This window comes from Leuresthes tenuis, unplaced genomic scaffold (assembly GCF_036924035.1).
Source record: "Leuresthes tenuis unplaced genomic scaffold, fLeuTen1.0.hap1 SCAF_195, whole genome shotgun sequence".
Classification (NCBI taxonomy): domain Eukaryota; kingdom Metazoa; phylum Chordata; class Actinopteri; order Atheriniformes; family Atherinopsidae; genus Leuresthes; species Leuresthes tenuis.
In genome coordinates, this window is record NW_027325549.1 from 1 (window position 1) to 61,032 (window position 61,032).

At 40.0% G+C, this 61,032-nt stretch overlaps 3 protein-coding genes across 3 annotated transcripts; all 3 read left to right on the plus strand.

The window, feature by feature from the left end:
• Window positions 1-860: 860 nt before the first annotated feature.
• Window positions 861-6,135, plus strand: LOC140287986 (uncharacterized). The gene is made up of 3 exons (XM_072379162.1): window positions 861-5,680; window positions 5,792-5,982; window positions 6,125-6,135. The coding sequence occupies exons 1-3, from the start codon at window positions 861-863 to the stop codon at window positions 6,133-6,135; spliced, it is 5,022 nt and encodes a 1,673-aa protein (XP_072235263.1).
• Window positions 6,136-21,504: 15,369 nt separating this feature from the next.
• Window positions 21,505-52,521, plus strand: LOC140287983 (uncharacterized). Its single transcript, XM_072379160.1, has 3 exons — window positions 21,505-26,039; window positions 26,436-26,626; window positions 52,406-52,521. The coding sequence occupies exons 1-3, from the start codon at window positions 21,505-21,507 to the stop codon at window positions 52,519-52,521; spliced, it is 4,842 nt and encodes a 1,613-aa protein (XP_072235261.1).
• Window positions 52,522-55,105: 2,584 nt separating this feature from the next.
• LOC140287985 (uncharacterized) lies at window positions 55,106-60,227 on the plus strand (the record flags this gene model as incomplete). Its single annotated transcript, XM_072379161.1, has 2 exons — window positions 55,106-59,925; window positions 60,037-60,227. Coding segments are annotated over exons 1-2 (5,011 nt in total), but the record flags the coding sequence as incomplete, so codon positions are not given.
• Window positions 60,228-61,032: the final 805 nt, after the last annotated feature.

The following is a 61,032-nucleotide window of genomic DNA, read 5'->3' on the forward strand; positions in this document are numbered from 1 at the left end:
AGGTTGTAACATGTGTCAAAAACAGGAATACACAGAGTCCTTGTGCCGGAACATGCCAGTGTATCGGTGATGAACAGTTAAGACCCCAGCGGAAGAGAAAGTTCACTGAGTCAGACAAGAAAGCAGAAAAAGAACGTCTACGATGCAGTGACATCAATGTGAAGAAACGAAAAATTGAGACTGAAAAGACAAAATATAATGAATATGAGTGCATTAGGAATTCCAAACGTGAGACATCTCGTAAAAATTTTCAGAAGAACAGCAAAAATTCAGAGTTTCGGAAAAAGAAATGTGATTATTTCAACAAAAACTATGGAACCCAAATGCAGTTCAAGGCACATATACTTGCACAGCGTAAAAATAAATATGGTACTGATCCAAATTATAAAAAATCAAAGTGTGAATCATCAAAAAACACTTATAAGACAAACATCTTGTTTCAAAATAAAGTTCGTGATTATAGTCTTAGGAAATACAAAAGCAGCATCGTGTTTCAAAATAAAGTTCGTGATTATAGTCATACGAAATACAGGAGCAACATCATGTTTCAAAATAAAGTTCGTGATTATAGTCATACGAAATACAGGAGCAACATCATGTTTCAAAATAAAGTTCGTGATTATAGTCATACGAAATACAGGAGCAACATCATGTTTCAAAATAAAATTCGTGATTATAGTCATACGAAATACAAAAGCAACATTGTGTTTCAATATAAAGTTCGTGATTATAGTCATACGAAATACAGGAGCAATATTGTGTTTCAAAATAAAGTCAAGGAGAATATCAAGATGAAATATCATGAAAATGATGAAATGCGCGAAAACAAAATTAAGACTAGCAATGACACTTATGCAAATATGAGAAAGAAGCAACAAGACATTGACTTTGTCATTGGTCAGTTTCGTCAAGACGTCAGCCGTGGTCCTGAATACATATGCTCTGTTTGTCATCGCTTACTTTTCAGGAAACAAGTGATTGAGTGTAAAAGATGTTATTATGAAAGCAAAAGACCAGAGGTTGCTGCACTGGCTAAGCGGTGTATAACATTACAATATTTACATGTTTGTGATACTGAATGTGGGCAGGAATGTCATTTGTCTGATAGTCCTTTTAGCAAATTATGGGTTTGCCATTGCTGCCATCAAAAAATGCTTAGAGGAAAACTACCAGAAGAGAGTGTCACTAACAACATGCATTTGGATGAAATTCCACCTGAGCTGAAATGTCTGAACTCTTTGGAGGAACATCTCATTGCTCGTCACATTCCCTTTATGAAGCTGCTGTGTTTGCCCCGAGGCCGTCAAAGAGCTTGCCATGGTCCATGTGTCTCTGTACCTGTTGATAACAGTAGCGTGACAAATGTTCTTCCAAGGAACGAGTGTGATGACAAAATGATAAGAGTCAAACTCAAACGGAAGTTGACATACAAAGGTCATTATGAATACATGTATGTGCACACTGATCGTGTAAGAAATGCACTGAGGTATTTGATCGCAAACAACAAGTGGTATGATGATGTGATTTTTAATGATGAATGGGTAAACACTCTGAATGGAAGTGATCAATGCGAGGCAAATGAGGACACCGAAGAGCTACCCGCTAACAGTGATGATGAAAATAACCTTGAAGAGCAAGCAGAGGAGGAACTGACCTACATTAAAGACCAGGGTGGCCTCTTGTCAGACACATCATTGCAACCTGTCAATCTGGGTTCAGAGATCATTGATCAGAATTTCCAGGATATACTGAGCATAGCACCAGCTGAAGGCAACAGTCCGGTTCGGTTGCTATCTGATAAAACCAACGAGGCCAAATGCTTTCCTGTTCTGTTTCCATTGGGTGGACCTACATTCCACGATGAAAGGGAATCAAAAATAACTCTGTCACGTTACCTGAACTGTCGCATTCTCAATGCTGATGGACGTTTTGGTCGCAACACAGACTACATTTTTTATGCACAATACATGTCAGAAGTGCATCAAGTCATATCTGGTGTATCAGTGGCAATGCGCAAAGGTGGTGGCAAGTCATCTCTGAAAGAAGCATCAGACCTGTTGTTGAACTCAGATTCACTAAGTAAAATATTACGAAATGATGAAGGGTACAAGTTCTTGCGAGGAATTCGTGGAACCCCACCTTACTGGATGTCAGTACAGAAAGATTTGTTCAGTATGATTCGACAACTGTCAATTCCAACATTTTTCATAAGCATGTCAAGTGCTGATCTGAGATGGCCCGAAATGCTTGGTTCTCTTTTGAGGTTGGAAGGAAAAGAAACACCTGTGGAGGATCTTGACTGGTCTGAAAAATGTGCGCTGATTGGAAGAAATCCAGTTACTGCAGCAAGAATGTTTGATCATCGATGGCATTGTTTTCTTCGTGATGTAATCCTGTCACCAGCTGAACCCATAGGGAAAATAAAGGACTACTTCTATCGAGTTGAATTCCAACAGCGTGGTTCTCCTCATGTTCACTGTTTGTTTTGGGTGGAAAATGCACCAAAGATTGATAAAGACAGTGATGCCGATGTGGTAACTTTCATAGACCGATACATTTCATGTGAGATTCCACCAGAGTCTGATGCAGAGCTTCATGAGGTTGTGAACAGTGTTCAAAAACATAGCACCAAACACTCAAAAACATGCCGTAAGAAAAATACAGTGTGTCGATTCAATTTCCCACGACCTCCATCAAGCCGTACTTTCTTTACAAGAAGTGGGAACTCAGAGGACTTGAGTGGAAAAGATGACAATACCAATGCCAATGCAATCATAAAGAAAGTGAAAACAGCACTGGACAATCCTGACTTGAATTATGATACAGTTGATGCTTTTTTTGAGTCTCTTGGGATACATCAAGGCCTGTTTGAGAGAGCATACAACATATGTTCCAAAAAGAAAAGCATTGTCCTTAAGCGAAATCCTTCTGAAATTTGGGTGAACCAGTACAATAAAGACTTACTGCGTGCTTGGCAAGGAAACATGGACATTCAGTTTGTCACCGATGCCTTTTCTGTTGTGGTCTACATACTGTCATACATCACAAAAGCAGAGCAAGAAATGGGTTTGCTGTTACAGCGTGCACAGAACGAGGCGAGGAATGGCAATCTTGATGCAAAAGCTGCGTTCAAACAGCTCGGCAGTGTCTACCTGCACAACAGAGAAGTTTCAGCTCAAGAGGCAGTGTATAGATTGACACGTATGCACTTAAAGGAATGTTCTCGGGAAGTACAGTTTATTCCTGTCGGTGAAAATCCTGTTAGGATGAGTTTGCCTTTGCATGTGCTCCAAGCTAAAGCTCAGCACCAACAGTCTGATGATGAGAGTAGCATTTGGATGACTAATGTGGTGGAACGGTACAAGAGCAGACCTCGATCAGCAGAAATGGAAGAGTTATGCCTTGCCAGCTTTTGCTCTCAATACAGAGTTATTTCAAAGTCTGAGGGTTCACAACAAAGAGAAGCACATGACATAATCCAACTCAACAACAACCGTGGCTTCATCAGAAAAAGAACCAGAACACAGCCTGCTGTCGTGAGATATCCCAGGTTTTCACCAACAAAAAATCCGGAAAAGTACTTTCATTCATTGCTGCAGCTGTTTTTGCCCTTTTATGAAGACTCGCACCTCAGACCACCTCAGTTTGATACATACGAACAGTTTTACAGAAGTGGTGCGGTGAAATGTGGCACTGACATTGAAAAAGTGCAATCAATTGTGGACTCCAATAAAGCTTTATTTGAAAAAGAAAGCGATGAGATTGACAAAGCCAAAGAACTGTTGGATAACGACATTGATTTAGAAGACGCTTGGGCTCAGATATGTCCGGAAACAGAAAGGGTACGTCTCAGTTGTTTGGATATCATGAAAAACAAAGCTGTAGATGATGAAGAAGGCAGTGATGATGTTGGTGATCTTATTCCCGACCTGACAGCAAACCCAAAGACAATATGCACTTTGGAAACTAATCACATGACAATGCCCCGAGAGGCTGCACTTGGTTTATTGCGAACATTGAATGAAGAACAGGCAGCAATATTTTATGCTGTTCGTCAGTGGTGTCTGCAGATACTCTTTGGACAGAATCCTGAACCGTTGCGATTGTTCATTACTGGTGGAGCAGGAACAGGTAAATCCCATTTGATCAAAGCCATCCACTACGAATCTACACGACTGCTGTCACAAATTGCTGACAATCCAGAGGATCTGACTGTGCTTCTTACAGCACCCACTGGTGTGGCTGCATATAACATTGGTGCTGCAACTATTCACAATACATTCTCCATTGGTGCAAATGTTAAACTGCCTTATCAACCTCTTGGTGATGAGAAGGTCAATACTTTAAGGATGAAAATGCGAAACTTACACATTTTGATCATCGATGAAGTGTCCATGGTTGACCACCGTCTTTTGGCCTACGTTCATGGCAGACTACGTCAAATCAAACAGACTGGTGATTATTCTTTGTTTGGAAATGTTTCCCTGATTTGTGTGGGTGACTTCTTTCAGTTGAGACCTGTCAAAGGCACACCTCTTTTTTCTGACAACACAGAAGTCAACATGTGGGACAACAACTTTGAAGTTGCGGAGCTTACTGAAGTTTTGAGGCAAGAAAATGCAGATTTTGCGGATATGCTGAATCGCCTCAGAGTTCGTAAAAAGAATGAATGTCTCAGTGCCCGTGATGTCCTTGCATTAAAGCAACGTGAAACTGGTGAAGGCTCCACAGACATTCACATATATGCTACAAATGCAGAGGTTGATAAATACAATATCACCAGATTGCAAGAACATTGCCCAGATGCAATCAGCATAGATGCCCAAGATTTTACACGGAGTCCCAAAACTGGAAGAATGGAACCAAAATTAGGCTTCCATACAAAGGTTTTCAACTCATGCTTGCCAAGGTGTGTGTCATTGGGCATTGGAGCAAAGGTGATGTTGAAGAAAAATATAGACGTGTCTGACGGCCTTGTCAATGGTGTGTGTGGTACGGTTGTGGAAATTATTAATGGTGAAGATGAGGATGACATTCCTATTGCTATCCATGTTGAGTTTGAAGACCCTAATGTTGGAAAGATGCAGAGGTCGAAATCCAAAAGAAGTTCTGAACGCTCTACAATTGTGGAGGTACAAGAGGATCAAGTATCAAACGCTGGTGGAATACGAAGGCAATTTCCTCTCACCCTGGCTTGGGCAATGACAGTACATAAGTGCCAAGGCCTTACTGTGGACAGAGCTGTTGTATCACTCAACAAAATCTTTGCTGCAGGGCAAGCATATGTTGCATTGAGTCGGGTGAGAACTCTTGATGGACTGATTATTGAGGACTTTAAAGAGGCAGCTATATTTTGTGATGACAAAGTAGACACAGCCATGAAAAGCTTGCCAAAGTTCAACTTTAAAAGTATTGGTTCAGCTGACATTGATCCGGTCTGCACAATTGCACTCCACAATGTACAGAGTTTGAATGCTCACTTTGACGACATGCGATCCCACAAAACCATCATGAAAGCTGACTGTATTTGCTTAACAGAAACATGGCTCAATGCAGACAGCAAAGACCAACCACAACTACCGGGATATGTCTTTAATCACAATCCAAGAGAGAACTGTTACGATGACTCTGACACAGTTTTTACAGCATTGAAACATCAGCAAAGAGGAGGAGTTGGTTTGTATTATTCAGACAACATTGATGTGCAGGTGTCAATTCCAACGAGATGCAACTTGGAATGTTTGTATTTCCATATATCTCATGTAAATTTGACTGCTGTTGTTTTGTACAGGCCAAGTTCCTACAAGATTGACATGTTTCGACAGCAGTTATCACAGGTCGTCTTTGAACTCGAGAAGCATGCAGGGAGGAAGGTGATCATGGGAGACTTCAATGAGGATGTCTTTGTTTCGTCTACTGTGGCAAAATTCCTGGAACAACATGGATACACTCAACACGTCCAAGCAGCTACAACAGAAAGAGGTACGTTAATAGATCATGTGTACTGTAAAGATGTAGGAGATGTTGTTATCGATGTTGTACAGACATACTACAGTTTCCATGAAGCAATTCTTATCTCACTGTTGTAATATTTGTGTTTACAATGTGAATTATTCACCATTAGATGTTCTGTAGATGTTCCGTCCGCTATTTGGGGTTTGGGGGGGTCGCAAGGAGGGAGCGATTTACAGGACGGCTCCTTGCAGGGAGTGGGAGGGTATTTAATCTATTTTCCAAAAGAAGTTTTGTGTTTTGGAGACCAGGGCTGGTTAGCATGCTTCCAAACAAAAGAAAAAAAATAATATGAGTGTCTGTCTGATATTTTGTGATTGTCGCAAGTGCAACCCTAGCTATCACAGCTACTTAGTAACTTTCTCCCTCTCTTTCAGTTCATCATTGACAGATTAGTTGGCACACAATTATGTTCATGCTTTTGGAATGGGTTACTGTTAAGATCTTAACAGATGTGATCTTAACAGTAAGATCTGTTAAGATCATATCTGTTAAGATCACTTGTTAAGATCTTAACAGATCTTAACAGATCTTAACATGTGGGTCCATTTAAGACTACAGTCATTTTATTTTTAGTTTATTTTTAGTCACTGCCCCATAGTCACTGCACTTGCACTTTGTCTCCTGTACTGACTACCCTTACATAAACTAGCCCTGGTCTCCAAATAAAAGCACATTGAACAATATCTAAACATAAGCTTGGTGAAAATGTATTTTCATACATTTCAGACAATTTATTGTCTCGATAAATAAATGATATGCTCAGTCAGCTCATTTGAAGCCATTTAATCATTAGGCCTATCTAATTATAACGTGAATGTAAGGAGTTTTAAAAATGTGTTTTATCCATTACAGTTCCAGGCTTATTTAGTTCAATATGCTGTGTGCTTTTTTAAAAGTTTTTTCTTCTTTTAAAGGAAAAAGCCATACATATTAAAAATTTGTGACACAACCTTAAACCAAACTTCTTTTGGAAAACTTGTTACTTCATTTCATTCTTGTTTCTTTGTTTTTACAATTGATCACAAGTGGGCAGGGATGGCTATGCTGTAATTTCTATCTTTGTTTGTCATTCAACTGTCTAATCAGCATTATGTTCACCTTGCTTCTAAAAAAATTCAACTGTGCTACACTTTCTATGCAGCATCTTTTCTTGGTTATCTTTGTAATAACAAAGATAAAGACATTTTAAACATAAAGTTGTTTAAGAACCTGTTCAGCTCGATCATGCATGGTACAGACAGTTTCTGTAATGTATAGAATCGGTTGCAGTGTCTAAACAAAAGAGACAATTTTGTTGTTTGCATGTACAGATACTGGTACCACCAACTACGTCAAAAACATAATTATGCTACTTTCAAATGTAACCAATATCAGACTGTTGCTCATGTGTTGGCCTGTACGAGTAGTGGCACAATAACCCGAAGAGAATTTATGTGGATATGCCACTGTGATCTTACATTGATTCCTTGTTCATTTCTAGGGATACAGCAGGGCATACTTACAATAAGAACATAACCTTTTGTCAAATGTCTACATCTCCTGAAGTCCTGCTCACTTGTGATCCAGTTTTGTAAACAGGGTCTTTTAACACTGTGTACTATTTTCTAATAATGTTTCTGTTGTACACTATTTTATAATGTTAATTTAATGTAAAAATTCTGTTTTGACAGTTATGGGACCATTCACTGCATTAATTGTGTGCGTGAGTGAGTAACACAAGGCTATTGCATTTGCCTTCATTTTCAGTATTTTTTGTTTTCAATTTCTGTGTTGTGTGTCCCATTGAAGATGAATTGTTGTTAGGCTTTTCTGGTTTACTTGTTGTTTTTATTTCATCACTGTGCATTTGTAATAGAGTTAAGTATTACTTAAGGATTACTTAAAAATGGGCAGTTATTTTGCAAAAGCCAACTAAGGAATATTGCCCACTTTAAGGTGCACAAAAAAATGTTTGTAAGTTTACTGATGTCAAAGAACTGTACAAATCATGTTTTCCCAAAACTTAAAAAGCTGTGTGGACCTTGCCTATCTACCTGGTTCAATTCCCACAGCATACACAGACGATGAAACCTGCAAAGACTTTTGAACATCAGCTATACAACCTGCAAAAACAGCTGTCACTCATTTGACTTTTGCATCCTTGGTGCTTCGCAAAGCTGAAATGTCTTCATCTGTGCCCTGGAACTTCAAAAGAAACTACACCTCTTGAAAATATGATTATTGGAAACAGACAGGAGAAATGATGGAAATTTTGTGAGTATCTCCCCTTCCACAATTAGAAATTCACGTATCTTTCACAAGATTTAATGAACAAACATTGTTCTGTGTTTATTGCTGACAGTAGTTTTCCACCTGTGGTCCATGCCTGTATTTGGGTATTTCCAACTGAACCCTGGCCGTCCAAGACCCATTTGAAGAAAAAAAATGACAGCAGTCTGACTTAATGGTCCTTGATTTAATTTCATTACGTGAGTATCAATTCATGCTTTTGCTTTAAATAAATGTATAACCTATGTATTTTGCCAATGCTGAAAATTTCTTTGATTTATTCATTACTAGATGTATGTCCAACATCTGCAGCCCACTGAATGATTTGTACCAGCCACAGAACCTGTTGATGGTCATCGACCTTTACTATCCATGGTCATTCCTAAAGACTGCTGTGTTTCACTGTACACCTTCTGAACTGCAGAAATGTGATTCCAAGAAATGTTTCTCAGTGACAAAACATGTAAGTATACAGACTGTTCCAAACTACATTTTAATTGTCATTTTTCTATGTTGTTCAATATTAGGAATGAAGTGCTTTATTTTGTTTGATTGGCCTGCTGAGGAACATGTACCAACCTATCTAGTATGCATGTTTTATGCGATTTTTTCTTACAACACATTGTTCATTGCCAGGTATTGAATGTGCACTGAGGGTCATGTCGCTTTAACAACATCCATAGAACAACAGGAAAACACTGTGCTATGATCACCATAATGGAAGATCTTCTCAACTCGACTGCTCAGAGCCGATGGATATAATCTGTGGACGTAACAACACAGTTCTACAAGTTGATCTGGCTTCTTAACGTTTGCTGCGGACACTTGCTGAGACTGTCTGGAGCAGTCTCCTATCTCCTCTACTACTTCTGCAGCTACAAATTTTCAAGACATCAACTCCATGCTTGCTTTTGTGACTCTTATAAACAGTGAAGGTACTGACTGCTCCTGCAGTCAAATTGTTTGTGCATACTGCAAAGTCTCTATGTAATAAGGTAACCTCAGCTGAAATTTATGTTCATCACAGAGTCCTTGCTCTGACGACACAGTCCTTGGGAAACTCCGCACAGTACTTCATGCTTTCACCACATCAAAACTAGATTATTGCAACTTACTTTATACAAGCCTTACTCAAATGACCTTAAGCTGGCCTTACACTATACTTTTTTTCAGTCTTAAGAGTCTGAGATTAGATTTGATAAGTCCTGCCGAAATCTCAAGTAATGACAGAAGCACAGCACACTGCCTTTCCACTAGTTACATATTGAGCGAGTATGACTGGACAATGTCCAACTAGTGAGCTGTTATCTCACAGTAGTCTTTCACAAATCTTAAACAAATCTTTTTCATGTCTTTCGGTGTAAAGCCAGCTTTACCCACAGTACATCTTGTCCAGGATGCAACTGTCACAAGTACAAAAACACGAAATACTTCACCTTTGTTTTTATTAAGCTGCACTCGCTGGCAGTGAAATTTAAGATACATTTTAAAATTCTTTTAATAAAAAAAAAAACAACATTGAATGGATCGGCTTCTAAATGTATCACTGACTTAGTAAGACCTTATTCTGCGTTTAGTTAGGTAATCCTCCTAAAACCTTGTCTCAATTCCCTTTTCACTTAAAAAAATGGGGGAACTTCCTCTGTGGTTATACTCATGCTCTGGGATGATCTCATTCATATCAAATGTTGTACAACTACAAATAGTTTTGTTGAGTTGTTTATTTTGTTATTAAAAAAATAGTTTGAAATACTCTTGATCATGTTTTTTATTTTATTGTTATTATCATTACTAAGATACAGTATATGCCCACATAAAATACCTATATCTTCCAAACGTCACTCAAATTTTTGGGTCTCTCAAATAAGTGGTCACGGGTCTGTTAGAAGTTTGAAGTCAAAACATCAAATGGTTGTCGAGATATGGCCTGACTTCATGTTCAGCGGTGTTAGTGTTTGATTGGCTGCTACAGGCAAACGGAAGCTAGATTAAAAAATACACATGATACCTTTTATGAGGCTTGGTCTGAAGAATCTATGTGTCAGGTCCCGTGGAAATCAGACAATCTGGGTGAACTGTAATGTGTTGTGAAGGTTTTTTATATAATTCAAAATGGCGGACAATCCAAGATGGCGCTCATGACGTCATAGTGTGTGTTGACCTCGGCTATATCCAGGGATAACAACGGCACCTCATTTGTGAAATTTGGACAAATGGGTCCAAAGATATAAGCAAAAATGCATTTTTGCTAAATATAGCGCCCCCTATAGGTCAAAGATCACTACAATTCTTGGGCCTCTTAAGGATCGAGTTATGAGTCTGTGGTAGGAGTTTGATGTCAAAAGACCAACCGGTTGCTGAGATATGGCCTCACGTCCTTTTTGGCGTAGTCGCCACAAATTTTGATTGATTATATTGGGTGAACAAAGTTGAAATTGAAAAATCCGCTTCGTATCCTTTGTGTGGATTCGTACAAAGATACTCTGTGCCAATTTTCATGAGAATTGGTCAAAATGTGTGACCTGTGAAACTTTTTGAAGGTTTTCAACAAAATCCAAGATGGCGGAAAATCTAGTTAGACGGAAAATGACGTCATGGGGTGCGTTGGACTCGTCATGATCCAAGGATTCCAACGATACCTTGATTTTGAAATTTGGATCAACGAGTCAAAAGTTATTTCGCTGAATGGGCTTCAAACTTTGACATGTTGGTGGCGCTAGAGAGTTTAGAATTTGGGCACGAAATTTGTTGAATTTGCTAATGGGAATGTGCTAAATAGATGTGCCAAATTTCACAACTTTTTACCATTGCGTTAATGGGGCTGCCATAGACTTCAATTGCAGCGGAAAGTAGAAGAATAATAATAATAATAATAATAAGAAAAACTACTAAAACAATAGGGTTCTGCAGCTTCGCTGCTAGACCCCTAACAATAGGGTTCTGCAGCTTCGCTGCTAGACCCCTAAAAAACAGCTAAAAATATAGCTGCAAGCAGCGATGGCGGGGTCTAGCAGAACAGCAGGTAAGCCTGCGGCTGCTCAGGAGGGCATCATGAGTCCATAGACCAAGTTTGGTATTTCAGATGAACTCGTCTTTATCCAGGGATTCCAACGGTACGTCATTTGTCCAATTTGAACCAACGGCTCCAAAGCTATGAGCAAAATGCAGTTTTTCTACTTATAGCGCCCCCACTGGGTGGAAGTGCACCACACTTCTTGGGCTTCTTACAGACCTGATCATGAGTCTGTGTTAGAAGTTTGATGTCAAAAGAGCAAATGGTTGCTGAGATATGGCCTCACGTCCTGTTTGGCGCGTCATTGCTAAGTTTGATTGGCTGCTATGGGCAAAGGGAAACGAAATTAAAAAATCCACATGATAGCTTTTGTGAGGCTCGGTCTGAACATTCTATATGTCAAGTCCCGTGGAAATCAGACAATCTGGGTGACCTGTAATGCGTTTTGAAGGTTTTTGATATAATTCAAAATGGCGGACAATCCAAGATGGCGCGCATGACGTCATGAGATTTATTGACCTCGGCTATATCCAGGGACTCCAACGGTACCTGATTTGTGATATTTGGACAAACAGGTGTAAAGTTATGAGCAAAAATGCATTTTTGCTAAATATAGCGCCACCTATATGTCAAAGATCACTAAAATTCTTAGGCCTGTTAAGGATCGAGTTATGAGTCAGTGTCATAAGTTTGATGTCAAAAGACCAACCGATTGCTGAGATATGGCCTCACGTCCTTTTTGGCGTTGTCGCCGTTAACTTTGATTGGTTGTAATGGGTGAACAAAGTCGAAATTGAAAAATCCGCTTCGTATCCTTTGTGTGGATTCGTCCAAAGATACTGTGTGCCAATTTTCATGAGAATTGGTCAAAATTTGTGACCTGTGAAACTTTTTGAAGGTTTTCAACAAAATCCAAGATGGCGGAAAATCTAGTTAGACGGAAAATGACGTCATAGGGTGCGTTGGACTCGTCATGATCCAAGGATTCCAGCGATATGTTGTTTTTGAAATTTGGATCAACGAGTCAAAAGTTATTTAGCTGAATGGGCTTCAAACTTTGACATGTTGGTGGCGCTAGAGAGTTTTGAATTTGGGCACGAAATTTGTTGAATTTGCTAATGGGACTGTCCTAATTAGATGTGCCAAATTTCACAACTTTTTACCATTGCGTTAATGGGGCTGCCATAGACTTCAATTGCAGCGGAAAGTAGATCAATAATAAATATAGCTGCAAGCAGCGATGGCGGGGTCTAGCAGAACAGCAGGTAAGCCTGCGGATGCTCAGGAGGGCATTATGAGTCCACAGACCAAGTTTGGTATTTCAGATGAACTCGTCTTCATCCAGGGATTCCAACGGTACCTCATTTGTCCAATTTGAACCAACAGCTCCAAAGCTATGAGCAAAATGCAGTTTTTCTACTTATAGCGCCCCCTCTAGGTGGAAGTGCACCAGACTTCTTGGGCTTCTTAGAGACTTGATCATGAGTCTGTGTTAGAAGTTTGATGTCAAAAGAGCAAATGGTTGCTGAGATATGGCCTCACGTCCTGTTTGGCGCGTAATCGCTGAGTTTGATTGGCTGCTACGGGCAAAGGAAAACAAAATAAAAAAATACACATTATAGCTCTTGTGAGGCTTGATCTGAACATTCTATATGTCAAGTCCCGTGGAAATCAGACAATTTGGGTGACCTGTAATGCGTTTTGGAGGTTTTTGACATAATTCAAAATGGCGGACAATCCAAGATGGCGCGCATGACGTCATGAGATTTATTGACCTCGGCTATTCCCAGGGACTCCAACGGTACCTGATTTGTGATATTTGGACAAACAGGTGTAAAGTTATGAGCAAAAATGCATTTTTGCTAAATATAGCGCCACCTATAGGTCAAAGATCACTAAAATTCTTAGGCCTGTTAAGGATCGAGTTATGAGTCAGTGTCATAAGTTTGATGTCAAAAGACCAACCGGTTGCTGAGATATGGCCTCACGTCCTTTTTGGCGTTGTCGCCGTTAACTTTGATTGGTTGTAATGGGTGAACAAAGTCGAAATTGAAAAATCCGCTTCGTATCCTTTGTGCGGATTCGTCCAAAGATACTGTGTGCCAATTTTCATGAGAATTGATCAAAATTTGTGACCTGTGAAACTTTTTGAAGGTTTTCAACAAAATCCAAGATGGCGGAAAATCTAGTTAGACGGAAAATGACGTCATAGGGTGCGTTGGACTCGTCATGATCCAAGGATTCCAGCGATATGTTGTTTTTGAAATTTGGATCAACGAGTCAAAAGTTATTTAGCTGAATGGGCTTCAAACTTTGACATGTTGGTGGCGCTAGAGAGTTTTGAATTTGGGCACGAAATTTGTTGAATTTGCTAATGGGACTGTCCTAATTAGATGTGCCAAATTTCACAACTTTTTACCATTGCGTTAATGGGGCTGCCATAGACTTCAATTGCAGCGGAAAGTAGATCAATAATAAATATAGCTGCAAGCAGCGATACGGGGTCTAGCAGAACGGCAGGCAAGCCTGCGGCTGCTCAGGAAGGCATCATGAGTCCATAGACCAAGTTTGGTGTTTGAAATGAACTTGTCTTCATCCAGGGATTATTACAAATGTAAAGATGTGTTTAACGTGCTGTTTTTATGTGCACATGTATGTTCGCAGGGATAAACGTAACTATTTTGAAGGGCCATCACAGAATTAAGAGTTTTATTTTGAAGAGGTAGAACGCGTCACTCTGGGAAACTGGGCCTGCCTGCCATTCGTCTCGAGAGCTTCGATACAGGTAAGACGTGTGTGCTTGATTGTTGCTAAGCTAGTGATTGCAAATGATGTTCGTGTATTTGATCCCATTGTGTTAGTTATACTGTTCCTGAGAAAGCTAAAAGTAATATGATGATATAAAATAAGGCAGAGTTTGACCGTTACTTTTTGAAGTCTGTGCGATAGCAATTAACGTGGCGTATGTTGGTTCGTGAAAGGTAAGATGGCCGACGCGGCCTTGCAATTATGAAGTTGGCAAATGTTGCTTGCGGTGTTTTGCTAAGCGAGTGATTGCAAATGATGTGTGTGTATTTTATCACTGTGTTAGTTATACTGTTCATGAGAAAGCCAAAAGTAATATGATATAAAACGAGGCAGAGTTTGTCCGTTTCTTTTGTAGTTTGTGCGATAGCAGTTTTGCAACACATGCTTGGGAATGTGCTCCAAAGAAGCTTTTAGCATTAAGAGCTTCTTAGCTGATCTGGGAAACGTGGCCTATGTTGCTTCGTGAAAAGTAAAATGGCCGACGAAACGTGGCCTCTGTTTGTTTGTGAAAAGTAAAATGGCCGACGAAACGTGGCCTCTGTTTGTTTGTGAAAAGTAAAATGGCCGACGCGGCCGTGCAATTATGATGTTGGCAAATGGTATTTGCGGTGTTTCACCGCGTTAGTCAAGAGGATCTGTTGGCAGATAGTACGCGTTCATAATTAAATGGTAAAAAGCACGTCTGATATGTTGTCTGACAGTCGAAGCATTTATTAATTTAAGTAATTGGTTTGATGTTTGATTCGGCGGGGAGGGAGGTGGTGAGGTGAAATGAAATTAAGTGATGTACAGCTGTGGTGCATACATTCGGGATGTTGAAAGAAGGTCAGTCGATTTTAAAATGTTGTTTGAAGAACTTATTGTCAAAAAGTCCTAATTGTTAATGATTTAGTGTGCTTTTCGCGTAAGAGTAATGGGATGAATGCATTGGGTGAATGCTAGCTTGTAATGTATTTATCAAGAATGAAACAATCGCGCTAATTTAAGACAACCGCTCTGAAAGAATCGGGGAATAACTGTTTATTTTTCAGATTAATTGAAGCGTTGTGGAGGCCGGTGGTGGTTTATTATTATGCTATGTGACTTAATGAAACCATTATCCCTCTCTGTCTGTTTGAGGTGTGATGTTGGCCGTGTTTATATGTGCTTAATGTACTCACTGTAATTAATGTAAAAGCAGACACTGATAATTTAATGTGATTTGTGTCCAATGATTGGAGATGGAGAACGCTTTAATTTGTAAAATGTACAGAAAGCAGGCAACTATGCAAATATTTTGTATTTAAATGAACAATGTGTTGGTCACTTGTTTGACCCACACACATGTACATGTATATTGCCATGTCAGTGGGTTCTGCTCCACATTGTCAGCGTTTGAGAGATTCATTAAATACATGTCAATTAATGGAATAATCATGTGATGCAAATGTGACTTACATTGAGTTTAAAAAACAGTCATCACTATTCATTGTATTAAAGTATAAATGAAAACGGATGATAAAAGTAGCAGTGGTTGGCATCTCAAGTCAGTGGCAGCTGATTTGAGTGTATTGTGGCTGTCCTAAGAAACTAATTGCTTTCATGTTGATAAGGATTTGGCTTCTAATGTAGTAATATTATAAAACAATCACATAAGAAGTGAAAGTGAAATTTATTATGAAAAATTATATTATACAAAACACTTAAATCATAAAAAGTGATGTTATGCATAAATGTACTGTTGTGAGCCATTTTATAATGAATGCTAATTGATAATCAATTATACTAAATAATTGATAATGAATGTTTATTATTTTAAATGTATGTTGAAAATTGTTATAGAAAATTGTATTTCTGAAATATTTTGAATGGTTGAAGTAGTATTTTCTTACTTGCATTAGTACATCTGGAGGAACACTTTTGACCATATTTATATTAATAGTATATCTGACTTTGATAGTACATGCAGATGTGTAATAAATGTGATAATGTGGTTCAGAGTTTCTAAAAGTAGAATGGGAGGCAGAGCCTTCAGTTATCAGGCCCCTCTCTGTGGAACCAGCTGCCAGTTTGGCTTCAGGGAGCAGACACCCTCTCTACCTTTAAGATCAGGCTGAAACTTTCCTTTTTTGATAAAGCTTATAGTTAGGGATGGCTCAGGTGGGCCTGAAACATCCCATAGTTCTGCTGCTATAGGCCCAGACTGCTGGGGGAGCTCATCAAAGAAGAGCCATCGTTGTCAAAGAAGAGCCATCAGCATCATCAAAGACCCTACCCACCACTCTATACGCACTGCCCTGCATCAAGTTTACAACTTTCATCTCCATGTTGCTGCTTGCCTCATTGCACCTTTTTGTAACTCAATACTATTGCACTCCAGCAACATACATACCTTAAGGACTCTTGATACACTGACAGTCTATAATGTATGCCCACAGTTCTGCTGCTTGTTATATGTTACCGTTTACTGTTAGCGATATCTGATATCAATTGCACTTTGTTCTGGTGTGCTGTAAGTCTCAATACAGTAATTGTCTTAGTTGTATGTCAACTTTTAACTCGTGCACATTTGGAGTTAGATAAATGAAATTTCAGTCTGCTTGCAATGTACTGTTGAAAAGCTTGATTGACGATGGAGTTGACTTTGACCTGTCACACCTTTCATCACTTTGATGCTGATTTTATGTACATGTGACATTATTGTGGTTGTTAACTTGTTTCCCTGTTCCAACCGTTATCCTTTGAATGGTGTTATGGTGGTTTTTCCCCCTCTTTTCTGTCTTCTCAAACCCCAGCTGGTCGAGGCGGACGGCCACCCTTCCTGAGTCTGGTTCTGCCAGAGGTTTCTTCCTGTTAAAAGGGAGTCGTTCCTTTCCACAGTCCCTCAGGCTCAGGACGGGAGATTGGACTGAAGACAAGTTTCGGTGCAATCTGTTGGTTTCCTTAGCTAGGATATTATTTTTGAATTGGCTCTATGTGAATACATTGGATTATTTTTAAATGAATGGATTTCATTGGTTTATTATGACAATGAATTGAACTCCAATTGGCTTGAATTGAACCACATCATTTAAATGCCTTGAGATGACATTTGTAATTTGGTGCTATATAAATGAAACTGAATAGAATTGAATGTGTGGGTTCGAGATTATGTGTTATTTTGCTTTCACTTGTATCATGATATTTCTTTGTTTTCCAGATTTGAATTTGCAAGCAATTGTTGGAGAGGTAAGCACATGAATAATAATGTGGGAGTATTTTATAGAAACTTACTGACTTATAGCAGTTGGGGTCTTTGACAGTACATCCTGGTACATGATCTTCTGCATCAAAATTGCCAGACATGAATAAATGGAAATTTACAGAACTGCTGAGTCTTGTTCTGCCAGAGGTTTCTTCCTGGTTCTGGTTCTGCCAGAGGTTTCTTCCTGGTTCTGGTTCTGCCAGAGGTTTCTTCCTGTTAAAAGGGAGTCGTTCCTTTCCACAGTCCCTCAGGCTCAGGACGGGAGATTGGACTACATTTGTAATTTGGTGCTATATAAATGAAACTGAATAGAATTGAATGTGTGGGTTCTAGATTGTGTTATTTTGCTTTCACTTGTATCATGATATTTCTTTGTTTTCCAGATTTGAAATCGCAACCGATTGTTGGAAAGGTAAGCACATGAATGATAATGTGGGTGAATTTTATAGAAACTTACTGACTTGTAGCAGTTGGGGTCTTTGACAGTACATCCTGGTACATGATCTTCTGCATCAATATTGCCAGACATGAATAAATGGAAATTTACAGAACTGGTGTGTGTCTATTTTGTATGAGACAGTACTTGTTTAAGATTATTATTATTATGTATCACTGAGGCTTACATGAGTTGCATCTTTTTTTTTTTTTCGTTTTGCATTTATTTTGGCAATATGATCTTCAAACTATTCCAACTTTATTATGACATTTTCACATTTGTTTAATGTTTATTAATATAGAGACCGAAGGAAATGAGTGGCACATGTCTCAACCAACAGTTTCCATTACTGATATGTTTTAACTTTGTGTTCCAGATGCCACGTCCCAGCAAACGGTCTTTGGCCTACAAAAAGAGTCTGGGTGCTGCTGCAGCCAAGGAGTCCTCTGAGGGGGTTAGAAACATCACTATTTTTGTTCACAAGTATTATAATTGTGTGTGTTTGGCAAATATGTTATCCCGTGGAATACTAATGATCTAAATCTCATGCCTGCCAACATTTGACTTTTGCAGGAGTTTCCCACCTTAACTTTCCCTTCGTGCTCACAGTTGGTCATTTCTTTGACTACATTTCCAAATTCTTAGAACATTGTGATGAATATTGATATATCTTTAACATTTTTCCATCATGGCGTTAAAGAAGGAGTAAAACGTTGACTTAGTCAGGGACATTCCTCAAGAACAAGAAGCTGTGGCCAAGACATACCATGTGTTTTGCAAAGGTTGTAGCACTGTCTTTACGGTAGGGTGTAGTGGCAAATATTAGTAAAGGCTCAATTCAAATGAGCTGTGAAAGAGCCTCCTTATTTTGTATTGAAGTGTTCTATTTTCACAACATAAATTAGGCAGTTATGAAATATGTGCATTCCTATATCAAAAAACGTGGAGATTACTAGTGATAAAATGATTTTAGTGGTGCTGTATCAGATGATAAAGGAAATGTGTTACATTACAACTTATTGTTTGTTCTGTGTGTTGCAGATTCCCTGTCCCAAAGAGGGGTTGCTGGATGGTGCCGAGGCTGGGCGTCCTCGTATAAAAAAAGCCAAAACATTCCCCCTTCCCCAAATGTCAAAATCCCCAATCAAGGCATCTGAGGCAAACTTGTGCAATGAACTGTCAAAAAACCTGTGCAAAAACCTGTCAAAAAACCTGTGCAAAAACCTGTGCAATGAACCCTTGAAAAACCAAAAGCCAAATTCTCAAACTGTATCTACTGACTGTGCAGTTGATTTTCCAGAGATATCTGTGCTGATGGGGTCGTTTCATCAAGGTCATTCCCGGTTTGGAACCGTGCGCAACAAGCAGTGTGGTGCCATCAGTCTGACAGCAGTTCTGAAGAGCAAGACCAAGAACGTGTGGACCTGGAACACCAGAGATCTGGATGATGTGTTGATTAAAGGAACTGTTATTTACAGGTCGATGAGTGCACAGGGAAGAATAAATGATAGTGTGGCACGCCGTGGTTACATTTCTGTGTCTGAACTGCCTACACAACAGAGAATGTGGAATTGTAATTTTGCAATAAACTTTGCTGAATCTTACACTGGATTTGTCTATATTGATGATTATGACCAAGCTTTGCAGGATGTGGCCATGCCTTTTGATGAAGCACTTCAGCGAGCACTGTTGGGTAATGATGCATGTTTGTTGACAGTTTGTGCTAGTACATGTGCTATAATTAATGAAGATGGAAGATTTGCCTTTGTGGATTCACATGCAAGTGCAAGGATTAACCAGCAAGGTGAGAATGCTAGTTGTGTTGTATACATTAGTTCTGTACAGTCTCTGGTTAGCTTTGTATATGATTATGCACGATCGTTTAACGTAAGGACACCGAGCTTTGAAGTGACAGGAGTGAAAGTGGTAAGCAACGTCAGTACTGACACACGAGCACAGATGACCGAGCCATCGTCCAGTCACGTCACAACTACTTCACACATCCGCCCGCTGTACAGCAAAGTGGTAACAGGTGAGAACAAAGTCTGCAAGCAGCAGTCCTCTGTTGATAAGCCTACGGTCGCTTCAAATGTCGGTAATGGTTTTAACGGAACAGTATATTCAACAGAGACGCAATCGCACGTCAATGAGTCCGCTCCTGGTGACGTAAGCACATCGAATGCCACATACAGCTGGCCGCTGTACAGCAAAGTGCTAACAGGTAAACACAAAGTTTGCAAGCAGCAGTCCTCTGGTGGACCGACTAAGGTTGCTCAGAATGTAAACGTTGTTGATAATAAAACAGTAACTTCCATTAACGTGACTGCCGATCCTGATGTGAAGAGGTGTTTGGACGCTCCTGATGATGTAATCGTGAGCAATGTAACGATTGCCAAGCAGCCTTTTAAACCACTGACCCGGCAGGACCGCGATTACTTGTGCAATAAATTAGGATTGTCAAATGAAAATACTGACAAAGACCACATGATAGCTGACGTGGATGAGATGGGGTGTCCTTGCAACATTAAAAGCATAAAACCAGATGGAAACTGTTTTTATCGTTGTCTTGCCTTCAGTGTCTGTCACGATGAGGAGAAACATTTGAAAATAAGACGGGCTGTTGTACGACACCTTCAGAACAACAGTGGTAAATTTGCACAGTATTTAAGAAATGAATATACATCTGTGCAGGACTATGTCACAAAATCAAGGATTTACTACTGTGGGACCTGGGCAAAAGAGATCGACATATTTGCTGCCGCCGATTTTTTCCAAACTACTATCTTCACCTTAAATGATGGGAGATGGAACATGCACAGACCTACTGTACAACCACACATTCAGAACTGTATATATTTAAGTCACACTGCCAATCATTATGAGGTTGTAACATGTGTCAAAAACAGGAATACACAGAGTCCTTGTGCCGGAACATGCCAGTGTATCGGTGATGAACAGTTAAGACCCCAGCGGAAGAGAAAGTTCACTGAGTCCGACAAGAAAGCAGAAAAAGAACGTCTACGATGCAGTGACATCAATGTGAAGAAACGAAAAATTGAGACTGAAAAGACAAAATATAATGAATATGAGTGCATTAGGAATTCCAAACGTGAGACATCTCGTAAAAATTTTCAGAAGAACAGCAAAAATTCAGAGTTTCGGAAAAAGAAATGTGATTATTTCAACAAAAACTATGGAACCCAAATGCAGTTCAAGGCACATATACTTGCACAGCGTAAAAATAAATATGGTACTGATCCAAATTATAAAAAATCAAAGTGTGAATCATCAAAAAACACTTATAAGACAAACATCTTGTTTCAAAATAAAGTTCGTGATTATAGTCTTAGGAAATACAAAAGCAGCATCGTGTTTCAAAATAAAGTTCGTGATTATAGTCATACGAAATACAGGAGCAACATCATGTTTCAAAATAAAGTTCGTGATTATAGTCATACGAAATACAGGAGCAACATCATGTTTCAAAATAAAGTTCGTGATTATAGTCATACGAAATACAGGAGCAACATCATGTTTCAAAATAAAATTCGTGATTATAGTCATACGAAATACAAAAGCAACATTGTGTTTCAATATAAAGTTCGTGATTATAGTCATACGAAATACAGGAGCAATATTGTGTTTCAAAATAAAGTCAAGGAGAATATCAAGATGAAATATCATGAAAATGATGAAATGCGCGAAAACAAAATTAAGACTAGCAATGACACTTATGCAAATATGAGAAAGAAGCAACAAGACATTGACTTTGTCATTGGTCAGTTTCGTCAAGACGTCAGCCGTGGTCCTGAATACATATGCTCTGTTTGTCATCGCTTACTTTTCAGGAAACAAGTGATTGAGTGTAAAAGATGTTATTATGAAAGCAAAAGACCAGAGGTTGCTGCACTGGCTAAGCGGTGTATAACATTACAATATTTACATGTTTGTGATACTGAATGTGGGCAGGAATGTCATTTGTCTGATAGTCCTTTTAGCAAATTATGGGTTTGCCATTGCTGCCATCAAAAAATGCTTAGAGGAAAACTACCAGAAGAGAGTGTCACTAACAACATGCATTTGGATGAAATTCCACCTGAGCTGAAATGTCTGAACTCTTTGGAGGAACATCTCATTGCTCGTCACATTCCCTTTATGAAGCTGCTGTGTTTGCCCCGAGGCCGTCAAAGAGCTTGCCATGGTCCATGTGTCTCTGTACCTGTTGATAACAGTAGCGTGACAAATGTTCTTCCAAGGAACGAGTGTGATGACAAAATGATAAGAGTCAAACTCAAACGGAAGTTGACATACAAAGGTCATTATGAATACATGTATGTGCACACTGATCGTGTAAGAAATGCACTGAGGTATTTGATCGCAAACAACAAGTGGTATGATGATGTGATTTTTAATGATGAATGGGTAAACACTCTGAATGGAAGTGATCAATGCGAGGCAAATGAGGACACCGAAGAGCTACCCGCTAACAGTGATGATGAAAATAACCTTGAAGAGCAAGCAGAGGAGGAACTGACCTACATTAAAGACCAGGGTGGCCTCTTGTCAGACACATCATTGCAACCTGTCAATCTGGGTTCAGAGATCATTGATCAGAATTTCCAGGATATACTGAGCATAGCACCAGCTGAAGGCAACAGTCCGGTTCGGTTGCTATCTGATAAAACCAACGAGGCCAAATGCTTTCCTGTTCTGTTTCCATTGGGTGGACCTACATTCCACGATGAAAGGGAATCAAAAATAACTCTGTCACGTTACCTGAACTGTCGCATTCTCAATGCTGATGGACGTTTTGGTCGCAACACAGACTACATTTTTTATGCACAATACATGTCAGAAGTGCATCAAGTCATATCTGGTGTATCAGTGGCAATGCGCAAAGGTGGTGGCAAGTCATCTCTGAAAGAAGCATCAGACCTGTTGTTGAACTCAGATTCACTAAGTAAAATATTACGAAATGATGAAGGGTACAAGTTCTTGCGAGGAATTCGTGGAACCCCACCTTACTGGATGTCAGTACAGAAAGATTTGTTCAGTATGATTCGACAACTGTCAATTCCAACATTTTTCATAAGCATGTCAAGTGCTGATCTGAGATGGCCCGAAATGCTTGGTTCTCTTTTGAGGTTGGAAGGAAAAGAAACACCTGTGGAGGATCTTGACTGGTCTGAAAAATGTGCGCTGATTGGAAGAAATCCAGTTACTGCAGCAAGAATGTTTGATCATCGATGGCATTGTTTTCTTCGTGATGTAATCCTGTCACCAGCTGAACCCATAGGGAAAATAAAGGACTACTTCTATCGAGTTGAATTCCAACAGCGTGGTTCTCCTCATGTTCACTGTTTGTTTTGGGTGGAAAATGCACCAAAGATTGATAAAGACAGTGATGCCGATGTGGTAACTTTCATAGACCGATACATTTCATGTGAGATTCCACCAGAGTCTGATGCAGAGCTTCATGAGGTTGTGAACAGTGTTCAAAAACATAGCACCAAACACTCAAAAACATGCCGTAAGAAAAATACAGTGTGTCGATTCAATTTCCCACGACCTCCATCAAGCCGTACTTTCTTTACAAGAAGTGGGAACTCAGAGGACTTGAGTGGAAAAGATGACAATACCAATGCCAATGCAATCATAAAGAAAGTGAAAACAGCACTGGACAATCCTGACTTGAATTATGATACAGTTGATGCTTTTTTTGAGTCTCTTGGGATACATCAAGGCCTGTTTGAGAGAGCATACAACATATGTTCCAAAAAGAAAAGCATTGTCCTTAAGCGAAATCCTTCTGAAATTTGGGTGAACCAGTACAATAAAGACTTACTGCGTGCTTGGCAAGGAAACATGGACATTCAGTTTGTCACCGATGCCTTTTCTGTTGTGGTCTACATACTGTCATACATCACAAAAGCAGAGCAAGAAATGGGTTTGCTGTTACAGCGTGCACAGAACGAGGCGAGGAATGGCAATCTTGATGCAAAAGCTGCGTTCAAACAGCTCGGCAGTGTCTACCTGCACAACAGAGAAGTTTCAGCTCAAGAGGCAGTGTATAGATTGACACGTATGCACTTAAAGGAATGTTCTCGGGAAGTACAGTTTATTCCTGTCGGTGAAAATCCTGTTAGGATGAGTTTGCCTTTGCATGTGCTCCAAGCTAAAGCTCAGCACCAACAGTCTGATGATGAGAGTAGCATTTGGATGACTAATGTGGTGGAACGGTACAAGAGCAGACCTCGATCAGCAGAAATGGAAGAGTTATGCCTTGCCAGCTTTTGCTCTCAATACAGAGTTATTTCAAAGTCTGAGGGTTCACAACAAAGAGAAGCACATGACATAATCCAACTCAACAACAACCGTGGCTTCATCAGAAAAAGAACCAGAACACAGCCTGCTGTCGTGAGATATCCCAGGTTTTCACCAACAAAAAATCCGGAAAAGTACTTTCATTCATTGCTGCAGCTGTTTTTGCCCTTTTATGAAGACTCGCACCTCAGACCACCTCAGTTTGATACATACGAACAGTTTTACAGAAGTGGTGCGGTGAAATGTGGCACTGACATTGAAAAAGTGCAATCAATTGTGGACTCCAATAAAGCTTTATTTGAAAAAGAAAGCGATGAGATTGACAAAGCCAAAGAACTGTTGGATAACGACATTGATTTAGAAGACGCTTGGGCTCAGATATGTCCGGAAACAGAAAGGGTACGTCTCAGTTGTTTGGATATCATGAAAAACAAAGCTGTAGATGATGAAGAAGGCAGTGATGATGTTGGTGATCTTATTCCCGACCTGACAGCAAACCCAAAGACAATATGCACTTTGGAAACTAATCACATGACAATGCCCCGAGAGGCTGCACTTGGTTTATTGCGAACATTGAATGAAGAACAGGCAGCAATATTTTATGCTGTTCGTCAGTGGTGTCTGCAGATACTCTTTGGACAGAATCCTGAACCGTTGCGATTGTTCATTACTGGTGGAGCAGGAACAGGTAAATCCCATTTGATCAAAGCCATCCACTACGAATCTACACGACTGCTGTCACAAATTGCTGACAATCCAGAGGATCTGACTGTGCTTCTTACAGCACCCACTGGTGTGGCTGCATATAACATTGGTGCTGCAACTATTCACAATACATTCTCCATTGGTGCAAATGTTAAACTGCCTTATCAACCTCTTGGTGATGAGAAGGTCAATACTTTAAGGATGAAAATGCGAAACTTACACATTTTGATCATCGATGAAGTGTCCATGGTTGACCACCGTCTTTTGGCCTACGTTCATGGCAGACTACGTCAAATCAAACAGACTGGTGATTATTCTTTGTTTGGAAATGTTTCCCTGATTTGTGTGGGTGACTTCTTTCAGTTGAGACCTGTCAAAGGCACACCTCTTTTTTCTGACAACACAGAAGTCAACATGTGGGACAACAACTTTGAAGTTGCGGAGCTTACTGAAGTTTTGAGGCAAGAAAATGCAGATTTTGCGGATATGCTGAATCGCCTCAGAGTTCGTAAAAAGAATGAATGTCTCAGTGCCCGTGATGTCCTTGCATTAAAGCAACGTGAAACTGGTGAAGGCTCCACAGACATTCACATATATGCTACAAATGCAGAGGTTGATAAATACAATATCACCAGATTGCAAGAACATTGCCCAGATGCAATCAGCATAGATGCCCAAGATTTTACACGGAGTCCCAAAACTGGAAGAATGGAACCAAAATTAGGCTTCCATACAAAGGTTTTCAACTCATGCTTGCCAAGGTGTGTGTCATTGGGCATTGGAGCAAAGGTGATGTTGAAGAAAAATATAGACGTGTCTGACGGCCTTGTCAATGGTGTGTGTGGTACGGTTGTGGAAATTATTAATGGTGAAGATGAGGATGACATTCCTATTGCTATCCATGTTGAGTTTGAAGACCCTAATGTTGGAAAGATGCAGAGGTCGAAATCCAAAAGAAGTTCTGAACGCTCTACAATTGTGGAGGTACAAGAGGATCAAGTATCAAACGCTGGTGGAATACGAAGGCAATTTCCTCTCACCCTGGCTTGGGCAATGACAGTACATAAGTGCCAAGGCCTTACTGTGGACAGAGCTGTTGTATCACTCAACAAAATCTTTGCTGCAGGGCAAGCATATGTTGCATTGAGTCGGGTGAGAACTCTTGATGGACTGATTATTGAGGACTTTAAAGAGGCAGCTATATTTTGTGATGACAAAGTAGACACAGCCATGAAAAGCTTGCCAAAGTTCAACTTTAAAAGTATTGGTTCAGCTGACATTGATCCGGTCTGCACAATTGCACTCCACAATGTACAGAGTTTGAATGCTCACTTTGACGACATGCGATCCCACAAAACCATCATGAAAGCTGACTGTATTTGCTTAACAGAAACATGGCTCAATGCAGACAGCAAAGACCAACCACAACTACCGGGATATGTCTTTAATCACAATCCAAGACAGAACTGTTACGATGACTCTGACACAGTTTTTACAGCATTGAAACATCAGCAAAGAGGAGGAGTTGGTTTGTATTATTCAGACAACATTGATGTGCAGGTGTCAATTCCAACGAGATGCAACTTGGAATGTTTGTATTTCCATATATCTCATGTAAATTTGACTGCTGTTGTTTTGTACAGGCCAAGTTCCTACAAGATTGACATGTTTCGACAGCAGTTATCACAGGTCGTCTTTGAACTCGAGAAGCATGCAGGGAGGAAGGTGATCATGGGAGACTTCAATGAGGATGTCTTTGTTTCGTCTACTGTGGCAAAATTCCTGGAACAACATGGATACACTCAACACGTCCAAGCAGCTACAACAGAAAGAGGTACGTTAATAGATCATGTGTACTGTAAAGATGTAGGAGATGTTGTTATCGATGTTGTACAGACATACTACAGTTTCCATGAAGCAATTCTTATCTCACTGTTGTAATATTTGTGTTTACAATGTGAATTATTCACCATTAGATGTTCTGTAGATGTTCCGTCCGCTATTTGGGGTTTGGGGGGGTCGCAAGGAGGGAGCGATTTACAGGACGGCTCCTTGCAGGGAGTGGGAGGGTATTTAATCTATTTTCCAAAAGAAGTTTTGTGTTTTGGAGACCAGGGCTGGTTAGCATGCTTCCAAACAAAAGAAAAAAAATAATATGAGTGTCTGTCTGATATTTTGTGATTGTCGCAAGTGCAACCCTAGCTATCACAGCTACTTAGTAACTTTCTCCCTCTCTTTCAGTTCATCATTGACAGATTAGTTGGCACACAATTATGTTCATGCTTTTGGAATGGGTTACTGTTAAGATCTTAACAGATGTGATCTTAACAGTAAGATCTGTTAAGATCATATCTGTTAAGATCACTTGTTAAGATCTTAACAGATCTTAACAGATCTTAACATGTGGGTCCATTTAAGACTACAGTCATTTTATTTTTAGTTTATTTTTAGTCACTGCCCCATAGTCACTGCACTTGCACTTTGTCTCCTGTACTGACTACCCTTGCATAAACTAGCCCTGGTCTCCAAATAAAAGCACATTGAACAATATCTAAACATAAGCTTGGTGAAAATGTATTTTCATACATTTCAGACAATTTATTGTCTCGATAAATAAATGATATGCTCAGTCAGCTCATTTGAAGCCATTTAATCATTAGGCCTATCTAATTATAACGTGAATGTAAGGAGTTTTAAAAATGTGTTTTATCCATTACAGTTCCAGGCTTATTTAGTTCAATATGCTGTGTGCTCTTTTTAAAAGTTTTTTCTTCTTTTAAAGGAAAAAGCCATACATATTAAAAATTTGTGACACAACCTTAAACCAAACTTCTTTTGGAAAACTTGTTACTTCATTTCATTCTTGTTTCTTTGTTTTTACAATTGATCACAAGTGGGCAGGGATGGCTATGCTGTAATTTCTATCTTTGTTTGTCATTCAACTGTCTAATCAGCATTATGTTCACCTTGCTTCTAAAAAAATTCAACTGTGCTACACTTTCTATGCAGCATCTTTTCTTGGTTATCTTTGTAATAACAAAGATAAAGACATTTTAAACATAAAGTTGTTTAAGAACCTGTTCAGCTCGATCATGCATGGTACAGACAGTTTCTGTAATGTATAGAATCGGTTGCAGTGTCTAAACAAAAGAGACAATTTTGTTGTTTGCATGTACAGATACTGGTACCACCAACTACGTCAAAAACATAATTATGCTACTTTCAAATGTAACCAATATCAGACTGTTGCTCATGTGTTGGCCTGTACGAGTAGTGGCACAATAACCCGAAGAGAATTTATGTGGATATGCCACTGTGATCTTACATTGATTCCTTGTTCATTTCTAGGGATACAGCAGGGCATACTTACAATAAGAACATAACCTTTTGTCAAATGTCTACATCTCCTGAAGTCCTGCTCACTTGTGATCCAGTTTTGTAAACAGGGTCTTTTAACACTGTGTACTATTTTCTAATAATGTTTCTGTTGTACACTATTTTATAATGTTAATTTAATGTAAAAATTCTGTTTTGACAGTTATGGGACCATTCACTGCATTAATTGTGTGCGTGAGTGAGTAACACAAGGCTATTGCATTTGCCTTCATTTTCAGTATTTTTTGTTTTCAATTTCTGTGTTGTGTGTCCCATTGAAGATGAATTGTTGTTAGGCTTTTCTGGTTTACTTGTTGTTTTTATTTCATCACTGTGCATTTGTAATAGAGTTAAGTATTACTTAAGGATTACTTAAAAATGGGCAGTTATTTTGCAAAAGCCAACTAAGGAATATTGCCCACTTTAAGGTGCACAACAAAATGTTTGTAAGTTTACTGATGTCAAAGAACTGTACAAATCATGTTTTCCCAAAACTTAAAAAGCTGTGTGGACCTTGCCTATCTACCTGGTTCAATTCCCACAGCATACACAGACGATGAAACCTGCAAAGACTTTTGAACATCAGCTATACAACCTGCAAAAACAGCTGTCACTCATTTGACTTTTGCATCCTTGGTGCTTCGCAAAGCTGAAATGTCTTCATCTGTGCCCTGGAACTTCAAAAGAAACTACACCTCTTGAAAATATGATTATTGGAAACAGACAGGAGAAATGATGGAAATTTTGTGAGTATCTCCCCTTCCACAATTAGAAATTCACGTATCTTTCACAAGATTTAATGAACAAACATTGTTCTGTGTTTATTGCTGACAGTAGTTTTCCACCTGTGGTCCATGCCTGTATTTGGGTATTTCCAACTGAACCCTGGCCGTCCAAGACCCATTTGAAGAAAAAAAATGACAGCAGTCTGACTTAATGGTCCTTGATTTAATTTCATTACGTGAGTATCAATTCATGCTTTTGCTTTAAATAAATGTATAACCTATGTATTTTGCCAATGCTGAAAATTTCTTTGATTTATTCATTACTAGATGTATGTCCAACATCTGCAGCCCACTGAATGATTTGTACCAGCCACAGAACCTGTTGATGGTCATCGACCTTTACTATCCATGGTCATTCCTAAAGACTGCTGTGTTTCACTGTACACCTTCTGAACTGCAGAAATGTGATTCCAAGAAATGTTTCTCAGTGACAAAACATGTAAGTATACAGACTGTTCCAAACTACATTTTAATTGTCATTTTTCTATGTTGTTCAATATTAGGAATGAAGTGCTTTATTTTGTTTGATTGGCCTGCTGAGGAACATGTACCAACCTATCTAGTATGCATGTTTTATGCGATTTTTTCTTACAACACATTGTTCATTGCCAGGTATTGAATGTGCACTGAGGGTCATGTCGCTTTAACAACATCCATAGAACAACAGGAAAACACTGTGCTATGATCACCATAATGGAAGATCTTCTCAACTCGACTGCTCAGAGCCGATGGATATAATCTGTGGACGTAACAACACAGTTCTACAAGTTGATCTGGCTTCTTAACGTTTGCTGCGGACACTTGCTGAGACTGTCTGGAGCAGTCTCCTATCTCCTCTACTACTTCTGCAGCTACAAATTTTCAAGACATCAACTCCATGCTTGCTTTTGTGACTCTTATAAACAGTGAAGGTACTGACTGCTCCTGCAGTCAAATTGTTTGTGCATACTGCAAAGTCTCTATGTAATAAGGTAACCTCAGCTGAAATTTATGTTCATCACAGAGTCCTTGCTCTGACGACACAGTCCTTGGGAAACTCCGCACAGTACTTCATGCTTTCACCACATCAAAACTAGATTATTGCAACTTACTTTATACAAGCCTTACTCAAATGACCTTAAGCTGGCCTTACACTATACTTTTTTTCAGTCTTAAGAGTCTGAGATTAGATTTGATAAGTCCTGCCGAAATCTCAAGTAATGACAGAAGCACAGCACACTGCCTTTCCACTAGTTACATATTGAGCGAGTATGACTGGACAATGTCCAACTAGTGAGCTGTTATCTCACAGTAGTCTTTCACAAATCTTAAACAAATCTTTTTCATGTCTTTCGGTGTAAAGCCAGCTTTACCCACAGTACATCTTGTCCAGGATGCAACTGTCACAAGTACAAAAACACGAAATACTTCACCTTTGTTTTTATTAAGCTGCACTCGCTGGCAGTGAAATTTAAGATACATTTTAAAATTCTTTTAATAAAAAAAAAAACAACATTGAATGGATCGGCTTCTAAATGTATCACTGACTTAGTAAGACCTTATTCTGCGTTTAGTTAGGTAATCCTCCTAAAACCTTGTCTCAATTCCCTTTTCACTTAAAAAAATGGGGGAACTTCCTCTGTGGTTATACTCATGCTCTGGGATGATCTCATTCATATCAAATGTTGTACAACTACAAATAGTTTTGTTGAGTTGTTTATTTTGTTATTAAAAAAATAGTTTGAAATACTCTTGATCATGTTTTTTATTTTATTGTTATTATCATTACTAAGATACAGTATATGCCCACATAAAATACCTATATCTTCCAAACGTCACTCAAATTTTTGGGTCTCTCAAATAAGTGGTCACAGGTCTGTTAGAAGTTTGAAGTCAAAACATCAAATGGTTGTCGAGATATGGCCTGACTTCATGTTCAGCGGTGTTAGTGTTTGATTGGCTGCTACAGGCAAACGGAAGCTAGATTAAAAAATACACATGATACCTTTTATGAGGCTTGGTCTGAAGAATCTATGTGTCAGGTCCCGTGGAAATCAGACAATCTGGGTGAACTGTAATGTGTTTTGAAGGTTTTTTATATAATTCAAAATGGCGGACAATCCAAGATGGCGCTCATGACGTCATAGTGTGTGTTGACCTCGGCTATATCCAGGGATAACAACGGTACCTCATTTGTGAAATTTGGACAAATGGGTCCAAAGATATAAGCAAAAATGCATTTTTGCTAAATATAGCGCCCCCTATAGGTCAAAGATCACTACAATTCTTGGGCCTCTTAAGGATCGAGTTATGAGTCTGTGGTAGGAGTTTGATGTCAAAAGACCAACCGGTTGCTGAGATATGGCCTCACGTCCTTTTTGGCGTAGTCGCCACAAATTTTGATTGATTATATTGGGTGAACAAAGTTGAAATTGAAAAATCCGCTTCGTATCCTTTGTGTGGATTCGTACAAAGATACTCTGTGCCAATTTTCATGAGAATTGGTCAAAATGTGTGACCTGTGAAACTTTTTGAAGGTTTTCAACAAAATCCAAGATGGCGGAAAATCTAGTTAGACGGAAAATGACGTCATGGGGTGCGTTGGACTCGTCATGATCCAAGGATTCCAACGATACCTTGATTTTGAAATTTGGATCAACGAGTCAAAAGTTATTTAGCTGAATGGGCTTCAAACTTTGACATGTTGGTGGCGCTAGAGAGTTTAGAATTTGGGCACGAAATTTGTTGAATTTGCTAATGGGAATGTGCTAAATAGATGTGCCAAATTTCACAACTTTTTACCATTGCGTTAATGGGGCTGCCATAGACTTCAATTGCAGCGGAAAGTAGAAGAATAATAATAATAATAATAATAAGAAAAACTACTAAAACAATAGGGTTCTGCAGCTTCGCTGCTAGACCCCTAAATATAGCTGCAAGCAGCGATACGGGGTCTAGCAGAATAGCAGGTAAGCATACGGCTGCTCAGGAAGGCATCATGAGTCCATAGACCAAGTTTGGTGTTTGAAATGAACTCGTCTTCATCCAGGGATTCCAACGGTACCTCATTTGTCCAATTTGAACCAACGGCTCCAAAGCTATGAGCAAAATGCAGTTTTTCTACTTATAGCGCCCCCTCTGGGTGGACGTTCACAAGACTTCTTGGGCTTCTTACAGACTTGATTATGAGTCTGTGTTAGAAGTTTGATGTCAGAAGAGCAAATGGTTGCTGAGATATGGCCTCACGTCCTGTTTGGCGCATCATTGCTGAATTTGATTGGCTGCTACGGGCAAACGGAAACGAAATAAAAAAATCAACATGATAGATCTTGTGAGGCTTGGTCTGAACATTCTATATGTCAAGTCCCGTGGAAAGCAGACAATCTGGGTGACCTGTAATGCGTTTTGAAGGTTTTTGATATAATTCAAAATGGCGGACAATCCAAGATGGCGCGCATGACGTCATGAGATTGATTGACCTCGGCTATATCCAGGGACTCCAACGGAACCTGATTTGTGAAATTTGGACAAACAGGTGTAAAGTTATGAGCAAAAATGCATTTTTGCTAAATATAGCGCCACCTATAGATCAAAGATCACTAAAATTCTTAGGCCTGTTAAGGATCGAGTTATGAGTCAGTGTCATAAGTTTGATGTCAAAAGACCAACCGGTTGCTGAGATATGGCCTCACGTCCTTTTTGGCGTTGTCGCCGTTAACTTTGATTGGTTATAATGGGTGAACAAAGTCGAAATTGAAAAATCCGCTTCGTATCCTTTGTGCGGATTCGTCCAAAGATACTGTGTGCCAATTTTCATGAGAATTGGTCAAAATTTGTGACCTGTGAAACTTTTTGAAGGTTTTCAACAAAATCCAAGATGGCGGAAAATCTAGTTAGACGGAAAATGACGTCATAGGGTGCGTTGGACTCGTCATGATCCAAGGATTCGAAAGATACCTTGTTTTTGAAATTTGGATCAACGAGTCAAAAGTTATTTAGCTGAATGGGCTTCAAACTTTGACATGGTGGTGGCGCTAGAGAATTTAGAATTTGGGCACGAAATTTGTTGAATTTGCTAATGGGAATGTGCTAAATAGATGTGCCAAATTTCACAACTTTTTACCATTGCGTTAATGGGGCTGCCATAGACTTCAATTGCAGCGGAAAGTAGAAGAATAATAATAATAATAATAAGAAAAGCTACTAAAACAATAGGGTTCTGCAGCTTCGCTGCTAGACCCCTAAATATAGCTGCAAGCAGCGATGGCGGGGTCTAGCAGAACAGCAGGTAAGCCTGCGGCTGCTCAGGAAGGCATCATGAGTCCATAGACCAAGTTTTGTGTTTGAGATGAACTCGTCTTCATCCAGGGATTCCAACGGTACCTCATTTGTCCAATTTGAAACAACGGCTCCAAAGCTATGAGCAAAATGCAATTTTGCCACTTATAGCGCCCCCTCTGGGTGGAAGTGCACCAGACTTCTTGGGCCTCTTACAGACTTGGTCATGAGTCTGGGTTATAAGTTTGATGTCAAAAGATTAAATGGTTGCTGAGATATGGCCTCACGTCCTATTTGGCGTGTCAGCGCTGAGTTTGATTGACTGCTACGGGTAAACGGAATCGAATGTAAAAATTCCAGGTGATAGCTCTTGTGAGGCTTAGTCTGAAGATTCTATGTGTTAAGTCCCATGGAATTCAGACAATCTGGGTGACCTGTAATGCATTTTGAAGGTTTTTGACATAATTCAAAATGGCGGACAATCCACGATGGTGCGAATGACGTCATAGGGTTGGTTGACCTCGGATATATCCACGAATTACAACGGTACCTCATTTGTGAAATTTGGAAAAACGGGTCCAAAGTTATGAGCAAAAATGCATTTTTGCTAAATATAGCGCCCCCTATAGGTCAAAGATCACTATAATTCTTGGGACTGTTTGGGATCGAGTTATGAATATGTGTTATAAGTTTGATGTCAAAAGATTAAACTGTTGCTGAGATATGGCCTCACGTCCTTTTTGGCGTAGTCGCCGCCAACTTTGAATTGATGTAGCTAATTAACAAAGTCGAAATTGAAAAATCCATCTCCTAACTTTTGTGCGGATTGGTCCAAAGATACTATGTGCCAATTTTCATGAGATTTGGTCAAAATTTGTGACCTGTGAAAATTTTTTAAGGTTTTCAACAAAATCCAAGATGGCGGAAAATCTAGTCAGACGGAAAATGACGTCATAGGGTGCGTTGGACTCGTCATGATCCAAGGATTCCAACGGTACCGCATTTGTCCAATTTGAACCAACGGCTCCAAAGCAAAATGCAGTTTTGCTACTTATAGCGCCCCCACTGGGTGGAAGTTCACCAGACTTCTTGGGCCTCTTAAAGACTTGGTCACGAGTCTGTGTTATAGGTTTGATGTCAAAATATCAAATGGTTCCTGAGATATGGCCTCACGTCCTGTTTGGCGCCTCAGCGCTGGGTTTGATTGGCTGCTATGGGCAAACGGAAGCGAATTAAAAAATTCCACGTGATAGCTCTTGTGAGGCTTGGTCTGAAGATTCTATGTGTCAAGTCCCGTGGAAATCAGACAATCTGGGTGACCTGTAATGCGTTTTGAAGGTTTTTGATATAATTCAAAATGGCGGACAATCCAAGATGGCGCGCATGACGTCATGAGATTTATTGACCTCGGCTATATCCAGGGACTCCAACGGTACCTGATTTGTGATATTTGGACAAACAGGTGTAAAGTTATGAGCAAAAATGCATTTTTGCTAAATATAGCGCCACCTATAGGTCAAAGATCACTATAATTCTTGGGCCTCTCCGGGATTAAGTTATGAGTCAGTGTCATAAGTTTGATGTCAAAACACCAACCGGTTGCTGAGATATGGCCTCACGTCCTTTTTGGCGTTGTCGCCGTTAACTTTGATTGGTTGTAATGGGTGAACAAAGTCGAAATTGAAAAATCCGCTTCGTATCCTTTGTGCGGATTCGTCCAAAGATACTGTGTGCCAATTTTCATGAGAATTGGTCAAAATTTGTGACCTGTGAAACTTTTTGAAGGTTTTCAACAAAATCCAAGATGGCGGAAAATCTAGTTAGACGGAAAATGACGTCATAGGGTGCGTTGGACTCGTCATGATCCAAGGATTCCAGCGATATGTTGTTTTTGAAATTTGGATCAACGAGTCAAAAGTTATTTAGCTGAATGGGCTTCAAACTTTGACATGTTGGTGGCGCTAGAGAGTTTTGAATTTGGGCACGAAATTTGTTGAATTTGCTAATGGGACTGTCCTAATTAGATGTGCCAAATTTCACAACTTTTTACCATTGCGTTAATGGGGCTGCCATAGACTTCAATTGCAGCGGAAAGTAGATCAATAATAAATATAGCTGCAAGCAGCGATGGCGGGGTCTAGCAGAATAGCAGGTAAGCCTGCGGCTGCTCAGGAAGGCATTATGAGTACATAGACCAAGTTTGGTGTTTGAGATTAACTCGTCTTCATCCAGGGATTCCAACGGTACCTCATTTGTCCAATTTGAACCAACGGCTCCAAAGTTATGAGCAAAATGCATGTTTGCTACTTATAGCGCCCCCTCTGGGTGGACGTTCACCAGACTTCTTGGGCCTCTTACAGACTTGATCATAAGTCTGTGTTAGAAGTTTGATGTCAAAAGAGCAAATGGTTGCTGAGATACGGCTTCACGTCCTGTTTGGCGCATCATCGCTGAGTTTGATTGGCTGCTACGGGCAAACGGAAGCGAATTTAAAAATTCCACATGATAGCTCTTGTGAGCCTTGGTCTGAAAATTCTATATGTCAAGTCCCGTGGAAATCAGACAATTTGGGTGACCTGTAATGCGTTTTGGAGGTTTTTGACATAATTCAAAATGGCGGACAATCCAAGATGGCGCAAATGACGGCATAGGATTCGTTGACCTCGGATATATCCACGGATTACAACGGTACCTCATTTGTGAAATTTGGACAAACAGGTGTAAAGTTATGAGCGAAAATGCATTTTTGCTAAATTTAGCGCCACCTATAGGTCAAAGATCACTAAAATTCTTAGGCTTGTTAAGGATCGAGTTATGAGTCAGTGTCATAAGTTTGATGTCAAAAGACCAACCGGTTGCTGAGATATGGCCTCACGTCCTTTTTGGCGTTGTCGCCGTTAACTTTGATTGGTTGTAATGGGTGAACAAAGTCGAAATTGAAAAATCCGCTTCGTATCCTTTGTGCGGATTCGTCCAAAGATACTGTGTGCCAATTTTCATGAGAATTGGTCAAAATTTGTGACCTGTGAAACTTTTTGAAGGTTTTCAACAAAATCTAAGATGGCGGAAAATCTAGTTAGACGGAAAATTACGTCATAGGGTGCGTTGGAATCGTCATGATCCAAGGATTCCAGCGATATGTTGTTTTTGAAATTTGGATCAACGAGTCAAAAGTTATTTAGCTGAATGGGCTTCAAACTTTGACATGTTGGTGGCGCTAGAGAGTTTAGAATTTGGGCACGAAATTTGTTGAATTTGCTAATGGGACTGTCCTAATTAGATGTGCCAAATTTCACAACTTTTTACCATTGTGTTAATGGGGCTGCCATAGACTTCAATTGCAGCGGAAAGTAGATCAATAATAAATATAGCTGCAAGCAGCGATGGCGGGGTCTAGCAGAATAGCAGGTAAGCCTGCGGCTGTTCAGGAAGGCATTATGAGTACACAGACCAAGTTTGGTGTTTGAGATGAACTCGTCTTCATCCAGGGATTCCAACGGTACCTCATTTGTCCAATTTGAACCAACGGCTCCAAAGTTATGAGCAAAATGCATGTTTGCTACTTATAGCGCCCCCTCTGGGTGGACGTTCACCAGACTTCTTGGGCCTCTTACAGACTTGATCATGAGTCTGTGTTAGAAGTTTGATGTCAAAAGAGCAAATGGTTGCTGAGATACGGCCTCACGTCCTGTTTGGCGCATCATCGCTGAATTTGATTGGCTGCTACGGGCAAACGGAAACGAAATAAAAAAATCAACATGATAGCTCTTGTGAGGCTTGGTCTGAACATTCTATATCTCAAGTCCCGTGGAAAGCAGACAATCTGGGTGACCTGTAATGCGTTTTGAAGGTTTTTGATATAATTCAAAATGGCGGACAATCCAAGATGGCGCGCATGACGTCATGAGATTGATTGACCTCGGCTATATCCAGGGACTCCAACGGTACCTGATTTGTGATATGGACAAACAGGTGTAAAGTTATGAGCAAAAATGCATTTTTGCTAAATATAGCGCCACCTATAGGTCAAAGATCACTAAAATTCTTAGGCCTCTTAAGGATCGAGTTATGAGTCAGTGTCATAAGTTTGATGTCAAAAGACCAACCGGTTGCTGAGATATGGCCTCACGTCCTTTTTGGCGTTGTCGCCGTTAACTTTGATTGGTTGTAATGGGTGAACAAAGTCGAAATTGAAAAATCCGCTTCGTATCCTTTGTGCGGATTCGTCCAAAGATACTGTGTGCCAATTTTCATGAGAATTGGTCAAAATTTGTGACCTGTGAAACTTTTTGAAGGTTTTCAACAAAATCCAAGATGGCGGAAAATCTAGTTAGACGGAAAATGACGTCATAGGGTGCGTTGGACTCGTCATCATCCAAGGATTCCAGCGATATGTTGTTTTTGAAATTTGGATCAACGAATCAAAAGTTATTTAGCTGAATGGGCTTCAAACTTTGACATGTTGGTGGCGCTAGAGAGTTTAGAATTTGGGCACGAAATTTGTTGAATTTGCTAATGGGACTGTCCTAATTAGATGTGCCAAATTTCACAACTTTTTACCATTGCGTTAATGGGGCTGCCATAGACTTCAATTGCAGCGGAAAGTAGAAGAATAATAATAATAATAATAATAAGAAAAGCTACTAAAACAATAGGGTTCTGCAGCTTCGCTGCTAGACCCCTAAATATAGCTGCAAGCAGCGATGGCGGGGTCTAGCAGAATAGCAGGTAAGCCTGCGGCTGCTCAGGAAGGCATTATGAGTCCATAGACCAAGTTTGGTGTTTGAGATGAACTCGTCTTCATCCAGGGATTCCAACGGTACCTCATTTGTCCAATTTGAACCAACGGCTCCAAAGTTATGAGCAAAATGCATGTTTGCTACATATAGCGCCCCCTCTGGGTGGACGTTCACCAGACTTCTTGGGCCTCTTACAGACTTGATCATGAGTCTGTGTTGGAAGTTTGATGTCAAAAGAGCAAATGGTTGCTGAGATATGGCCTCACGTCCTGTTTGGCGCGTCATCGCTGAGTTTGATTGGCTGCTACGGGCAAAGGAAAACGAAATAAAAAAATCCACATTATAGCTCTTGTGAGGCTTGATCTGAACATTCTATATGTCAAGTCCCGTGGAAATCAGACAATTTGGGTGACCTGTAATGCATTTTGAAGGTTTTTGACATAATTCAAAATGGCGGACAATCAAAAATGGCGTGAATGACGTCATAGGATTGATTGACCTCGGCTATATTCAAGTATTCAAGCTGTACCTCATTTGTGAAATTTGGACCAAGGGGTCGAAAGATATGAGCAAAAATGCATTTTTGGTAAAAATAGCGCCCCCTATAAGTCAAATATCACTATAATTCTTGGGCCTCTTCGGGATTGAGTTATGAGTCTGTGGTATAAGTTTGATGTCAAAAGACCAACCGGTTGCTGAGATATGGCCTCACGTATTTTTTGGCGTTGTCGCCGTTAACTTTGATTGGTTGTATTGGGTGAACAAAGTCGAAATTGAAAAATCCGCTTCGTATCCTTTGTGCGGATTCGTCCAAAGATACTGTGTGCCAATTTTCATGAGAATTGGTCAAAATTTGTGACCTGTGAAAATTTTTTAAGGTTTTCAACAAAATCCAAGATGGCGGAAAATCTAGTTAGACGGAAAATGACGTCATAGGGTGCGTTGGAATCGTCATGATCCAAGGATTCCAACGATACCTTGTTTTTGAAATTTGGATCAACGAGTCAAAAGTTATTTAGCTGAATGGGCTTCAAACTTTGACATGTTGGTGGCGCTAGAGAGTTTTGAATTTGGGCACAAGATTTGTTGAATTTGCTAATGGGACTGTCCTAATTAGATGTGCCAAATTTCACAACTTTTTACCATTGCGTTAATGGGGCTGCCATAGACTTCAATTGCAGCGGAAAGTAGAAGAATAATAATAATAATAATAAGAAGAAAAGCTACTAAAACAATAGGGTTCTGCAGCTTCGCTGCTAGACCCCTAATAATAGGAAAAGCTAGTAAAACAATAGGGTTCTGCAGCTTCGCTGCTAGACCCCTAAATATAGCTGCGAGCAGCGATGGCGGGGTCTAGCAGAACAGCAGGTAAGCCTGCGGCTGCTCAGGAAGGCATCATGAGTCCACACACCAAGTTTGGTGTTTGAGATGAACTCGTCTTCATCCAGGGATTCCAACGGTACCTCATTTGTCCAATTTGAACCAACGGCTCCAAAGCTATGAGCAAAATGCAGTTTTTCTACTTATAGCGCCCCCTCTGGGTGGAAGTTCCCCAGACTTCTTGGGCCCCTTACAGACTTGGTCATGAGTCTGTGTTAGAAGTTTGATGTCAAAAGATTAAATGGTTGCTGAGATATGGCCTCACGTCCTGTTTGGCGCATCATCGCTGAATTTGATTGGCTGCTACGGGCAAAGGGAAACTAAATAAAAGATTCCACATAATAGTTCTTGTGAGGCTTGGTCTGAACATTCTATGTGTCAAGTCCCGTGGAAATCAGACAATCTGGGTGACCTGTAATGCATTTTGAAGGTTTTTGACATAATTCAAAATGGCGGACAATCAAAAATGACGTGAATGACGTCATAGGATTGGTTGACCTCGGCTATATTCAGGGATTCCAGCTGTACCTCATTTGTGAAATTTGGACCAAGGGGTCGAAAGATATGAGCAAAAATGCATTTTTGCTAAAAATAGCGCCACCTATAGGTCAAATATCACTATAATTCTTGGGCCTCTTCAGGATTGAGTTATGAGTCTGTGGTATAAGTTTGATGTCAAAAGACCAACCGGTTGCTGAGATATGGCCTCACGTCCTTTTTGGCGTAGTCGCCGTCAACTTTGATTCGATGCACTGGGTGAACAAAGTCGAAATTGAAAAATTCGCTTCCTAACTTTTGTGCGGATTTGTCCTAAGATACTCTGTGCTAATTTTCATGAGAATCGGTTAAAATGTGTGAACGAAGAATCCTTTTGAAGGTTTTCAACAAAATCCAAGATGGCGGAAAATCTAGTCAGACGGAAAATGACGTCATAGGGTGCGTTGGAATCGTCATGATCCAAGGATTCCAACGATGCTTTGTTTTTTAAATTTGGATCAACGAGTCAAAAGTTATTTAGCTGAATGGGCTTCAAACTTTGACATGTTGGTGGCGCTAGAGAGTTTTGAATTTGGGCACGAAATTTGTTGAATTTGCTAATGGGAATGTGCTAAAGATATGGGCCAAATTTCACAACTTTTTACCATTGCGTTAATGGGGCTGCCATAGACTTCAATGGTGGCGGAAAGTAGAAGAATAATAATAAATATAGCTGCAAGCAGCGATGGCGGGGTCTAGCAGAACAGCAGGCAAGCCTGCGGCTGCTCAGGAGGACATCATGAGTCCATAGACCAAGTTTGGTGTTTGAGATGAACTCGTCTTCATCCAGGGATTCCAACGGTATCTCATTTGTCCAATTTGAACCAAAGGCTCCAAAGCTATGAGCAAAATGCAGTTTTTGTACTTTTAGCGCCCCCACTGGGTGGAAGTGCACCAGACTTCTTGGGCTTCATACAGACTTGGTCATGAGTCTGTGTTAGAAGTTTGATGTCAAAAGAGCAAATGGTTGCTGAGATATGGCCTCACGTCCTGTTTGGCGCGTCATTGCTGAGTTTGATTGGTTGCTATGGGCAAAGGGAAACGAAATAAAAAAATCCACATCACAGCTCTTGTGAGGCTTGGTCTGAAAATTCTATATATCAAGTCCCGTGGAAATCAGACAATCTGGGTGACCTGTAATGCGTTTTGGAGGTTTTTGACATAATTCAAAATGGTGGACAATCAAAGATGGCGCAAATGACGTCATAGGATTCGTTGACCTCGGATATATCCACGGATTACAACGGTACCTCATTTGTGAAATTTGGACAAAGGGGTCGAAAGTTATGAGCAAAAATGCATTTTTGCTAAATATAGCGCCACCTATAGGTCAAAGATCACTATAATTCTTGGGCCTGTTAAGGATCGAGTTATGAGTCAGTGTCATAAGTTTGATGTCAAAAGACCAACCGGTTGCTGAGATATGGCCTCACGTCCTTTTTGGCGTTGTCGCCGTTAACTTTGATTGGTTGTAATGGGTGAACAAAGTTGAAATTGAAAAATCCGCTTCGTATCCTTTGTGCGGATTCGACCAAAGATACTGTGTGCCAATTTTCATGAGAATTGGTCAAAATTTGTGACCTGTGAAACTTTTTGAAGGTTTTCAACAAAATCCAAGATGGCGGAAAATCTAGTTAGACGGAAAATGACGTCATAGGGTGCGTTGGACTCGTCATGATCCAAGGATTCCAGCGATATGTTGTTTTTGAAATTTGGATCAACGAGTCAAAAGTTATTTAGCTGAATGGGCTTCAAACTTTGACATGTTGGTGGCGCTAGAGAGTTTTGAATTTGAGCACGAAATTTATTGAATTTGCTAATGGGACTGTCCTAATTAGATGTGCCAAATTTCACAACTTTTTACCATTGCGTTAATGGGGCTGCCATAGACTTCAATTGCAGCGGAAAGTAGATCAATAATAATAATAATAATAATAATAGGAAAAGCTAGTAAAACAATAGGGTTCTGCAGCTTCGCTGCTAGACCCCTAAATATAGCTGCAAGCAGCGATGGCGGGGTCTAGCAGAACAGCAGGTAAGCCTGCGGCTGCTCAGGAAGGCATCATGAGTCCATAGACCAAGTTTTGTGTTTGAGATGAACTCGTCTTCATCCAGGGATTCCAACGGTACCTCATTTGTCCAATTTGAAACAACGGCTCCAAAGCTATGAGCAAAATGCAATTTTGCCACTTATAGCGCCCCCTCTGGGTGGAAGTGCACCAGACTTCTTGGGCCTCTTACAGACTTGGTCATGAGTCTGGGTTATAAGTTTGATGTCAAAAGATTAAATGGTTGCTGAGATATGGCCTCACGTCCTATTTGGCGTGTCAGCGCTGAGTTTGATTGACTGCTACGGGTAAACGGAATCGAATGTAAAAATTCCAGGTGATAGCTCTTGTGAGGCTTAGTCTGAAGATTCTATGTGTTAAGTCCCATGGAATTCAGACAATCTGGGTGACCTGTAATGCATTTTGAAGGTTTTTGACATAATTCAAAATGGCGGACAATCCACGATGGTGCGAATGACGTCATAGGGTTGGTTGACCTCGGATATATCCACGAATTACAACGGTACCTCATTTGTGAAATTTGGAAAAACGGGTCCAAAGTTATGAGCAAAAATGCATTTTTGCTAAATATAGCGCCCCCTATAGGTCAAAGATCACTATAATTCTTGGGACTGTTTGGGATCGAGTTATGAATATGTGTTATAAGTTTGATGTCAAAAGATTAAACTGTTGCTGAGATATGGCCTCACGTCCTTTTTGGCGTAGTCGCCGCCAACTTTGAATTGATGTAGCTAATTAACAAAGTCGAAATTGAAAAATCCATCTCCTAACTTTTGTGCGGATTGGTCCAAAGATACTATGTGCCAATTTTCATGAGATTTGGTCAAAATTTGTGACCTGTGAAAATTTTTTAAGGTTTTCAACAAAATCCAAGATGGCGGAAAATCTAGTCAGACGGAAAATGACGTCATAGGGTGCGTTGGACTCGTCATGATCCAAGGATTCCAACGATGCCTTGTTTTTGAAATTTGGATCAACGAGTCAAAAGTTATTTAGCTGAATGGGCTTCAAACTTTGACATGTTGGTGGCGCTAGAGAGTTTTGAATTTGGGCACGAAATTTGTTGAATTTGCTAATGGGAATGTGCTAAATAGATGTGCCAAATTTCACAACTTTTTACCATTGCGTTAATGGGGCTGCCATAGACTTCAATGGTGGCGGAAAGTAGAAGAATAATAATAAGAAAAACTACTAAAACAATAGGGTTCTGCAGCTTCGCTGCTAGACCCCTAATAATAATAAATATAGCTGCAAGCAGCGATGGCGGGGTCTAGCAGAATAGCAGGTAAGCCTGCGGCTGCTCAGGAAGGCATTATGAGTACATAGACCAAGTTTGGTGTTTGAGATGAACTCGTCTTCATCCAGGGATTCCAACGGTACCTCATTTGTCCAATTTGAACCAACGGCTCCAAAGTTATGAGCAAAATGCATGTTTGCTACTTATAGCGCCCCCTCTGGGTGGACGTTCACCAGACTTCTTGGGCCTCTTACAGACTTGATCATGAGTCTGTGTTAGAAGTTTGATGTCAAAAGAGCATATGGTTGCTGAGATATGGCCTCACGTCCTGTTTGGCGCATCATCGCTGAATTTGATTGGCTGCTACGGGCAAACGGAAACGAAATAAAAAAATCAACATGATAGCTCTTGTGAGGCTTGGTCTGAACATTCTATATGTCAAGTCCCGTGGAAATCAGACAATCTGGGTGACCTGTAATGCGTTTTGAAGGTTTTTGATATAATTCAAAATGGCGGACAATCCAAGATGGCGCGCATGACGTCATGAGATTGTTTGACCTCGGCTATATCCAGGGACTCCAACGGTACCTGATTTGTGATATTTGGACAAACAGGTGTAAAGTTATGAGCAAAAATGCATTTTTGCTAAATATAGCGCCACCTATAGGTCAAAGATCACTATAATTCTTGGGCCTGTTAAGGATCGAGTTATGAGTCAGTGTCATAAGTTTGATGTCAAAAGACCAACCGGTTGCTGAGATATGGCCTCACGTCCTTTTTGGCGTTGTCGCCGTTAACTTTGATTGGTTGTAATGGGTGAACAAAGTCGAAATTGAAAAATCCGCTTCGTATCCTTTGTGCGGATTCGTCCAAAGATACTGTGTGCCAATTTTCATGAGAATTGGTCAAAATTTGTGACCTGTGAAACTTTTTGAAGGTTTTCAACAAAATCCAAGATGGCGGAAAATCTAGTTAGACGGAAAATGACGTCATAGGGTGCGTTGGACTCGTCATGATCCAAGGATTCCAGCGATATGTTGTTTTTGAAATTTGGATCAACGAGTCAAAAGTTATTTAGCTGAATGGGCTTCAAACTTTGACATGTTGGTGGCGCTAGAGAGTTTTGAATTTGGGCACGAAATTTGTTGAATTTGCTAATGGGATGTTCCTGAAGATATGGGCCAAATTTCACAACTTTTTACCATTGCGTTAATGGGGCTGCCATAGACTTCAATTGCAGCGGAAAGTAGAAGAATAATAAGAAAAGCTACTAAAACAATAGGGTTCTGCAGCTTCGCTGCTAGACCCCTAAATATAGCTGCAAGCAGCGATACGGGGTCTAGCAGAATAGCAGGTAAGCATACGGCTGCTCAGGAAGACATCATGAGTCCATAGACCAAGTTTGGCGTTTGAAATTAACTCGTCATCATCCAGGGATTCCAACGGTACCTCATTTGTCCAATTTGAACCAACAGCTCCAAAGCTATGAGCAAAATGCAGTTTTTCTACTTATAGCGCCCCCTCTAGGTGGAAGTGCACCAGACTTCTTGGGCTTCTTAGAGACTTGATCATGAGTCTGTGTTAGAAGTTTGATGTCAAAAGAGCAAATGGTTGCTGAGATATGGCCTCACGTCCTGTTTGGCGCGTAATCGCTGAGTTTGATTGGCTGCTACGGGGAAAGGAAAACAAAATAAAAAAATACACATTATAGCTCTTGTGAGGCTTGATCTGAACATTCTATATGTCAAGTCCCGTGGAAATCAGACAATTTGGGTGACCTGTAATGCGTTTTGGAGGTTTTTGACATAATTCAAAATGGCGGACAATCCAAGATGGCGCGCATGACGTCATGAGATTTATTGACCTCGGCTATATCCAGGGACTCCAACGGTACCTGATTTGTGATATTTGGACAAACAGGTGTAAAGTAATGAGCAAAAATGCATTTTTGCTAAATATAGCGCCACCTATAGGTCAAAGATCACTAAAATTCTTAGGCCTGTTAAGGATCGAGTTATGAGTCAGTGTCATAAGTTTGATGTCAAAAGACCAACCGGTTGCTGAGATATGGCCTCACGTCCTTTTTGGCGTTGTCGCCGTTAACTTTGATTGGTTGTAATGGGTGAACAAAGTCGAAATTGAAAAATCCGCTTCGTATCCTTTGTGCGGATTCGTCCAAAGATACTGTGTGCCAATTTTCATGAGAATTGGTCAAAATTTGTGACCTGTGAAACTTTTTGAAGGTTTTCAACAAAATCCAAGATGGCGGAAAATCTAGTTAGACGGAAAATGACGTCATAGGGTGCGTTGGACTCGTCATGATCCAAGGATTCCAGCGATATGTTGTTTTTGAAATTTGGATCAACGAGTCAAAAGTTATTTAGCTGAATGGGCTTCAAACTTTGACATGTTGGTGGCGCTAGAGAGTTTTGAATTTGGGCACGAAATTTGTTGAATTTGCTAATGGGACTGTCCTAATTAGATGTGCCAAATTTCACAACTTTTTACCATTGCGTTAATGGGGCTGCCATAGACTTCAATTGCAGCGGAAAGTAGATCAATAATAAATATAGCTGCAAGCAGCGATGGCGGGGTCTAGCAGAATAGCAGGTAAGCCTGCGGCTGCTCAGGAGGGCATCATGAGTCCATAGACCAAGTTTGGTGTTTGAAATGAACTCGTCTTCATCCAGGGATTCCAACGGTACCTCATTTGTCCAATTTGAACCAACGGCTCCAAAGCTATGAGCAAAATGCAGTTTTTGTACTTATAGCGCCCCCACTGGGTAGACGTTCACCAGACTTCTTGGGCTTCTTACAGACTTGGTCATGAGTCTGTGTTAGAAGTTTGATGTCAGAAGAGCAAATGGTTGCTGAGATATGGCCTCACGTCCTGTTTGGCGCATCATCGCTGAATTTGATTGGCTGCTACGGGCAAACGGAAACGAAATAAAAGAATCAACATAATAGATCTTGTGAGGCTTGGTCTGAACATTCTATATGTCAAGTCCCGTGGAAAGCAGACAATCTGGGTGACCTGTAATGCGTTTTGAAGGTTTTTGATATAATTCAAAATGGCGGACAATCCAAGATGGCGCGCATGACGTCATGAGATTTATTGACCTCGGCTATATCCAGTGACTCCAAAGGTACCTGATTTGTGATATTTGGACAAACAGGTGTAAAGTTATGAGCAAAAATGCATTTTTGCTAAATATAGCGCCACCTATAGGTCAAAGATCACTAAAATTCTTAGGCCTGTTAAGGATCGAGTTATGAGTGAGTGTCATAAGTTTGATGTCAAAAGACCAACCGGTTGCTGAGATATGGCCTCACGTCCTTTTTGGCGTTGTCGCCGTTAACTTTGATTGGTTGTAATGGGTGAACAAAGTCGAAATTGAAAAATCCGCTTCGTATCCTTTGTGCGGATTCGTTCAAAGATACTGTGTGCCAATTTTCATGAGAATTGGTCAAAATTTGTGACCTGTGAAAATTTTTGAAGGTTTTCAACAAAATCCAAGATGGCGGAAAATCTAGTTAGACGGAAAATGACGTCATAGGGTGCGTTGGACTCGTCATGATCCAAGGATTCCAGCGATATGTTGTTTTTGAAATTTGGATCAACGAGTCAAAAGTTATTTAGCTGAATGGGCTTCAAACTTTGACATGTTGGTGGCGCTAGAGAGTTTTGAATTTGGGCACGAAATTTGTTGAATTTGCTAATGGGACTGTCCTAATTAGATGTGCCAAATTTCACAACTTTTTACCATTGCGTTAATGGGGCTGCCATAGACTTCAATTGCAGCGGAAAGTAGATCAATAATAATAATAGGAAAAGCTAGTAAAACAATAGGGTTCTGCAGCTTCGCTGCTAGACCCCTAAATATAGCTGCAAGCAGCGATACGGGGTCTAGCAGAATAGCAGGTAAGCCCGCGGCTGCTCAGGAAGGCATCATGAGTCCATAGACCAAGTTTGGTGATTGGAATGAACTCGTCTTCATCCAGGGATTATTACAAATGTAAAAATGTGTTTAACGTGCTGTTTTTATGTGCACATGTATGTTCGCAGGGATAAACGTAATTATTTTGAAGGGCCATCACAGAATCAAGAGTTTTATTTTGAAGAGGTAGACCGCGTCACTCAGGGAAACTTGGCCTTCCTGCCATTCGTCTCGAGAGCTTCGATACAGGTAAGACGTGTGTGCTTGATTGTTGCTAAGCTAGTGATTGCAAATGATGTTCGTGTATTTGATCTCATTGTGTTAGTTATACTGTTCCTGAGAAAGCTAAAAGTAATATGATGATATAAAACAAGGCAGAGTTTCACCGTTACTTTTTGAAGTCTGTGCGATAGCAATTAACGTGGCGTATGTTGGTTCGTGAAAGGTAAGATGGCCGACGCGGCCTTGCAATTATGATGTTGGCAAATGTTGTTTGCGGTGTTTTGCTAAGCGAGTGATTGCAAATGATGTGTGTGTATTTTATCACTGTTAGTTATACTGTTCATGAGAAAGCCAAAAGTAATATGATATAAAACGAGGCAGAGTTTGTCCGTTTCTTCTGTAGTTTGTGCATAGCAGTTTTGCAACACATGCTTGGGAATGTGCTCCAAAGAAGCTTTTAGCACTAAGAGCTTCTTAGCTAATCTGGGAAACGTGGCCTCTGTTGGTTCATGAAAAGTAAAATGGCCGAGGCGGCCTTGCAATTATGTTGACAAATGGTGTTTGCATTGTTTCATCGCGTTAGTCAAGAGGATCTGTTGGCAGATAGTACGCGTTCATAATTAACTGGTAAAAGGCACGTCTGATATGTTGTCTGATAGCGCTAAAAGCTTATTAGCTAATCTGGGAAACGTGGCCTATGTTGCTTCGTGAAAAGTAAAATGGCCGACGAAACGTGGCCTCTGTTGGTTTGTGAAAAGTAAAATGGCCGACGCGGCCGTGCAATTATGATGTTGGCAAATGGTATTTGCGGTGTTTCACCGCGTTAGTCAAGAGGATCTGCTGGCAGATAGTACGCGTTCATAATTAAATGGTAAAAAGCACGTCTGATATGTTGTCTGACAGTTGAAGTATTTATTAATTTAAGTAATTGGTTAGCTGTTAGATTCGGCGGGGAGGGAGGTGGTGAGGTGAAATGAAATTAAGTGATGTACAGCTGTGGTGCATGCATTCGGGATGTTGAAAGAAGGCCAGTCGATTTTAAAATGTTGTTTGAAGAACTTATTGTCAAAAAGTCCTAATTGTTAATGATTTAGTGTGCTTTTCGCGTAAGAGTAATGGGATTAACGCATTGGGTGAATGCTAGCTTGTAATGTATTTATCAAGAATGAAACAATCGCGCTAATTTAAGACAACCGCTCTGAATCGGGGAATAACTGTTTATTTTTCAGATTAATTGAAGCGTTGTGGAGGCCGGTGGTGGTTTATTATTATGCTATGTGACTTAATGAAACCATTATCCCTCTCTGTCTGTTTGAGGTGTGATGTTGGCCGTGTTTATATGTGCTTAATGTACTCACTGTAATTAATGTAAAAGCAGACACTGATAATTTAATGTGATTTGTGTCCAATGATTGGAGATGGAGAATGCTTTAATTTGTAAAATGTACAGAAAGCAGGCAACTATGCAAATATTTTGTATTTAAATGAACAATGTGTTGGTCACTTGTTTGACCCACACACATGTACATGTATATTGTCATGTCAGTGGGTTCTGCTCCACATTGTCAGTGTTTGAGAGATTCATTAAACACATGTCAATTAATGGAATAATCATGTGATGCAAATGTGACTTACATTGAGTTTAAAAAACAGTCATCACTATTCATTGTATTAAAGTATAAATGAAAACAGATGATAAAAGTAGCAGTGGTTTGCATCTCAAGTCAGTGGCAGCTGATTTGAGTGTATTGTGGGTGTCCTAAGAAACTAATTGCTTTCATGTTGATAAGGATTTGGCTTCTAATGTAGTAATATTATAAAACAATCACATAAGAAGTGAAAGTGAAATTTGTTATGAAAAATTATATTATACAAAACACTTAGAAATCATAAAAAGTGATGTGTAGCATAAATGTACTGTTGTGAGCCATTTTATAATTAATGCTAATTGATAATCAATTATACTAAATAATTGATAATGAATGTTTATTATTTTAAATGTATGTTGAAAATTGTTATAGAAAATTGTATTTCTGAAATATTTTGAATGGTTGAAGTAGTATTTTCTTACTTGAATTAATACATCTGGAGGAACACTTTTGACCATATTTATATTAATAGTATATCTGACTTTTGATAGTGCATGCAGATGTGTAATAAATGTGATAATGTGGTTCAGAGTTTCTAAAAGTAGAATGGGAGGCAGAGTTTTCAGTTATCAGGCCCCTCTCTGTGGAACCAGCTGCCAGTTTGGCTTCAGGAAGCAGACACCCTCTCTACCTTTAAGATCAGGCTGAAACTTTCCTTTCTCATAAAGCTTATAGTTATGGATGGCTCAGGTGAGCCTGAAACATCCCATAGTTCTGCTGCTATAGGCTTAGACTGCTGGGGGAGTTCATCAAAGAAGAGCCACCATTGTCAAAGAAGAGCCATCAACATCATCAAAGACCCTACCCACCACTCTATACGCACTGCCCTGCATCAAGTTTACAACTTTCATCTCCATGTTGCCGCTTGCCTCATTGCACCTTTTTGTAACTCAATACTATTGCACTCCAGCAACATACATACCTTAAGGACTCTTGATACAGACAGTCTAGAATGTATGCCCACAGTTCTGCTGCTTGTTATATGTTACCGTTTACTGTTGGCGATATCTGATATCAATTGCACTTTGTTCTAGTGTAAGTCTCAATACAGTTATGTCTTAGTTGTATGTCAACTTTTAACTCGTGCACATTTGGAGTTAGATAAACGAAATTTCAGTCTGCTTGCAATGTACTGTTGAATAGCTTGATTGACGATGAAGGTGACTTTGACCTGTCACACCTTTCCTCACTTTGATCCCCCCCCCCCATTTCATTTCTCAAATGATTTTATGTACATGTGACATTATTGTGGTTGTTAACTTGTTTCCCTGTTCCAACACTTATCCTTTGAATGGTGTTATGGTGTTTTTCCCCCCTCTTTTCTGTCTTCTCAAACCCCAGCTGGTCGAGGCGGATTGGCCACCCTTCCTGAGTCTGGTTCTGCCAGAGGTTTCTTCCTGTTAAAAGGGAGTCGTTCCTTTCCACAGTCACCTCAGGCACGCTCAGGACGGGAGATTGGACTGAAGACAAGTTTCAGTGCAATCTGTTGGTTTCCTTAGCTAGGATATTATTTTTTGAATTGGCTCTATGTGAATAAATTGGATTATTTTTAAATGAATGGATTTCATTGGTTTATGATGACAATGAATTGAACTCCAATTGGCTTAAATTGGACTACATTATTTTAGTGCCTTGAGATGACAATTGTTGTAATTTGGTGCTATATAAATGAAACTGAATAGAATTGAACGTGTGGGTTCGAGATTGTGTTATTTTGCTTTCACTTGTATCATGATATTTCTTTGTTTTCCAGATTTGAATTTGCAAGCAATTGTTGGAGAGGTAAGCACATGAATGATAATGTGGGAGTATTTTATAGAAACTTATTGACTTATAGCAGTTGGGGTCTTTGACATTACATCCTGGTACATGATCTTCTGCATCAAAATAGCCAGACATGAATAAATGGAAATTTACAGAACTGCTGAGTCTGGTTCTGCCAGAGGTTTCTTCCTGGTTCTGGTTCTGCCAGAGGTTTCTTCCTGTTAAAGGGAGTCGTTCCTTTCCACAGTCCCTCAGGCTCAGGATGGGAGATTGGACTGAAGACAAGCTTCAGTGCAATCTGTTGGTTTCCTTAGCAATGATATTATTTTTGAATTGGCTCCATATGAATGAATTGGATTATTTTTAAATAGGATTTTATTGGATTATGATTACAATGAATTGAACTTCAATTGGCTTGAATTGAACCACATCATTTAAGTGCCTTGAGATGACATTTGTAATTTGGTGCTATATAAATGAAACTGAATAGAATTGAATGTGTGGGTTCTAGATTATGTGTTGTTTTGCTTTCACTTGTATCATGATATTTCTTTGTTTTCCAGATTTGAAATCGCAACCGATTGTTGGAAAGGTAAGCACATGAATGATAATGTGGTTGAATTTTATAGAAACTTACTGACTTGTAGCAGTTGGGGTCTTTGACATTACATCCTGGTACATGATCTTCTGCATCAAAATAGCCAGACATGAATAAATGGAAATTTACAGAACTGGTGTGTGTCTATTATTTTGTATGAGACTATACTTGTTTAAGATTATTATTATTATTATGTATCACTGAGGCTTACATGAGTTGCATCTTTTTTTTTTTCGTTTTGCATTTATTTTGGCAATATGATCTTCAAACTATTCCAACTTTATTATGACATTTTCACATTTGTTTAATGTTTATTAATATAGAGACAGAAGGAAATGAGTGGCACATGTCTCAACCAACAGTTTCCATTACTGATATGTTTTAACTTTGTGTTCCAGATGCCACGTCCCAGCAAACGGTCTTTGGCCTACAAAAAGAGTCTGGGTGCTGCTGCAGCCAAGGAGTCCTCTGAGGGGGTTAGAAACATCACTATTTTTGTTCACAAGTATTATAATTGTGTGTGTTTGGGAAATATGTTATCCTGTGGAATACTAATGATCTAAATCTCATGCCTGCCAACATTTGACTTTTGCAGGAGTTTCCCACCTTAACTTTCCCTTCGTGCTCACAGTGGGTCATTTCTTTGACTACTTTTCCAAATTCTTAGAACATTGTGATGAATATTGATATATCTTTAACATTTTTCCGTCATGGCGTTAAAGAAGGAGTAAAATGTTGACTTAGTCAGGAACATTCCTCAAGAACAAGAAGCTGTGGCCAAGACATACCATGTGTTTTGCAAAGGTTGTAGCACTGTCTTTACGGTAGGGTGTAGTGGCAAATATTAGTAAAGGCTCAATTCAAATGAGCTGTGAAAGAGCCTCCTTATTTTGTATTGAAGTGTTCTATTTTCACAACATAAATTAGGCAGTTATGAAATATGTGCATTCCTATATAAAAAAACGTGGAGATTACTAGTGATAAAATGATTTTAGTGGTGCTGTATCAGATGATAAAGGAAATGTGTTACATTACAACTTATTGTTTGTTCTGTGTGTTGCAGATTCCCTGTCCCAAAGAGGGGTTGCTGGATGGTGCCGAGGCTGGGCGTCCTCGTATAAAAAAAGCCAAAACATTCCCCCTTCCCCAAATGTCAAAATCCCCAATCAAGGCATCTGAGGCAAACTTGTGCAATGAACTGTCAAAAAACCTGTGCAAAAACCTGTCAAAAAACCTGTGCAAAAACCTGTGCAATGAACCCTTGAAAAACCAAAAGCCAAATTCTCAAACTGTATCTACTGACTGTGCAGTTGATTTTCCAGAGATATCTGTGCTGATGGGGTCGTTTCATCAAGGTCATTCCCGGTTTGGAACTGTGCGCAACAAGCAGTGTGGTGCCATCAGTCTGACAGCAGTTCTGAAGAGCAAGACCAAGAGCGTGTGGACCTGGAACACCAGAGATCTGGATGATGTGTTGATTAAAGGAACTGTTATTTACAGGTCGATGAGTGCACAGGGAAGAATAAATGATAGTGTGGCACGCCGTGGTTACATTTCTGTGTCTGAACTGCCTACACAACAGAGAATGTGGAACTGTAATTTTGCAATAAACTTTGCTGAATCTTACACTGGATTTGTCTATATTGATGATTATGACCAAGCTTTGCAGGATGTGGCCATGCCTTTTGATGAAGCACTTCAGCGAGCACTGTTGGGTAATGATGCATGTTTGTTGACAGTTTGTGCTAGTACATGTGCTATAATTAATGAAGATGGAAGATTTGCCTTTGTGGATTCACATGCAAGTGCAAGGTTTAACCAGCAAGGTGAGAATGCTAGTTGTGTTGTATACATTAGCTCTGTACAGTCTCTGGTTAGCTTTGTATATGATTATGCACGATCGTTTAACGTAAGGACACCGAGCTTTGAAGTGACAGGAGTGAAAGTGGTAAGCAACGTCAGTACTGACACACGAGCACAGATGACCGAGCCATCGTCCAGTCACGTCACAACTACTTCACACATCCGCCCGCTGTACAGCAAAGTGGTAACAGGTGAGAACAAAGTCTGCAAGCAGCAGTCCTCTGTTGATAAGCCTACGGTCGCTTCAAATGTCGGTAATGGTTTTAACGGAACAGTATATTCAACAGAGACGCAATCGCACGTCAATGAGTCCGCTCCTGGTGACGTAAGCACATCGAATGCCACATACAGCCGGCCGCTGTACAGCAAAGTGCTAACAGGTAAACACAAAGTTTGCAAGCAGCAGTCCTCTGGTGGACCGACTAAGGTTGCTCAGAATGTAAACGTTGTTGATAATAAAACAGTAACTTCCATTAACGTGACTGCCGATCCTGATGTGAAGAGGTGTTTGGACGCTCCTGATGATGTAATCGTGAGCAATGTAACGATTGCCAAGCAGCCTTTTAAACCACTGACCCGGCAGGACCGCGATTACTTGTGCAATAAATTAGGATTGTCAAATGAAAATACTGACAAAGACCACATGATAGCTGACGTGGATGAGATGGGGTGTCCTTGCAACATTAAAAGCATAAAACCAGATGGAAACTGTTTTTATCGTTGTCTTGCCTTCAGTGTCTGTCACGATGAGGAGAAACATTTGAAAATAAGACGGGCTGTTGTACGACACCTCCAGAACAACAGTGGTAAATTTGCACAGTATTTAAGAAATGAATATACATCTGTGCAGGACTATGTCACAAAATCAAGGATTTACTACTGTGGGACCTGGGCAAAAGAGATCGACATATTTGCTGCCGCCGATTTTTTCCAAACTACTATCTTCACCTTAAATGATGGGAGATGGAACATGCACAGACCTACTGTACAACCACACATTCAGAACTGTATATATTTAAGTCACACTGCCAATCATTATGAGGTTGTAACATGTGTCAAAAACAGGAATACACAGAGTCCTTGTGCCGGAACATGCCAGTGTATCGGTGATGAACAGTTAAGACCCCAGCGGAAGAGAAAGTTCACTGAGTCAGACAAGAAAGCAGAAAAAGAACGTCTACGATGCAGTGACATCAATGTGAAGAAACGAAAAATTGAGACTGAAAAGACAAAATATAATGAATATGAGTGCATTAGGAATTCCAAACGTGAGACATCTCGTAAAAATTTTCAGAAGAACAGCAAAAATTCAGAGTTTCGGAAAAAGAAATGTGATTATTTCAACAAAAACTATGGAACCCAAATGCAGTTCAAGGCACATATACTTGCACAGCGTAAAAATAAATATGGTACTGATCCAAATTATAAAAAATCAAAGTGTGAATCATCAAAAAACACTTATAAGACAAACATCTTGTTTCAAAATAAAGTTCGTGATTATAGTCTTAGGAAATACAAAAGCAGCATCGTGTTTCAAAATAAAGTTCGTGATTATAGTCATACGAAATACAGGAGCAACATCATGTTTCAAAATAAAGTTCGTGATTATAGTCATACGAAATACAGGAGCAACATCATGTTTCAAAATAAAGTTCGTGATTATAGTCATACGAAATACAGGAGCAACATCATGTTTCAAAATAAAATTCGTGATTATAGTCATACGAAATACAAAAGCAACATTGTGTTTCAATATAAAGTTCGTGATTATAGTCATACGAAATACAGGAGCAATATTGTGTTTCAAAATAAAGTCAAGGAGAATATCAAGATGAAATATCATGAAAATGATGAAATGCGCGAAAACAAAATTAAGACTAGCAATGACACTTATGCAAATATGAGAAAGAAGCAACAAGACATTGACTTTGTCATTGGTCAGTTTCGTCAAGACGTCAGCCGTGGTCCTGAATACATATGCTCTGTTTGTCATCGCTTACTTTTCAGGAAACAAGTGATTGAGTGTAAAAGATGTTATTATGAAAGCAAAAGACCAGAGGTTGCTGCACTGGCTAAGCGGTGTATAACATTACAATATTTACATGTTTGTGATACTGAATGTGGGCAGGAATGTCATTTGTCTGATAGTCCTTTTAGCAAATTATGGGTTTGCCATTGCTGCCATCAAAAAATGCTTAGAGGAAAACTACCAGAAGAGAGTGTCACTAACAACATGCATTTGGATGAAATTCCACCTGAGCTGAAATGTCTGAACTCTTTGGAGGAACATCTCATTGCTCGTCACATTCCCTTTATGAAGCTGCTGTGTTTGCCCCGAGGCCGTCAAAGAGCTTGCCATGGTCCATGTGTCTCTGTACCTGTTGATAACAGTAGCGTGACAAATGTTCTTCCAAGGAACGAGTGTGATGACAAAATGATAAGAGTCAAACTCAAACGGAAGTTGACATACAAAGGTCATTATGAATACATGTATGTGCACACTGATCGTGTAAGAAATGCACTGAGGTATTTGATCGCAAACAACAAGTGGTATGATGATGTGATTTTTAATGATGAATGGGTAAACACTCTGAATGGAAGTGATCAATGCGAGGCAAATGAGGACACCGAAGAGCTACCCGCTAACAGTGATGATGAAAATAACCTTGAAGAGCAAGCAGAGGAGGAACTGACCTACATTAAAGACCAGGGTGGCCTCTTGTCAGACACATCATTGCAACCTGTCAATCTGGGTTCAGAGATCATTGATCAGAATTTCCAGGATATACTGAGCATAGCACCAGCTGAAGGCAACAGTCCGGTTCGGTTGCTATCTGATAAAACCAACGAGGCCAAATGCTTTCCTGTTCTGTTTCCATTGGGTGGACCTACATTCCACGATGAAAGGGAATCAAAAATAACTCTGTCACGTTACCTGAACTGTCGCATTCTCAATGCTGATGGACGTTTTGGTCGCAACACAGACTACATTTTTTATGCACAATACATGTCAGAAGTGCATCAAGTCATATCTGGTGTATCAGTGGCAATGCGCAAAGGTGGTGGCAAGTCATCTCTGAAAGAAGCATCAGACCTGTTGTTGAACTCAGATTCACTAAGTAAAATATTACGAAATGATGAAGGGTACAAGTTCTTGCGAGGAATTCGTGGAACCCCACCTTACTGGATGTCAGTACAGAAAGATTTGTTCAGTATGATTCGACAACTGTCAATTCCAACATTTTTCATAAGCATGTCAAGTGCTGATCTGAGATGGCCCGAAATGCTTGGTTCTCTTTTGAGGTTGGAAGGAAAAGAAACACCTGTGGAGGATCTTGACTGGTCTGAAAAATGTGCGCTGATTGGAAGAAATCCAGTTACTGCAGCAAGAATGTTTGATCATCGATGGCATTGTTTTCTTCGTGATGTAATCCTGTCACCAGCTGAACCCATAGGGAAAATAAAGGACTACTTCTATCGAGTTGAATTCCAACAGCGTGGTTCTCCTCATGTTCACTGTTTGTTTTGGGTGGAAAATGCACCAAAGATTGATAAAGACAGTGATGCCGATGTGGTAACTTTCATAGACCGATACATTTCATGTGAGATTCCACCAGAGTCTGATGCAGAGCTTCATGAGGTTGTGAACAGTGTTCAAAAACATAGCACCAAACACTCAAAAACATGCCGTAAGAAAAATACAGTGTGTCGATTCAATTTCCCACGACCTCCATCAAGCCGTACTTTCTTTACAAGAAGTGGGAACTCAGAGGACTTGAGTGGAAAAGATGACAATACCAATGCCAATGCAATCATAAAGAAAGTGAAAACAGCACTGGACAATCCTGACTTGAATTATGATACAGTTGATGCTTTTTTTGAGTCTCTTGGGATACATCAAGGCCTGTTTGAGAGAGCATACAACATATGTTCCAAAAAGAAAAGCATTGTCCTTAAGCGAAATCCTTCTGAAATTTGGGTGAACCAGTACAATAAAGACTTACTGCGTGCTTGGCAAGGAAACATGGACATTCAGTTTGTCACCGATGCCTTTTCTGTTGTGGTCTACATACTGTCATACATCACAAAAGCAGAGCAAGAAATGGGTTTGCTGTTACAGCGTGCACAGAACGAGGCGAGGAATGGCAATCTTGATGCAAAAGCTGCGTTCAAACAGCTCGGCAGTGTCTACCTGCACAACAGAGAAGTTTCAGCTCAAGAGGCAGTGTATAGATTGACACGTATGCACTTAAAGGAATGTTCTCGGGAAGTACAGTTTATTCCTGTCGGTGAAAATCCTGTTAGGATGAGTTTGCCTTTGCATGTGCTCCAAGCTAAAGCTCAGCACCAACAGTCTGATGATGAGAGTAGCATTTGGATGACTAATGTGGTGGAACGGTACAAGAGCAGACCTCGATCAGCAGAAATGGAAGAGTTATGCCTTGCCAGCTTTTGCTCTCAATACAGAGTTATTTCAAAGTCTGAGGGTTCACAACAAAGAGAAGCACATGACATAATCCAACTCAACAACAACCGTGGCTTCATCAGAAAAAGAACCAGAACACAGCCTGCTGTCGTGAGATATCCCAGGTTTTCACCAACAAAAAATCCGGAAAAGTACTTTCATTCATTGCTGCAGCTGTTTTTGCCCTTTTATGAAGACTCGCACCTCAGACCACCTCAGTTTGATACATACGAACAGTTTTACAGAAGTGGTGCGGTGAAATGTGGCACTGACATTGAAAAAGTGCAATCAATTGTGGACTCCAATAAAGCTTTATTTGAAAAAGAAAGCGATGAGATTGACAAAGCCAAAGAACTGTTGGATAACGACATTGATTTAGAAGACGCTTGGGCTCAGATATGTCCGGAAACAGAAAGGGTACGTCTCAGTTGTTTGGATATCATGAAAAACAAAGCTGTAGATGATGAAGAAGGCAGTGATGATGTTGGTGATCTTATTCCCGACCTGACAGCAAACCCAAAGACAATATGCACTTTGGAAACTAATCACATGACAATGCCCCGAGAGGCTGCACTTGGTTTATTGCGAACATTGAATGAAGAACAGGCAGCAATATTTTATGCTGTTCGTCAGTGGTGTCTGCAGATACTCTTTGGACAGAATCCTGAACCGTTGCGATTGTTCATTACTGGTGGAGCAGGAACAGGTAAATCCCATTTGATCAAAGCCATCCACTACGAATCTACACGACTGCTGTCACAAATTGCTGACAATCCAGAGGATCTGACTGTGCTTCTTACAGCACCCACTGGTGTGGCTGCATATAACATTGGTGCTGCAACTATTCACAATACATTCTCCATTGGTGCAAATGTTAAACTGCCTTATCAACCTCTTGGTGATGAGAAGGTCAATACTTTAAGGATGAAAATGCGAAACTTACACATTTTGATCATCGATGAAGTGTCCATGGTTGACCACCGTCTTTTGGCCTACGTTCATGGCAGACTACGTCAAATCAAACAGACTGGTGATTATTCTTTGTTTGGAAATGTTTCCCTGATTTGTGTGGGTGACTTCTTTCAGTTGAGACCTGTCAAAGGCACACCTCTTTTTTCTGACAACACAGAAGTCAACATGTGGGACAACAACTTTGAAGTTGCGGAGCTTACTGAAGTTTTGAGGCAAGAAAATGCAGATTTTGCGGATATGCTGAATCGCCTCAGAGTTCGTAAAAAGAATGAATGTCTCAGTGCCCGTGATGTCCTTGCATTAAAGCAACGTGAAACTGGTGAAGGCTCCACAGACATTCACATATATGCTACAAATGCAGAGGTTGATAAATACAATATCACCAGATTGCAAGAACATTGCCCAGATGCAATCAGCATAGATGCCCAAGATTTTACACGGAGTCCCAAAACTGGAAGAATGGAACCAAAATTAGGCTTCCATACAAAGGTTTTCAACTCATGCTTGCCAAGGTGTGTGTCATTGGGCATTGGAGCAAAGGTGATGTTGAAGAAAAATATAGACGTGTCTGACGGCCTTGTCAATGGTGTGTGTGGTACGGTTGTGGAAATTATTAATGGTGAAGATGAGGATGACATTCCTATTGCTATCCATGTTGAGTTTGAAGACCCTAATGTTGGAAAGATGCAGAGGTCGAAATCCAAAAGAAGTTCTGAACGCTCTACAATTGTGGAGGTACAAGAGGATCAAGTATCAAACGCTGGTGGAATACGAAGGCAATTTCCTCTCACCCTGGCTTGGGCAATGACAGTACATAAGTGCCAAGGCCTTACTGTGGACAGAGCTGTTGTATCACTCAACAAAATCTTTGCTGCAGGGCAAGCATATGTTGCATTGAGTCGGGTGAGAACTCTTGATGGACTGATTATTGAGGACTTTAAAGAGGCAGCTATATTTTGTGATGACAAAGTAGACACAGCCATGAAAAGCTTGCCAAAGTTCAACTTTAAAAGTATTGGTTCAGCTGACATTGATCCGGTCTGCACAATTGCACTCCACAATGTACAGAGTTTGAATGCTCACTTTGACGACATGCGATCCCACAAAACCATCATGAAAGCTGACTGTATTTGCTTAACAGAAACATGGCTCAATGCAGACAGCAAAGACCAACCACAACTACCGGGATATGTCTTTAATCACAATCCAAGAGAGAACTGTTACGATGACTCTGACACAGTTTTTACAGCATTGAAACATCAGCAAAGAGGAGGAGTTGGTTTGTATTATTCAGACAACATTGATGTGCAGGTGTCAATTCCAACGAGATGCAACTTGGAATGTTTGTATTTCCATATATCTCATGTAAATTTGACTGCTGTTGTTTTGTACAGGCCAAGTTCCTACAAGATTGACATGTTTCGACAGCAGTTATCACAGGTCGTCTTTGAACTCGAGAAGCATGCAGGGAGGAAGGTGATCATGGGAGACTTCAATGAGGATGTCTTTGTTTCGTCTACTGTGGCAAAATTCCTGGAACAACATGGATACACTCAACACGTCCAAGCAGCTACAACAGAAAGAGGTACGTTAATAGATCATGTGTACTGTAAAGATGTAGGAGATGTTGTTATCGATGTTGTACAGACATACTACAGTTTCCATGAAGCAATTCTTATCTCACTGTTGTAATATTTGTGTTTACAATGTGAATTATTCACCATTAGATGTTCTGTAGATGTTCCGTCCGCTATTTGGGGTTTGGGGGGGTCGCAAGGAGGGAGCGATTTACAGGACGGCTCCTTGCAGGGAGTGGGAGGGTATTTAATCTATTTTCCAAAAGAAGTTTTGTGTTTTGGAGACCAGGGCTGGTTAGCATGCTTCCAAACAAAAGAAAAAAAATAATATGAGTGTCTGTCTGATATTTTGTGATTGTCGCAAGTGCAACCCTAGCTATCACAGCTACTTAGTAACTTTCTCCCTCTCTTTCAGTTCATCATTGACAGATTAGTTGGCACACAATTATGTTCATGCTTTTGGAATGGGTTACTGTTAAGATCTTAACAGATGTGATCTTAACAGTAAGATCTGTTAAGATCATATCTGTTAAGATCACTTGTTAAGATCTTAACAGATCTTAACAGATCTTAACATGTGGGTCCATTTAAGACTACAGTCATTTTATTTTTAGTTTATTTTTAGTCACTGCCCCATAGTCACTGCACTTGCACTTTGTCTCCTGTACTGACTACCCTTACATAAACTAGCCCTGGTCTCCAAATAAAAGCACATTGAACAATATCTAAACATAAGCTTGGTGAAAATGTATTTTCATACATTTCAGACAATTTATTGTCTCGATAAATAAATGATATGCTCAGTCAGCTCAT

What these genes read in the sequence shown, in the direction of transcription:
- LOC140287986 (XM_072379162.1), top strand. Translation starts at nt 861, where the DNA reads ATGAGAAAGAAGCAACAAGACATTGACTTTGTCATTGGTCAGTTTCGT. An exon ending in CAAAGAGGAGGAGTTGGTTT is followed by an intron (nt 5,681 to 5,791) that starts GTATTATTCAGA and finishes TGTTTTGTACAG; the next exon opens with GCCAAGTTCCTACAAGATTG.
- LOC140287983 (XM_072379160.1), top strand. Translation starts at nt 21,505, where the DNA reads ATGAGAAAGAAGCAACAAGACATTGACTTTGTCATTGGTCAGTTTCGT. An exon ending in GCCATGAAAAGCTTGCCAAA is followed by an intron (nt 26,040 to 26,435) that starts GTTCAACTTTAA and finishes TGTTTTGTACAG; the next exon opens with GCCAAGTTCCTACAAGATTG. An exon ending in AGCAGCTACAACAGAAAGAG is followed by an intron (nt 26,627 to 52,405) that starts GTACGTTAATAG and finishes TGTGTGTTGCAG; the next exon opens with ATTCCCTGTCCCAAAGAGGG.